We start from the raw sequence: 60,948 nt of genomic DNA, 5'->3' as shown, positions 1-60,948 counted from the left end.
GTGTCGTTTTGGAACAAGAATATATTCTATAACCTGCACATTTGCTGGAACATTACACACAAATAACCAACAGTTGTTGGGAGCACAAAATACAAAAGGGTTGCATAATCAACATGCGAGACAGTTCCCGTCTGCATTTGGGAAGACTGCCAATATTCATAGCTTGGACTCTTGAAGAAGCCAAACCATTTTTTTTTTAATGACTTCCCGTTTTTGCAGCTCCTTGCTTCCAGCTGGCTTTTAACAGAAATTGTAGCAGTGGGATTTCCTGCTTTGGCACGGAGGGTGGATGAGATGGACCTTGGAGGCCTTTGCATACCCTTGAGTGTGTGACCAACTGTTTACATTTCCCTGCTCTATGCTAGAGTGAACAGATCTGCAGAGGCAGGCACATCATACTTCTGGTGATGGGCTCTAGTCTACAAAAGCTTATGCCACAGTATACCTGTTAAGTCTTTTAGGGTGCCACAAAACTGTTGTGTGTGATGGTAACCCCAGGATCAAAGATGGTACACTGAGAGATTCTGAAATATTCAACCATGCCGAATTCTCCATGTTAAGATTTTAATATACAATTTTAGCAGCCATTCACTCCCTTTCTGAGGACGTTCAAAATGGCAAGTACCTAGAAGGTCGAACTGCCATTACATATTGGTGTGGAAGTGGTTTTTTCTGTATTAGCTGGCTTCCAGTATTTCAGGGAACTTGCAGCCTTCCAAATATTGGACTCCCAACTTCCATCAGAAGACACCTGAAGGCAGCGCTGTTTAGGGAAGTGTTTAATGTTTAACAGACTATTGTATTTTAATATTTTGTTGGAAGCCACCCAGAGTGGCTGGGGAAACCCAGCCAGATGGGCAGGGTATAAATAATAAATTTATCATCATCATCATCGTGACTTAGCTATGCTGACTTGAGATGATGGAAGTTGGAATCCAACAACATCTGGAGGACCACAGGTTCACCACTCCTGTATCATACCAACAATATTCAGGTGGCTCTTGCATGGGATGGTTCAAACTGGCTAACTTGTGTGGACAACTTCTTTACAAAAACAGTTTCCATATGGTTCCCTGTTCTAAATAGCTACTGTGCCATTATGGTATATATCTATTAGTTTATCCCAAGAGATGCTCAAGATGCTGCTCCCCAATTTTGGAACCTTCCAGCAATGAGATCAAGTTTATCTATCTCCCTGGGGAAGGGGCCACCACTGAGAAAGCCCTGTCCTGGATACCTCCAGCAAGATGGCTCTTTGTTGGAGGGCTAGAGAACAGGGCCTCAGAAACTACTCTTAATGGCTAGGCCAGCTTACATAGCAGAACAGAGCTTCGTGTGTGTGCGCGCGTGCGCAAACATACAAAGACTCAAACTCCAAGGCCGCTTTTTCCAGAGGAAGCTCCTAAGTGAGAGTATGAAAGAGGAAGTGTCCCATTTATGAGTCTGCCTTTTAGAGGCAAGCAGAGACCTACCAGTCTCAGATCTGAACTAGATGTATTTAATGGACATAATGACATACACATTACCATACGCAGGCCAGAGTTGTCCACCCATTTCTTTATACGTTCTATAGTATGCTAGATTTTATTTTATTTTGAATCCAAAGACGTTCTAGTTTCAGCTCACGCACAGCACATACATTTTTACCCAGATTAAAATTAATTGCCATCATAAAAAAATTTAAAGCACAGGAAACATGTTTTGTTTTCAAAACACTTTATTGACAGGGGAGGGGAAGAACAGGCACTCCAAAATTACAGAGAAAGTGCTCTAGTGGGGAGCTAGATCTTCAAAGAACTCAAATGTGTGCAATAAATTCCACTCATTAGAACTTGACACAGTGGACCATTTTAGGGCTAGATCACTAGTAAAACTGTGCTCTGCAGTTTTCTACAACTATGGGAAAAATGACTGCAAACTCTAATGACAAAACAATGATCTGACTCACTGACTTCCAACTGTCGGTCAATCACTCCAGAAACTCTTAGCATGGTCATGAAAACCACTACAGGTATCTATTATGACTAACTTACTACAGTGGCCCCTTCTCCTAAAGGCACTATCTATAAATTAAAAAATAAAATAAACATAACACAACATAGAATTAAGGTAACTCTTAAAAGTAATAAATTGCTTGTATGGGCTTCTATTTTTGTTTCAACATACATTCATGCTTTAACTGTACAACCTCAAAATAATATTAAAATCACCATTTTTGGCATCACAACCAATAGAATGAGACATGCAGAGAAGACACAGTTTTTTTGTAAAAAAAACAAACCCTCAGTGCATCATTTGTCATAATGAAGCAGTTCTTAATGTTCTGTAATTATTACATTCGTAGTACAAGGCAAAACACACCCCGGATACATTTTCCTTCAGCGCTATTTATCTGCTTTCCCATAGCTTTTCCAAGATCTTTGGATAGTAAAATCTACGCTTGTGGTATATGAAATTAAATTGCAATGCAATCCGTTTAATAGTCTTCATAGTACAGCATGGCAAAAAAAGATAAGGTTCTGGATTTATTGTTCAATTTCAAGGCTATCCATCTTTAAATCGGGTGGTTTGAAGCTGATCACTTCTTCATATGTAAGTTCTTGAATGAGAGAGAGAGAGAGGGAAAAAAAGCAATGTGAATATGAAATATTAGTAATTTAGATACGCATCAGGGCGTTGAAGGCAGAGGCAACACACATATTCAAGGAAATGTCTGTGGTTGTTCGCTTTCTCAACACACACACACACACACACACACACACACACACACAAGTTTAATATACCAAGAATGTGAACCTCAGATTTGCTGTGCCAACAACTATATACTGAAGAATAGGCTGTGCTGACTACTGTACTGTAACAAACCATGGCTATAAAATCCCTAAAAACACATTTTTCTCTAGCACTGAGGATGAATGACGCAACTTTGCAGGAGAAATAATCAGCTCCGGTAGACAGATTTCTGCATGTCTTGCCGATGACCGTTTAAATACATTTCCCCACCTGTGTAAGGATCCTAACTCCTAATGAACTGAAGTCTCGCTTTTTAAAATAAAAAAATTGGAATGCACAGTCCATATCAGGAACACACAGTGTCATCTGACTAGTTTGCCCAGGATATAAAATAACACAATTTCCCCACATTAACATATCAACTACATAAACTTTCCTTAAATTTGAATGAAAGTACCTACCTGTCTGGCTATTTGGTTTGAATGATCTCATGGATGCAAAACTTTAACGTTCTGCCTGCACACAGACTGACACTGCTTAAATTAAAATAGAACAGTCGAGCGTAGAAAAATGGTCTCTCTCACACTCAGACATGGTGGAGGTGATGGAGATGAGATGTAGTATTAAAAGAACAACAACTGGTTTCTGGGTCAAAATCAAGGTACTTGCAGTAGTGTTTAAAGTCCTAAATAATGTAGCCCCACCCCACAAAACTGAGCAACCATCTCCTTTCCCCCTCACCCACTTAGGTGTTAAGATCAGTAGATCTTATGTTAGTGACATTACTATACATACAAATTAAATTAAAAGCCCACTCAGCTCTTCTGAAACAACTGGATAAGGCAGCTCTAGGGGGAAATCTTAGCATCTGGATGCTGATGAGAACTAATGCTAACATAGTTTGATACCCTTTTAATTTCAAAACATTGCTTCTACAACTTTAAGATGGGTTATGGTGGAATACAGTAAAGGGACCCCTGACCATTAGGTCCAGCCATGGCCGACTCTGGGGTTGCGGCGCTCATCTTGCTTTACTGACCGAGGGAGCCGGCGTACAGCTTCCGGGTCATGTGGCAAACCAGAGCAGCGTATGGAAATGCCGTTTACCTTCCCGCCAGAGCGGTACCTATTTATCTACTTGCACTTTGACGTGCTTTTGAACTGCTAGGTTGGCAGGAGCAGGGACCGAGCAACGGGAGCTCACCCCTTTGCGGGGATTCGAACTGCCAACCTTCTGTTCGGCAAGTCCTAAGCTCTGTGGTTTAACCCACAGCGCCACCCACATCCCCGCGGGTACAATACAGTACAAAACCTCTAAAACATGGTGTCAGAGCTGCCCGAGGTCCCAGCTCACAAAGGACCAACGCCAGTTCGTTGTTATATACAAAAGTCTTTATTGAAGTTCAGTTTCGATTTCAAAGCTGCGGCGCGCAGCTCTACGTCTCAAACTCTAGACCGCTGAAGCTCCGTCTGAATCTCCTCCCCCCAGACACCAGTTTAAGACTCTAGCCTTGCTCCACCTCTTCCTTTGCTCTTTCCTCCTCTGGGTCCGCCTGTCCGCTGGGGTCTTGCCCTTTCTAGACTCTTCTGACGCTGAGTCCCCTGAGTCTTCCCCCCGCCTCCAGCGGGCTTTAGGACCTGGTTCCCAATCCGGGTTTTCTGCTGTCCCGCGCGCCTGTACATTCGAACTTGGCGCGCGCCCAGCTGGCAACCTTTCTCCTGACCGTTACACTGCTCCTGTCACTGCTTCCCCCTTCGGGGAGGCTAGCTGGACCTGACTTCCCCTCCGTTCCCTCACTCTCCGATAGAGGCGTGGTCAGCCCTGACTCATCTTCTCTCCCTGCTGGAGGAGACGCTGGCCCTGATACATGGGACTCTTCCCCCCCCCACTACGCTCTGGTGGGGGAACTGGTCCTGATCTCCCACTGCTGCTTTGGGAGTCCCCGCTGGCCCCTTGCTTCTGGTCCGTCCCCCCTGGGACCCCCCTTGCCCTGGCCCTCGGCGCCCCCCTCTGGGAATCTTCTGATTCGCTGGAGAAGCTCATGGAATCTCTCGTGCCACTGTCATACTCCCCTACGCTGCCCTCAGATTCTTCCCCTTCGCTCTCCATTTCCTCTCTCCCCTGTGCCTCTGCTCCTGAGCCCCTGACACATGGAGCAAAAGCTTTTATGAAAATAAAACAGACATTTTAAAAATCGAAACTTAAGAGAGATAGAATCAAAAAGTGTTATGATTAATGATGGTTGGCCACATCACAGCAACAATCTCTGGGAAAACAATGTATCTTTCTAAAATCGAAAGCCCAGTGTATGTAAGGATTTCACTTCTGCTTTTCTTTGTGAGTTTTGCTAGAAGGCATTTCACTGAAACATTCCTTATATAATACCCGTCTTTGGGTGAAGTGCATGCGAATAATAATAAAACCAGCTTGCCTCAACATTTCAAGTGGTAGGGGGAAAAATACAACTGTGTCCTCTGCCTCTTTAAACCAAGGGTTGTCTATTATTTAAAGAAAGGGAGGTTACTGCATTTTACAGAAATAAATGTTGATAGGCAGTGTGTGTGTGGGGGGGGAATTAGTGTGTAACAAAGAACTACTTTCTCACGGTGTGAATACACATTCCCACCCCCACCCCCACCCAGTGAATGGTAATTTGTTATGAGGTTATTTTGTAAAGTCTAGCATAGGCTTCCTCAACTTCGGCCCTCCAGATGTTTTTGGCCTACAACTTCTATGATGCCTAGCTAGAAGGACCAGTGGTCAGGGATGATGGGAATTGTAGTCTTGAAACACCTGGAGGGCCGAGGTTGAGGAAGTCTGGTCTAGCAGAAGGTGGACTCCCTAGCTATACAACTGGGCAGGCTATCTTATCCCAGATTGGTGGATAAGGACCACCATCACCAACAAGTTGTGGAAAATACACCACAAAACTCTCTCAGCTAAAGTATTTCCATAGCACACATGTGTGCTTTGACTTAAAATTGTTTTAATTGGGCCACAGGGTACATTGAGAGATTTGTTATGCACACTTACTTGGGAGCAAGCAGTATTGAACTCAGTGGGACTCACTTCCAAATAAACATGCATAAGTTCAGGCTGCTAAATGAAAGGGTGCAAGTGTTTAAACTCCACCAAGTAAGAAGAAAGTGCCTGAACACACCAGTAACAAGCAGCAAGTCGACGTTCAGATCCCTGCACCTAACTAGAGTGCAGGTGGAATTGTCTCTTGACAGCAGTCAAAAGAGGAAAAATCAAATTGGAATGTGTGTGTATCAGTGTTTCCCAAACTTGGGTCACCAGCTGTTTTTGGACTACAACTCCCATCATCCCTAGCTGGAAAGACCCGGTGGTCAAGGATGATGGGAATTGTAGTCCAAAAGCAGCTGGAGACTCAAGTTTAGGAAACAGTGGGGGAGATGAAGGTGATGCCCTATGTGTTGAGCACGCAACAGAATAAAAGAACACAGGCTAGAACCCGAACGTAAGGTGGAAGTTCATGGAAAGGAATTTTACTGCATCCCCTGAAAATGCTCTCTGGAGATAGGGTGCGGAAGGCTCATCAGAAAGGAACAAATGTGGAACAGGAACCTTCTGTGAACTTCAATGTTGTATTAGGGCTCATGTCAAATTTCAGACAATAAATCCTGCCCTCCATTTTCCGACTCGCCATCCCACATTGTTGAGAGGTTCTTTCAACCCTTCAGAGAGGCTTCTGAATGCTGTTAGCATAGGATCCAAGCCATAGGATATTTTGCACAAAGCGAGTTGCGTGTTTATGTAATTTTCAGGTGCCCGTCTTCATTCACTTCTTAAACCTGAAACAATATCCCTTGCTAGCAAAAAGATTGTTGCCAGTGGCATTATTTAAAACTTCAAGGTGCCATTGAAAGCCTTACTCTGTTTAAATAATGTCACAGGCAACATGTTTTGCTAGCAAGGGATATTCTTTGTCACTTTAGCCTTGAGCAGAAATGAGACTATATATCTTAAGATGCTGTTAACATCCAGCAGCTGAGGTTAAAGCAAACATCTGAATTAATGCTAGCAAGAACCTACAGGTCCCATAGTAAACAATGTACATGCCAGGGCCAGTTCCTATCGAATGTTTGCAAGTTCTGAACAAATGGCTTTTCCTTCTTTAGATTTCAAAATAAAGCTTAACCAAAATAAACAAAAAAATAGAAATCCCCTCAAGCCACTGATAATTGAGCAAAACCAGGCAAAGAAATTTCATTTCCTCATGCAGTCCTAAAAATGGAATCAAAGAGTTCTGTAGAAACTGTCTAAAAACCCAATTTTCTTTGGTCTTCTAGAATTTGGGGTGGGGGTTGCTCTGCATGTCAACTGCAGAACGACAGACCTCTTTACCTTTCCATTCATCTATAATCCGTTCTTTATTCTCTATTGATTCATCATACAGTTCTGCCTCAGGTTCATCATCAGGATCGTGGTATTGTACAAAGTAAGGATGCGCGAGGGCTTCTGATGCTGTTATTCTTTTATCACTATCCAGTATAAGCATTTTCTCAAGAAGATCTACAGCTAGGATTAAAAGAAAAGAAAATCCAAAATTCACTTTACCACCATCATCAGGAAAACTGAAATATCTTGAGTAAAATGCTGCATGCCTTCCACAACCTAATCTCAAGGTTGCAAAATATTTATTTTAAAAAAATTAACCAAAGGAAAATATAGCATTATAAACATGTTTATTTGGTACCACTTTGCACAAAGCATTTTGTATCTGGGAATCAGTTCCCAGGCACAAAATGCAAACAGTCAAGCATGAAATTACAGATGAACCATGATGAAAAGGAAATAACAGATCCCTGTTTGTGTATATTTTAAAGAAAGAAAATAACAATATATTTACACAGGCATGCTAGATAATTGATGCTTAGCTGAGTTAAGTTTCTACATACAAAACGTATAAAACATCATTTAATTACCAGCACGCTCACAGCTTATTAATTACTAATTAATAACTAGCATGATCACAGCCAATATTAAGTGCTGTCTAGTGGCAAGCACCTTATTTGCTGTGGTAATCTCAGGTGGTTTGTGACATCTGGTTGCCATTAGCTTAGCAATTCTGAATGCTACAGGGTTTGAGAGAGCCTTGAACCAGACTGCTATGTGCTAAGGGTAAACAGGGAGACCTTAGACTTTGAATTAAGAGATCCATGAGTAACCTTGGGCAACGTTTCGGCTGAAAAGCAGGAAGTCAGACTGACAGCTTATGCAATACACAATCTGATCCCCAAACCAAGGCTGCATTTAAGTCCCGCACGATCAATTCTGCTCCCTTCGCAACTGCTGATCTGTGAAAGTGCTGTAAAGGCAAGAAAGAGTGTTGGGCAAGAGGGTGGAGATCCTCAAGGAGGGGGTGGAATATATAGCACAACTTACTACTATAGTAAGTACACACACATTCACCATCCAGGGCTTTTGTGCTGGTGTATGTTGAAAAGGAGAGGGGCTAGGGAAGGAGGAGGGGGGAAAGATTTGCTAACCCAGTCCAGTCTACAAGGCCTTCAGGCAAACAAAAAACAATAAATATTGAACCATAGACTGATGATATATATACTGCCATTCTGGTAACAAGCAGAAGGATAGAGTCAGATAACCAGGAGCTACATAGTAGTTGCTTACAAGCTAACTTACAGTTCCTGAAAATGCATTTTTAGGTAGTTACATGCAGTTAAGCTTCCGGACAACCACAGAAAGGCTGTGATGTTGTGTTAAAAAGGCAGGAATTGGGTGGAAAATTCATTTTTTAAAAAAGAATTATTCAGTGCCTTGTGCAGTACTTCTGTTGCTAGTCCTAGTAGTCATACCTCATGTTGCGTCCGCTTCAGGTTGAGTTTTTTCGGGTTGCGGACTGCCGAAACCCAGAAGTACTGGAATGGGTTCCGGGTTTCGGCAGTCGCACATGCGCAGACGTGCTGAATCGCAACCCGTGCGTGCACAGACTTGGGATGCGAACGCTGTGGGTTGAGAATGTGCATCCCGCATGGATCACATTCATAACCCGAGTGTCCACTGTATTAGACTAGGGATACGGTCCAAGGATCCTTCACGGAGAAGCTTCCAGAGGCAGGTGAGGCAAGAGGCAAAAGGGGACAGAACCATGGAGGCATGTATTACCTTTGTACAGCAGGCTACATTTCAGCCATGCAAAACTCAGGTGTTACCATTCTGGTAAGCAAAAGGTATTATCACATTCTAGCCAGGCAAAAGCTCTCAAGAAGGATGCAAGGCAGAGCATGGCTTAGAAGAGACACGATGGCTAGTTAAGAGATAGCCTCTTGGGTTGAGGTTCTCCACCTTTATACGAGACTGAAGACGTTTGGAAAATTGACAACACCATACATTTTCTACCTGAGCGGACTGTACCTGTGCAAAACAAGAACAGTAAATACTAAAACCTCCAAGTTCATACCTAATGGGTTGGCTCCACGAAATACTGCTTTCAGATCCTGTTGAGGCATGTGTGGTAGAGATTCTATGTACTTTCTGGCCTGCAATAAAGGAAGGTGGATGCATGTATTTAGGTTTTTGGTAAAAATATATATATATATTCACCCTTGGGGAATCAATACACACAACTCCTTTGGTGCCTAGGCATAAAAAAATAATGGCATTTCAACACAACCAGCCATTCCTGAATATTTGCAAGGTTTATAGATATCAATCTGTAAGATAGAGAGTTAATAAAATTGCAACTCGAAGATGAGAGGCAAATCACTTTTTTTGGCTAGCTCTCTTCATCCATCTCACCTCTGCTAAACATGGGTGTAAATCAGATGCTATTAAAGCCCTGGTCCAACCCTGTGACAGAAGACTTAAGTGGAAGGATGGTTGATATTAGGGGGTAACTGGTAGTGTTGCTGAGAAATGATAGTGTATCTGGGTGTGTGTGGGGAGGGAAATAAGATGAGAGAGATAATGAAAGTATATGTCGAAGTATCAGACCCCTGTTATGAAACTTAAGCTAGTGAGTTAGGAAATTAGAACTCTGCCTATAATGACTACTTGTTTTGAATGTTACCTTAATTACATATATGTTTGCGTTCTCACATATATTCTGAAGTTCTAACTGTCTGTGTTCTGGCCTGGGTGGATTCCAAAGCTAAACACACCTGAGCCCACATACCTAATGTAAATGCACAAATATAAAGGGATAGTCCTAATGCTCTCTATAAGACAGCAGGTGGACACGGCAGGTATTCTGAGTGAAGTCTGGACTCAGCAGTGTACCTGAGGGACTGCCCTGAGTGACCCTCAAGGAATATAAAAAAACCACCTTGTTAAATACATGACTGCAGAATCTCCACAGGTCTATAAGGTGAACTAGAAAAGCAGCGATCAGCAAAGAGGTGTCATATCCTCTATTCCCAGTGGCAACCATATGAATCACGCAGTCATCATCGCTTTAACAGGCATCAGAAATGTCAAAATGTACTGTCACAGCAATAAAAAGGGCAGAAGTGACATTCTTGCTCATACACACTTTGAAACCTAAACTGTATTTTTTGGCCAATTATATTCATTATTGTCTATTCCATATTTTCCTGCTCACTTCCGTTTTTCATATGAAAAATCATTCAGGTCAGACATTACCACACCCATGCCACTCTCATGAGCTGAAAATTACAGCCTCCTGAAGCTGCTTTCATTAAAAGCAAATAACTACATTCGTTAGGTGCATTTGAAAAGAGAGTTTGCCTTTTAATAGGTCTTTGGGATTTACTACACAGCAAGTGTTTGACGTGGGTGGCACTGTGGTCTAAACCGCAGAGCCTAGGGCTTGCGATTCGAATCCTGGCGATGGGGTGAGCTCCCGTTGCTCGGTCTCAGCCTCTGCCCACCTAGCACTTTGAAAGCACATCAAAGTGCAAATAGATAAATAGGTACCGCTCCTGCGGGAAGGTAAACGGCGTTTCCGTGCGCTGCTCTGGTTCACCAGAAGTGGCTTAGTCATGCTGGCCACATGACCCGGAAAAACTGTCTGCGGACAAACGCCGGCTCCCTCAGCTAGTAAAGCGAGATGAGCGCTGTGACCCCAGAGTTGTCCGCGACTGGACTTAACGGTCAGGGATCCCTTTACCTTAAGTGTTTGACTAACTTACTTGCAAGTCTCCACATGCACCGTTCTTCAGAACCCAGAACACTTATAACTGGCATTCTGGGAACATCACCAGAAACACCTCAGGAAATGGTCAGAGACTGCTATGATTGGGGAAGGATATGGCCAAGCAACCAGGAGCAGCTCAGAGTACAACAGAGAAACAGGAAGAACAGAAAACCTAAAGTAATAACTTTTGTAATTCCCTATCGAGGAATAGGGAAATCTGGGCGGCTTCCAACAGAATATTAAAAACACGATAAAAGATCAAATATTAAAAGCTTCTCTAAACAGGGCTGCTTTCAGATGTCTTCTAAAAGCCAGATAGTTGTGTATTTCCTGGACATCTGATGGAAGGGTGTTCCACAGGGTGGGCCCCACTACCGAGAAGGTCCTCTGCCTGGTTCCCTGTAGCCTCACTTCTTGCAGTGAGGGAACCACCAGAAGGCCCTCAGAGCTAGACTTCAGTGTCTGGGCAGAACGATGGGGGTGGAGACACTCCTTCAGGTATACTGAGCCGAGGCCGTTTAGGGTTTTAAAGGTCAGTGCCAAAACTTTGAATTGTGCTCGGAAACGTACTGGGAGCCAAAGAAGGTCTTTCAGGACCGGTGGTATATGGTCTCGGTGGCTACTCCCAGTCACCAGTCTAGCTGCCACATTCTGGATTAGTTGTAGTTTCCGGGTCACCATCAAAGGTAGCCCCACGTAGATTGCATTGCAGTGGTCCAAGGGGACATAACTAGAGCATGCACCACTCTGGCGAGACAGTCTGTGGGCAGGTAGGGTCTCAGCCCGTGTACCAAATGGAACTGGTAGACAGCCGCCCTGGACACAGAATTGACCTGTGCCTCCATGGACAGTTGTGTGTCCAAAATGACTCCCAGGCTGTGCACCTGGTCCTTCAGGGGCACAGTTACTCCATTCAGGACCAGGGAATTCCCCACACTCGCCCGCCCCCTGTTTTCCCAAAACCGTACTTCTGTCTTGTCAGGATTCAACCTGAAGACAGGTAGTTCTTCATCAAGAATTAATGTGGTACATTTGAATTAAAAACATGCAAGCAGACAACAATGTTATTGGCTTGGGCATTTTTCTAAGTACCTGCAAGTTTTAATTTCTCTCCTTAACGTTTTTTATGCTTTTTATAATAAAGCCACTATCACGGCAACCTAATTAACAGCCATACTTTTCATTGCTTGCCATCATTATTTGTTCACAAAATGGGCAGATAATGAATCCCTCAACTGCCCCCTTTAATCTCACTACTATTATAATCTTTCAATTATCCATTTAATCTCACCCAATATGTTTAATGGCATTTAAGTGTGTAATTTGCAAAACAGGCATTTATTCCAAAAATGCTACCGGCAAGTCTTTAACTAAACACAGAGACATATTTGACTTAGACTGTTCTCGTGTGTCCTCTTGTAATTCTGCTGAATATTTTAAAGAGGCCATTTCCAGTTGCTGTGTATTAAATAGATTCAGCTTTGTAGATGCATGGAGTGGGATGAGAATCATCCAAAAGTATCATTTGAGCAATCACCCAGGGAGCAGTAGTGGGGGAAGGAGAATGAATTCAACCCCCACCCCCACTGTGTTCTGTGTCAAAACAGAGTACTGTATTTTTTGCTCTATAAAACTCACTTTTCCCCTCCTAAAAAGTAAGGGGAAATGTGTGTTAGTCTTATGGAGCAAATGCAGGCTGCACAGCTATCCCAGAAGCCAGAACAGCAAGAGGGATTGCTGCTTTCACTGCGCAGTGATCCCTCTTGCTGTTCTGGCTTCTGAGATTCAGAATATTTTTTTTTATTGTTTTCCTCCTCCAAAAACTAGGTGCGTCTTGTGGTCTGGTGCGTCTTATAGAGCGAAAAATACGGTATATTAAATAGCACATGTTCCCCAGGATTCACACTAAAAACACATAGAACAGACAGTGATAAACCATTACTTAGCGGCTTGGTTTGCATGTCACATTAAGTCAAACCTTGGTTACAACTGGAAGGCACTAAATGATGAATCCAGGTTTCAGCCATAGTTTAGCTCAATGCATGGTGTCAACAGCAAAAATGTCTGTGACAATGCGACCATGATCTCTTGTGGGAGCCTGCATGTGGTTGCACTAACTAAACCATGGTTTGGCTTAGTGTGACATTGCAAACCAGTGTCTTCTACAGTTGTGACATAAATTACTAAAATAATCTACAGCTAAAAAATTCAGTCTTACTCAAATTGGACTTCATCAGGACTGTGTGCTTCTTTCCCACTACAGGTGTTATATTAACACAGCATAGCAAGAAAGTATTATCTCCGGTGACTGCATTTTTCAATGGTTTACACTGTATGAAATCTGACTACTGAATGCAATGTCATGGGTTCAAGTCCACAAAATCTTATGCCATGATAATATTTTTAGTTCTTAAAAATATGCTTTTCTCCCAGTTCCCCCCCCTAATCTAGGTACCCCCCTGGAATAAGCAACCATGTATACATTCTAACCATGCTTAGAAAATGGCATCTATATTATGTGTTTGCTATGGCTTCCCCAATTACTTGTCTTTCATAGGTTGCTTAGATTATGTTGCCTACAAACCAAATGCTGTGGTTCTCCTTTTCTTCACAAACCCACAATAAAAGGGAAAGGAGACCCCTGACCATTAGGTCCAGTTGTGACCGACTCTGGGGTTGCGGCGCTCATCTTGCTTTATTGGCTAAGGGAGCCGGCGTTTGTCTGCAGACAGCTTCTGGGTCATGTGACACAGCATGACTGTGGTTTAACCCACAGCGCCACCCACGTCCCAAACCCACAATAGGATTGTATTAAAAACACCTAGCATCTTTTAACATTCTAAAATTCACTGCTTACACATGATTACCATTAACTGCTTTAAAAAGCTTCGTAAATTGAAAACATTTTGTTCCTGAACAACTCAGGAAACCAACATGAGACAGCAAATAGATCTCAATGATTATTCCTGGTGAAACATTGCACTTACATGCTCTGATGAGATTTTCTTGAGAAGTTCAGAACTGGGTGTACCAACCACTTCCATTATTCGTTTCAGCTGGTCAATATCTGTACAAATTTAAGAAAGCTACAGGAAACGTGGGGAAATAGCAGATGAGCCACTTGTTGACATAAATTGCCAAACCTGTGTCCAACCTCTGCTTAATCTACTCCATTATCTAACGGTGGAAGTTTAGAGAAGTAGACTTTCCTTATGCCATAAAGCTCTTTGCAGACACAGTGCAATCTTATTCTTCACCAGACAATGGAAATTGAAACAGAGTTATACAGTATATGTCTTTAAGTCCTCGGCTATATTAGCTGAATGATCCATTGGTCGTTTTAGGAAATGATAAAGAGAGTTTAGTAGAAATCTCAGATTTGGTTGTTATGAGACTGTGATCCATCACCAAATACTGAACAAAGCTTGTCATTGTATGGGTATATCAACATATATTACAGCCTATCCATACAGTTGTACCTTGGCTCCCAAACACCCTGGAACTCGGACGTTTTGACTCCCAAACGCTACAAAGCTGGAAGTGATTGTTCCGGTTTCTGAACATTCTTTGGAACCCGAATGTCTGACAGGGCGTTTGCAACTTCTGATTGGCTGCAGAAGCTTCCTGCAGCCTATCAGAAGCCAGGATTTGGTTTTCAAATGTTTTGGCAGTGGAACAGATTTCCGGAACGGATTCCGTTCGACTTCCAAGGTACAACACTCTCTCTCTCTCTCTCTCTCTCTGTGTGTTATATATATTAGCAACTCTCTAGAACAGCGGTTCTCAACCTGTGGGTCCCCAGATGTTGTTGGACTACAACTCCCATCATCCCTGAGCTCTGACCTTGCTAGCTAGGGGTGATGGGAGTTGCACTTCAACAACATCTGGGGACTCACAGGTTGAGAAAGGCTGCTCTAGAAGAAAAAAGGAATTACCCAACTATCCATTCCACCAAAGCCTTCATACTTCTAAGCCTACAGAGCGTGGTTTATTATGACAGTAGTCCAAGCACTAGGAGTGTGCACAGTTCCTAGTGTTGGCTTTGAAAGGCAAAGCCCTTGTTTTCAGTGAGTACATACTGTCCCTGTCCTCTTCACAAGTGAATAAGGAGAGCCCTTATCCACCCATGGTCTTTGGGACCAAAGCCATCATCTCTTGTATCACTCAGTCTCTAACAGTGCCATTAATAATTGCAGTGGGGAAGGTTTCCCCAGGGTCTTGTTGTCTGCAAATCCATCTTCTTATAAAGGTACCTGGCTGCCCAGTTCCTATGGTTACCTTGCTGGAAGTGATGCTTCCAACATGAGTCATCAAACAACGATGGACACAGGATGTAAGCCTATGGAATCTGTATTCAAAAGTGAGCTCAGCACCTGGGATGCATCACCCCACCCATGTTGGTTGGTACCAGTGTTGAAATCCCCAAACGGGTTGCTTTCAATATGCTCCAAAACGGGAAAAGAACAGATCGTCTTCAGATAGTCCTGGGTGCTGCTAAATTAGAGAGGGATAATTTTCCCCAGCCATTCTGGGCCAATACCCTGTGTTTTCCAAGGGAACTATGAATCTTTTCAGCATCTCTGTTCTCCAGCCCAGCAACCACTGTCTTTTTCAAGCGGTTTTTGTATCTGGGTCATTATTTAAATGAAGCATAGAAAAGCAAAGATTTTAGGCAGCCTACTGTGGCTTAAGGACACAACGTTTGTTACTCTTTATGACCATTATCGTGTCCAGCTGTGGAGGAAAAAACCAGTCACTTTAATGATTACTAATATGTTTGTTGTACCATTTATTATTATTATTATTTTGTTAAACGGCTAACAGTGCTTTAAAAGCGTATCCGTGGCACCAGCAGTGCGAGACCCAGAGTATATTTGCACTTGTAAGGGGGAAGGATACAGTCGTTTCCAGGGAAAAGGGCCTTCCCTTTTAGCAGCTCTGCCATGATGCATCCAACGGACCAAATGTCAACTGCCAAAACACAAAACAACCAATCAGAAGGGGCTTTCTTGCTGGGTTGGGGAGAATCTGCATGACAAAGGTATTTCCATCCAAGCCCTTAAGGCAGTGTTTCCCAAACTTGGGTCTCCAGCTGTTTTCGGACTACAGTTTCCATCATCCCTGACCACTGGTCCTGCTAGCTAGGGATGATGGGAGTTGTGGTCCAAAAACAGCTAGAGACCTAAGTTTGGGAAACAATGCCTTAAGGTACATATTTCACAGCACAACACAAGGAGATTCCCGCCCCCCCTCCATCTTACCTGTTTGATTATAGTGCATCCAATTCAACATGATTTCCGGGGCTCTGTACCACCGTGTTGCTACATAACCTGTCATTTCATCATCCGTTTGCCGGGCTAAGCCAAAGTCTAAAATCTACAGAATAATAATAAGAATGAAATTCCCATTATTTTTATTATATAAATGGTCAAGCCTATCTTTATTCTGGCTCTCATGACTCATCTAAGCCAACAACAGAAACAGCTGGTCCATATTTAACCCACAGTTATAACAATTAGAGATTTCCTGCTTTCTCTCTACTACCCAGACAGATTCTCCTGAAACCAACTTGAGGTGTATCATAGAAAACAGCAGGATCATTTGGAGGAAAAAAATAATTTGTGATGTTGCTAGATAATCATGCAACCCCGCCACTTCTTACTGGAACCCAGAAGTGAGGAGGAATACCTAGGCTGTTTCTAGGTTGTTGACTCCTTTGGCTAGTCTCTCATTCCTTCGCTGGTCAGAAGAGGCCTAAAGTCAGTATGAACCAACTACGAGGTCACCTAGAAAACTGAGCATTTATAGTGACACACAGAGCTTGGCAGATCAGTGACAGTGGTGAAGGGGAATATTTGGTATATTTTGGGAAGGTGCTAGAGGCAGCAAATGGTTCAGGATTCACACATCAGTCAATCAAAACTGCAGAGTCCTAACCCAGATGATTTGGAACTACAATTCCCATCATCCCTGACCACTGGTCCTGTTAGCTAGGGATGATGGGAGTTGTAGTCCCAAAACATCTGGAGGGCCGGAGTTTGCCTATGCCTGTCCTAACTGAAAGCATAAAGGAAGGTGTCCCAGGATTTAGGTGTATAGGAAATTGCCTCATATCTGCTCAGACTATTGATCCACCTTTCTCAGTCTAGTCTAGTCAGTTGGACAGCAGCTCTCTGGGTCCCCTTTACATACAGAGCATGTACCGTACTCAGTCACTGAGCTATGGTCCCTCCTGAGGGCAACCTTTTTCTCCCAGGGTGCGACGGCCAGTGACACAAAGCATGCATATAAAATCAGGCAGCACAAAGCAGAAGGTGATGCTTTCTATCCATTATTTTGATTATAATTTCTCATAAACCACTATTTCTCAGACTAACCCAGTATTAGTGAGGTGTGCCGGTCTCTACCCATTATTAACTTTCAGGAGGAATCTGAAAACATTCCTGTTCACCCAGACATTTGGTGGCTGAAAATGCTGCTCCTGGCAGCCCCAAGATCACAGAATGGAAGAATATTTTTAACTGTAACGAGAGGCTTTTAATTGTAATTGCTTTTACAATGCTTTAGAATGCTTCCCTCCCCCTTCCCTAAATTGTGTATCCGTTTGCCGCCCTGGGCTTCTTGGGGAGGAAGGGCAGGATATAAAATCAATGATCAATAAAATCTTTGTAAGATTTCTCTTTTCCTACTGTTTGTCTATTATATATAGCCACTCTGGGTGGCTTTCAACAAAATATTAAAATACAATAATCCTTCAGATATTAAAAGCTTCCCTAAAACAGGGCTGCCTTCAAATGTATTCTAAAAGTCAGATAGTTGTTTATTTCCTTGACATCTGGTGGGAGGGCGTTCCACAGGGCGGGTGCCACTACCGAGAAGGCCCTCTGCCTGGTTCCCTGTAACTTGGCTTCTCGCAGCAAGGGAACCGCCAGAAGGCCCTCGGCACTGGACCTCAGTGTCCGGGCTGAACGATGGGGGTGGAGACACTCCTTCAGGTATACTGGACCGGGGCCATTTAGGGCTTTAAAGGTCATTACTAGGGTCATTCATGGATTATTTCCTTTCTTTGACTCTGAAACGAGGACAAAAGTGCCACCAGGTAAAAACATCTGTTTCGTATGTCTTAGTTATAGATGCAGAGGCCTGAATCATTGTTTCTTTGACTCAGAATCTTTTGAGGATACTTGATCCAGAAAGCTAATCAGTAATGAATTCACTGTGCCAGGCTTAATTTAGCTTTTTATCTGCCTTATTAAAATATTCCATGAAGGGGATAATTCAAAAGCCATATGCTCTAACTTGGGCCTTCCCTCACTCTGAGAAGCGAAGTTACAGGGAACCAGGCAGAGGGCCTTCTCGGTAGTGGCACCCGCCCTGTGGAATGTCTTTAAGACAATGGCTTGATGTAAAAAAATTTCATCCTAAATATCTTCCTGCCACACCGATTTACATTCGCTGGAAAACTGTGTTGTCCAAGGTATAGGTATCAACCTAAGCATTTTAATGCATTGCTGCAGCAAGATCAGATCGTAAGGCCCTCCCTCATATTATAGTATAGTCCCATCGAGCCTTATGCTCACGGAAGTTCATAATTCTCTGGACTGCTGTTGCGGATCTGGGATGAAAATAAAAGCATTTTCTATTAATTCAAAGCTTCTTCTAATTTTATTTTTTTTAAACACACAGTACAAAAATAACCATTACACAGAGAGATTGGGTCATACTTTCAAGAGCACTTGGATAATCCACAAAGTCAATTACCATTCAATTAGACTTCAACGTTCAGGAAGTGTACTCTGACTGAAAGGATTCGGGAACATCTAAATACTTTGAAAAGTGCATCCCATAAACCAACTGACACCAATTCAAATGTTTTCAAGTAGGTTTCTGGCTGACGTCATGACTCATGATGGTTGAGCTCCGCTGGACTCCGGGGCAGTGCAGCTGTTTGGGCAGGGGAAAGCCAGGATGTATGAGGTAAAATTCCTGGAAATGCACCCGAGGTGGTTCTGGGGAGTTCACTGCATCCCGCGGTGTCGCTTAAACCCATATCTGCCAACTTGAAAGGCAGATCGGTATGTGCCTGCCGCGGATAAACCTCCATCTCCAGCATGATTTGTGATCAGTTCCTCACTAATTTGGAATATTGGCATTAATTATGAGGCACTCCTGAAATGGCATAAAGGGCTGCAAATCCATCAGCTGCCGAAAGGACTGGGTTTGGATCTCTGAAGGTATTTGAGTGATTTTTAAGAAGTGTGGAAACCCTTACAACAGCTGAGAAAGAAGGGGGGAGGACAAGACACCGTCTGCTTTCATATGGTTTCCAAATGGTTTCTTTCTTTCTTGACCTCCCCTGCAAAATGAGTGAGCCATGTGTAGTTATAGCTATTTTCAAGTCACAGAATTCAATGCGATTACTCCCATTCATCCGTTTCTAGAAAAAGGGATGCTGGAACTCACAATGGAACTCTTGTTCAATGGCACCCACCTGAGAGGTGCCAGAACTGAGTTCCGGCGAGTTCCAGCTGAAAAAAAAGGCCTGGTTATGCCCATGTTTATAAACCGCCTGAGGCAGTGCTCATCTGCACAGGGTTGAGCAGCAGGCACAATCCATCCCATTCATCACAATATGGCCTTTTACATATTCTCTGTGCTCTAATTTTTGGTGGAAAAATTGGGCGTCAGAAGCAGAACATATGAGGACGGGGTTTTTGGGGGGGGGGTAGGCAACAGGCATATAAAGATATACAGAGCTTACCTCACAAATAAGAATAAGGGATACAGCAAAACAATTACTAATTAGGTAAAAATTGGTCTGCATCCCCAAAACAGACCAGCATGCTTTCATTCCCCCTCCCCATGAGCTAAGAATTTATTTTTGAGATAAAATAAATGTACATTTTACACACACACAAAATGAATAGCCAGCAAATGAAATGAAACTTGGGCCAAATGTGACTCAACTGGCTCGTATGTTAGAAGACATCACCTTTTTTATATCTCACTGATATCCCAAAGATTCACAAAAAGCAATTATTACCAAGTAAGGATGTGTTTGGTAGATGCTCCACAGTTAAGAGAACTTTCTTCCGAAGTCACTAAATCCAGAACTTTAATATTTGTATTTCTTTGGATATTTATATCCCGCCCTTCAACAAATCAGGATGAATTATTAAGAACAGCTTCTGAAAACAGTGTAGAAGGGGTTTTGTAAAATAATTTTTTGCTGGTGTTTCCTTTGGCTTGGTCAGGGGGAGTGTTTGTATATTTCAGTTTAATAGGAAGGGGATTCATCTATTGTTTCGATCATTTTGATTTCTCAGCAGTGGTCTGCAGGTTGCTTCATAATATAGATTCCATCCAGGATAAGGTCCCCATAGCAGGAGGGTATTGCAAGGATAGCATCCCTCTCCACATGCTCTGCACACAATTCTGGTGGCTGTGAGACCATTTCTCATGCTGCGTTGCAACAGTAGGTGGAGTAATAACTACTCAATGGGCATTGTCAGCTGCTGCTTTGAAGACTACATGAACAATTTTATGTTTGCATTTCTTCTTATAACTGATTAGGATAGAGCAAATTAAAAAATCTACAATGTATAAATAAATAGAAGATGTCTTCTCTCGCTTTACAGAACGAAAAGTAGGATATAAATATAATTAACCAGGATTTCTCAATGTAGGATGATATGTTAACTTGAAAAAAATCAGAAATAGGAGCATCTAAAAAGGTAAAAGGTAAAGGAGCCTTGGACGGTTCAGTCCACTCAAAGGCAACTATGGGGATGCAGTGCTCATCTCGCTTTCAGGCCAAGAGAGCCGGCGTTTGTTCACAGACAGCTTTCCGGGCCATGTGGCCAGCACAACGGAACACTGCGACAGAAACTAGAGTGCACGGGAACGCTCTTTACCTTCCCGCCACAGCGGTACCTATTTATCTACTTGCACTGGTATGCTTTTGAACTGCTAGGCTATCAGGAGCTGGGATAGAGCAACGGGAGCTCACCCCGTTGTGCAGATTCGAACCGCCAACCTTCTGATCGGCAAGCCCTAGAGGCTCAGTGGTTTAGACCACAGCGCCACCTGCAGCCCTAATAGGGCAAAACCAGTACAAACAATAAGGTCTTATAAACTGTCAAGTTAGACTCAGAGATGGTCCCACTCTGTTGGTGTGTTCGTTACTATGTAACAGTTTAGCCTGTAATCCTAAATTCAAATTATCTGGGAGTAAACCCCATTGAACAGGACTTATTTCGAAGCCGAATAAGGACTGCACTGTTAGTTAATACACATCTTCCTTTTTAAAATCATAGTTCCAAACTGCAAGTAGTTGCTTGATATCTGCAGCACCTACTATTTCACCTAGTTATCCAGGGCCTGAAATGGATGCAACACTTCTTGTGAGCAGTTACTGTAGAAATACTGCCCTAAAGAAAGGACCAAAACTTCTATAGTAGCTCATTTATTCAGAGAGCTTCCTGATCAGTTTTAAATTGGTCAGGTTTACAATTTAGTTTTTTACCAGAACAACCATTAATAACAGATGCTGGCATGACAACAGGCACCACTCTTGTGTTAGTCTTGGTTCAAAACGTACCGAAATAATCAAAATAGCATGAATCCTACCCTTAATTCACAGTCTTCATTGACAGCTAGGTTACTAGGCTTCAGGTCCTGCATCAGAACAAAAAAGTTAAGAGCATTAAAACAGGGCTAAAACAAATGAGGTAAAAACAGTCTTGCAACTATATCAGAGCAGCAAGCCAAACCAATGACGTGCTCACAGTGTATTATATCCCCAGTGCAACGTACCCGGTGAATGATTCCAGCCGAATGAATATACTGTTAAATAAAAAGAAAATAGGTGAGGTCAGACAACAAAGTCAAATGCAAATGATTAATGATAGCTATTAGCTGTCATCCACTCAGACAGGTGTTTTTGTTCTACAGTACAAAGAGATAAAGGTTAGCCTGTATTCCCACCTATGTGGCAAATCTTCAGTGATGTACGTAAGGAGCAAATGCACCAATAAGAAAAGCTGCTGGTGTTTTGCAATTCAATCTGTAATTTTTGCGAGTTTAAAGGCCCTTCCAGCCACACTGTTTGTAACATAGTTTGCCTCTGACACCAGGGCTCCTCTATATCATTTCTCCTGTCGCTAAAGCAGCAAAACTTAAACATATGTGCCAATTATAGAGGAACTTACATATCCCATTAATCCACGAATTATGATTTCAGCACTGCTGACATCTGTGTGGCACATTGAGCTGCAGTGTTTAACCAATATTTTGATTAACTGAACAGGTTGATCAAATCAATTAACTAGGGGTTAAAATGTTGTTTTAAACACAAGCAGTTATGGGAAAACCTATGAGTGCTTACCCAAGAAGAATTTCTGTTGGGCAAGGCTTTTGTAGAATACATAATAAGAACATACAAGTAACATGAGCAGCAGGCATTATCTTAAGAGATGTTTCATCCTGTGGTACAGCTCAAGTATGTTTTTTTACCCTCCCTCCATAGGTTTTACCTTAAGCCCTCGAAGTAACTGATATATAAGAAACTGTATATGGTCGTCTGTCAGTTTCTGGCACTTCACAATGTTATTCAGGTCAGCACCCATTAAATTTGTGACAAGATACCTGTAAATACAAAGCATTCAGATGACATCCAAGTCTTTTTTTCCCCCCGGTATCGTGGTGAGGCGCTGAAAGCAGTGCTTCCAGACACTAGTAAGAATGGGTCTTCCATGCATTTTATATGGTCACAAGATTGAGGAATGGGAAAAATATGAAGACTCGGTTGTCACAAACCATGGCTAAGGGAAACTGAACTCAGCGTAGGGTTTCTGGAATTGCAGGAATGCACCCAGCACTTCCTTCCTCTGACTCTTCCCACGGGAGGAAGCAAAACTTTGGCTCCTACCAACAGAGTTCAGTGCAGGATTAAGCCAAGTGTACGAAAGTTGAGAAACGAAGGCCAAGGAGGTTACAGATACTGTGAGTACAGTAGCATGGGGGAACATACTTCCCCCCCAAAAACAAATAAATGAACAAGCACTAGATAACGTACAGGCAAGATATCAATATCCTATGTTTATTCATTTAAAACAGTTACGCTCCATGCTTTAGAGAAGGAGGCTCCTAGAGCATCTTACAAAGATCAATAGTCCCTGCCCCCTGCCCTCAGGCTTACAATCTAAAAGACACAACACAAAAAGAAAAAGGCTGAGAGGGAACTCAGGTGCCAGTTCTTAGTCACCATTATTATGACACAGTAAATACAGTGGTGCCCCGCAAGACGAATGCCTCGCAAGATGAAAAACTCGCTAGACGAAAGAGTTTTCTGTTTTTTGAGTCGTTCCGCAAGACGAATTTCCCTATGGGCTTGCTTCGCAAGATGAAACGTCTTGCGAGTTCTTGAGAGTTTGTTTCCTTTTTTTAAAAGCCGCTAAGCTGTTAATAGCCGCTAAGCCGCTAAGAGCCGTGCTTCGCAAGACGAAGAGACTCGCAGAACGGATTAATTTCATCTTGCGAGGCACCACTGTAGTTCTGTCTCTACGGAATATGGGAAGCTTGTTGCCCTGAAGATGGTGTTGAAAAACAACTGCCATCATCCCTGGCAACTGGCCACGCTGAATGGATGGGTGGGACTTGAGGTCCCAAGATCCAAAGGTTCACCATTCTTGTCCCATACAAAGCACACACACACACACACACACACACACACCACACACTGCAGGTACTTGCTGTACATTTTAAACAGCACCTTCTCCAGCCCTGGTTCAGATGAAGTGAACAACAGCGGCATCTGGGCGGTTGTGTTGTTCACCTGACCTCCCACAGGCCAGGTTCCTGAAGCATTATGGGATGTGGAGAGGTGAGGTGACGGCAAGGTTGGTGCTGTACAAATGCCTTAGCATCCCAACTACACTGTGCTGACCTTGCTGCCACCTCGCCCTTCACCTTACCATCCCGTAGACAGTCGTACCTCCGCTTACATATACCTCTGGATACGTAAACTTCGGGATATGAATGCAGCAAATCCGGAAGTATTTCCCCGGGTATCGCCATGCGCACATGCGCAGAAGCGCTAAACCGCGCCACAGAAGCGCTCTTCCGGTTGCAAATTCCTCAGCATGCGGCCGGACCTCCGGAACAGATCCTGTTCACAATTGGAGGTACCACTGTACTGAAACCATCCGGCTGCGGGAAGGTTGGGCGAGCAACGCAGCCCCACAATGCCAACACTGCCTGCTACTGCTTTCAGGGCCTATAGACACCAGCAGAAGACAGGTGAGCACATGCTTTCTATAGGAAAAAACAAGACTTAGGCGTGCATAACTCGGGCTGGCCGTTTATCTTAGCAGCTCACCAACAAGTTTAGGTCAAATGTTACTTACACTTCATTAAAATTTTCTATTGATGCTGCAGGTGTGAAAACATCTAGTAATCCTATAACCTGAAACAGAAGAAGAGGGGTTTTCATTTTATCTGGAGAAATGCATGATGCACAGTTATCTCTACTTAGCAGTTTCAAATCTAAAATGAAGGATTATGGCAGCCCAGCATGGGATAAGGTATGCCAAAACCTAATGAAGTTAGTTGTATCTAACCGATGAACATTTTAATAAAACTAAATGATTAGATGAATTACAAGCTCAATATTCGCAATTCGCACAGCCTGTTCCACTCACGTTTTCATGTTTCATGTGCTTCAGTAATCTAAGCTCCCGGTAGGTTCTTCTGGCGTGAATAAGGGACTGGAAAGGTCTCGAAAGCTTCTTGACTGCCACCTTCTGCCTTGTTTTGGTATCATATGCTGAACTGAAACAAATCCAAATGCAAAAGAAATGGAATTTTACCATATTTTATTTCATAAAATTTATACACCGCTTGATTGTAAACAAACAAACAAACAAACAAACAAACAAACAAACCCTCAAAGCAGCTTGCAAAAGATAGTAAAATAAAATAAAATAACAACTCTACTTTAAAACATTCAAAAGATTAAAGTTACCTCAATTTTCTAAGCACTGGCTTGTCTAGACAGGAATGTTTTTAGCGGGTGCCCAAAAGAGTAGAGTTAAGGCACCTGCTTGAGCTCAATAGGCAAGAAGAAGAAGAAGAGTTTGGATTTGATATCCTGCCTTATCACTACCCTAAGGAGTCTCAAAGCGGCTAACATTCTCCTTTCCCTTCCTCCCCCACAACAAACACTCTGTGAAGTGAGTGGGGCTGAGAGACTTCAGAGAAGTGTGACTGGCCCAAGGTCACCCAGCAGCTGCATGTGGAGGAGCGGGGAATCGAACCCGGTTCACCAGATTATGAGTCTACCACTCTTAACCACTGTACCACACTGGCTCTAAACAGGAATGTTTTTAGCGGGTGCCAAAAAGAGTAGAGTTAAGGCATCTGCTTGAGCTCAATAGGCAAGGAGTTCCAAAGTGCAGGTGCTGCCACACTAAACAATCACGTTCCTACAAATGCCAAATAGGTATGATGTGGTACCTGAGGTAATGCCGATTCCACCAATCAAAGTGATTGAGTGGGCATATGTAGAGTAAAGTGACATCGGTGGAGCTGTGGTCCAAACCACTGAGCCTTTTGGGCTTGCCAATTGGAAGGCCGGCAGTTCAAATCCCCACTACGGGGTGAGCTCCCATTGCTCTGTGCCAGCTCCTGCCAACCTAGCAGTTTGAAAGCACACCAGTGTGAGTAGATAAATAGGTACTGCTGCGGCGGGAAGGTAAACGGCATTTCTATGTGCTCTGTCACGGTGTTCCATTATGCTAGAAGTGGTTTAGTCCTGCTGGCCACATGACCCAGAAAGCTGTCTGTGGACAAACGCTGGCTCCCTCAGCCTGAAAGCAAGATGAGCGCTACACCCCATAGTCACCTTTGACTGGACTTAACCGTCCAGGGATCCTTTCCCTTTTTTTTAAACTGCAGGTAATTAAACTGGCCCCAAGTTGTTAAAGACTTTATAGACTAATAGTAACACCTTGAACATGGCTTGGTAGCAAATCAGCAAGTTGTCCATACTTTAGTCCAGTTCTTTTTTTCCTTAAAAAATGTTTAAAGGTACTCTCATTTTGACTCAAGAAAATCACCATTTTATAGTTCAAAATGGGGGAAATAAATACAGTAAATGGACAAAAGAACAGTGGTGCCTTGCAAGATGAAAAGAATCCGTTCTGCGAGTCTCTTCGTCTAGCGGTTTTTTCGTCTTGTGAAGCAAGCCCATTGACGGCTTAGCGGATTAGTGCTATTAGCGGCTTTTAGCTGCTTTTAGCGGCTTATCGGATAAGCGGCTTAGCGGCTTAGAAAAAGGGGGGGGGAGGAAAAAACCCCCGCAGGAACTCGCAAGACATTTTCGTCTTGCGAAGCAAGCCCATAGGAAATTCGTTTTGCGAAGCACCTCCAAAACGGAAAACTCTTTCGTCTAGCGAGTTTTCCGTCTTGCGAGGCATTCGTCTTGTGGGGCACCACTGTACAAAGATTCACAAAATGTTTAGGGGTATGCGTACCCCTGCGTCTCCCCAGAAAAAATGCACTGCTTTAGTCTACATCCAAGCCAATTTTATTTATTTCTTTTTGAACTTAACTGTTATTATAATCCTTCATTCCTCTCATATGGGAAAAAAACAAATCTCAAATATTATTCAGGGTTCCCCATATTGTACACACATTTATCATTAAAGATCCATTAACAAACATGCTGCTGAAGTAAAAACAAACATTCAAACAACTAACTATTTTGAACTCCTTTTAATCGGCTGCTGTTAAGGTAAATAAAGCAAGTGAACTGGGTCGTTGCTCCAGTTCAGTGTTTGTTATGGCATCACAACAAAACGATGGCCTGGCGAATTGACCCAGACCTGCACATCTGCACCCAAGTCTTGCATCGGGTCAAGTAAAAACTGAGACGAGAATGCTGGGACAGAAACAGGGAACGACATTGCTAAATATAACCCTACCGGCATCAACAGGACAAGGACACTTCTGTACTTCTAAAACAGAAAACGGCAATAATAAACTTAACCAAACTGAGTAACAGACTTCAACATCAATAACCTCACCACACCAGCGGATAAAAACCCGGAAACAAGCAGCTGCTATTGTCAATAGCAGGCCTTTGCAGATGCTGACAGGATCAACCTTGGAGAAACAAAACAGATAAAGAGATAGCTAGCAATTCTACTAAGGTCTGCTGAGCAGCTTACAGTTTCTCTTTCATTGGCTGGACCTGAATATCTTGTTTGATGGCTATATATTTCCAAAATAAGCAAATGTCATTTGTGGGGGGGGGGGGAGGTTCTTACTTACTTTTTCTTTCTTTCATTATCTTAACATAGCGATCTTTTACAGAAAACTCTCCTCTCCTCAGATAAGTATTTCTTGTGATGACCTACCACAAGCATTCTCCCTAGGTGATATCTGTTGCTCCCATCTGCCATGACAAAGACCCAGAGAATTAGCATCATTAATCTGGCTTCCTATCTCCCAGGTCCGAAAATCAAGACTCCATAGGGAGCACTTAGATCTGGATTCTGGGCCCCTGGTGAACAGACAGGAGCCTCTATTAATTACAGAGTCTGCCACCCTGTCTAGGTGTATCGAGTGTTAATTATGCCTGCCAAACATTGGCATGCTGCATGCAGCCTTCTCATGTGCATCGTTAATTAAAGCCAACCAGCTTACAAGGCTATAAAAGGTTGCCTTAGGCGCCACTGACAATAAACAAACCTTCAGTATAAATGCTTGAGGCTTTGATAATGTAGGCCTTGATGATTCAAAACCTTAACATTTTCTTGTCAACCCCTTCTCCTGTCAGCAGGTAGCTGAACAACTTCCTTATGATGCAGATGTTGCGTTTGCTGTAATGATTGCCACAACCACAGCCTTACCTACGTGAAAGACAAATAATAATAATAATACCTTTATTGTCAATGTACAACCTGTGTACAATGAAATTAACCGAGCGTCCCTCGCCCCCCACAAACACTCAGTCTCACTGCACTCTGTGTGCTTGTCGCAGAACACACCAACCCTGAAAGTCAGTTGCACTTTACAGTCATACCTCAGGTTACAGACACTTCAGGTTCCGTTTTTCTGGGTTACGGACCTGCCGAAACCTGGAAGTACCGGAACGGGTTACTTCTGGGTTGGGGGGGGGGGTCGCGCGTGCGCAAAAGCACTAAATCGCGCTTTGCGCATGTGCAGAAGCACCAAATCACAACCCGCGCGTGCGCAGAAGCGCAGCTGCGGGTTGCAAATGTGCATCCCACATGGATCATGTTTGCGACCCAAGCATCCACTGTATTATTTTCCGTTCAGCAGCCTAACATCCCACAGCCTAAATACCAAAGGTTTTTGTCCTATTGTGGTGGTGGCAGCTCAAAGAGCCACAATAAATAGGATAATGTGAACCCCTATAAATCCTTGAGTGTGCTTCTAATAGAGAAGTTATGGTAACCCGTTGCTTTATGAAACTGATGGTTTTCGCAAGTTGCCGCCCCCCATTGGGGAAGAAGTACAGCTAATATGTGAATCACAAAGATACTGTGCATAAGCTAGAACATAAGTTGATACATGGTGCAAATGGATACACATAACACAGGTTCCCAACATGCATACTAACACAATGTAACAGAAGTTAGTATTGTAACAGAGAGTGCTGGGAATCAAAGCTGAATCAACAGAAATTGCTAATGCTTATTGCGCATGTGTATTAAACATGAAATGAGGTCATGATGTACATGATTAGTAAAAATTGAAATCCTTTTTTGGAAATGTTATAAATACCACTACTCCGACCCTTGAGTGGGGTTGCAGTTTTGCGAAACAATTTGACTGTAACCTATTGCCTAGCAATAAACAACAATGGACTCCTAACTCCTCTTGTCTCTGAGTTTTATTGGCGTAAACTCAGAAGATAAGCCATTTTTCGCCCACAACACTATGTATCTAGCTGACTCTAGCTGGCCTATTGTGTGCACAGAATGCCTTCAAATTAAGGTTACCAGATGTCCCCGTTTCCCGGGGACAGTCCCCAGATTTACAAATCAGTCCTCTGACAAAATCCATCTATTTAGTAGGAAGTTAAAAAGGACCCCGGATTCATTGGAAAAAAATCTGGTAACCTTAACCTAATAGGTATCTAAAGCCATCTGCACATGCAGAATGTAGGCACCCTATATATAGAAATGAGTAAACCAGTGATATTTTAGGGAGCAGGCTAACAGGCGGGGCCCATTACTTACATCATAGGAGCCTAAACAACACAAAACACCATTGCTGTATGTAGGTTTTATTTTATTTGTTTTTTATCTTATATTTTGGAAATGTATATCCAGGTGTTTTATTTTCCCTTTTAGTTTTTTGGGGCCCCCAAGAGAGTGGGGCCCTAAGCTATAGCTTGTTTAGCTTATACGTAAATCTGGCACTGCTTCCTTCCAAAGGAGGCCAGGGTGGCATCCGCATAAGCGATAAAACATCTGAACACAGTTCCAATGCAGATACACACTGGATAGACAAAGTCTGCCTAATACTGAAGGAGAGGGAATTCCAAAGTGTAGGTGCCAGAACATGAAAAGGTTCTGTGCAGAACAGAACTCCTGATAAAGTGGGTTATCTGTGGGAGGCCCTCACCTGCAGAGAGGAGTGATTGACTGGGCATATAAGGGGTAAGATGATCTTTCATAATCTTAAATGAAATGTGAACGCATAAATGGCTTTTCTGGCTAGAAAGCACAAAAGAGAACAAAGGCCTAGCATGGGGCTTAAACTCTGCCAATCTATCTGTGCTGCAAATTTCCCCCTTGGCTTGCCTTAACCATGTTAATTTTGACCACGTAATGGTGGCACCTGAATGCATGCTAAGCCATAAATCATAGTTAAGCAAATATGCACATCAGCTGCATGCTGGTGCGCACAAGGGCAGAGCGCTCCTACTCTGCTCCTTTATTAGTTGAGCAAGGAAATGAGCCACAGAGCGGATGGCGTTGGCATGACATCTCCAGCCTGTCGTTGTGGTTCCTCTCTCACCAAACAGACCACAACAGGGTAACCAGAAACAATAATAATAATAATAATAATAATAATAAATTATTATGAAAACAAGAGTATTTCATCCATGGTCCATTGTGTGTCGAGGTCCCCAAGCCACCCCAAATAACTCACACATCACACAGAAATTTTGTTTAAGGTTTTTGGCATAATTTTTGGGCACAACTTTATTAAAATACAAAAATGTGAGTGGTTGCTTAGGCATTGGTTGCGACTATCTGCCCCCCAGTGGGGTACAGACTGACATTTCGCAAGTCTGTGAAAGTCAGAAAGGGGGAATACATTTGGGGGTAGCGACGGAGCAGGGAACCTGCCCTCAGCCCTCCCCAAATGCAACCAGGGGCTCTTGCGTGGCCCTAGCCCCTTGACAGGGTTTGGACAAAAGCAATGGTTAGCCCCTGTATTCCTTGCAGCAGCAGCATTAGAGGGGCAGGCACAGCCAATCCATGCCCTTCAACCAACCAAACCCTAAACCAATGCCTAACCGCAATCTTACAAGTTGTGACGATTTGCTACGCAGTAGGCAAAAACCAAATGGCACCAGCCAATCAGCCAGATGGACAAAATTCCTACCGGGCCCCTGCCCCAAGAGCAGGCGACCCCATGACAGGCATAGAAAGGTCAATGCAAACAACCCTAAATATAGGGGGGGGGATGGGCAATCCGATGCATGGAGCGAAAAGAGGAAGCTCTAGGCTTCGTGCAGGGAGTTTTAAAATTTCTGGCTGTCAATCACAGAATGGCAACATTAACTTCATCCCAACAACAAGGGAAGCCCAATCACAACAGTGGCCAATGATCAATCAGCCCGCCCCACAACTTTGGAGTGTCTTGTCCGCCCCCACCGCAACAAGTGCTCTCTATGAAGAAGAACATGCTTTGGTGATGGGAAGTCAGGCAAGCACTGCTGCCCTACCAACCACTACTGTCTGGAAGGAATCCCACTCATTTCCCCCCTCTAGCCCAGTGGGAGGGGGAATCCTTCTGCACCCATCCCACTGCCACACAGGTAACCTGGAGTTGTGAAATAATTGTTTTGTCCCGTTCCGCTTCCTCTCCCTCATAGTTGGGTCAAACAACATTATCCTTAGTCATATTTACTTGGAAGTAATGGGACGTGGGTGGCGCTGTGGTCTAAACCACTGAGACTCTTGGGCCTGCCGATTGGAAGGTCGGCAGTTTGAATTCCCACAACGGGGTGAGCTCCTATTGTTCGGTCCCAGCTCCTGCCAACCTAGCAGTTCGAAAGCATGCCAAAAAGTGCAAGTAGATAAGTAGGTACCACTCTGGTGGGAAGGTAAATGGCGTTTCCGTGCGTGATCTGGTTTCGCCAGAAGCGGCTTAGTCATGCTGGCCACATGACTCGGAAAAACTGTCTGTGGACAAACGCTGGCTCCCTCGGCCTGTAAAGCGAGATGAGCGCCGCAACCCCAGAGTCGTCTACGACTGGACTTAACTGTCAGGGGTCCTTTACCTTTTTTAAAATAGGAATTAATCTCAGGTAGGGTGCCCACTTATACATCACTAAAAGTGAAGAAATACCGGTACCTCACCATCCATTACCCGAAGAAGAAGAAGAAGAATTGAAGGCAAAACATGCAGAGTTGCATAGGTTTGTGTATGCTAATTGATATGTACAGAGGAAAATTCAGAAATACAGTTAAGAACTTAATTCGTTCTGGACCTGAAACTGTTCTTAACCTGAGGTACCACTTTAGCTAATGGGGCCTCCCGCTGCTGCCGTACCGCGATTTCTGTTCTCATCCTGAAGCAAAGTTCTTAACCCAAGGTACTATTTCTGACTTAGCGGAGTCTGTAACCTGAAGCGTTTGTAACCCGAAGCGTCTGTAACCCGAGGTACCACTGTAGAATGGGAAGACTAATGTGTATTGTCCTGCGTGCCTGTCCTGATACTAAATGTTGGACAACTTCCTAATCTCCCTTCTAACGATTTGACTGGGCAGTTTCCAAACTGAGGTTGCCTTCAAAGAGAGGACTGTCCTTTGACAGCTATTCTAGTAGAAGGCTGCCCTCTGTTAAGTAGGACACATAGCCACTCTGCTTGCAAGTAAATCTGCACTGGACTGCAGGTGGAGCACTAAGCAGTACATCCTGGGTTTTTTAAGAGCTGGAAACAGAGAAAAGGGTTGAGTGTTTTACCTGCTCATGCCATCTTGCAATGTCATTGTTGATACTTGTATGGTAGCTCCTAGCAACAGCAACCCGCACAAATACAAGAACCTTTTCATTTTTTTTGCAATGAATTTCACAAAGATCAGCACACTCTTAATGAGAAGCAAATGAAAGCTTTCACACGAAGCCTGATCATATGCATATTTACATGTAGACGAATCCTACTGAGTGTAATAGGGGTTACTCCAATTAAAGTAGTTTTAATGTGCATGAGATTGCAGCTTTAAATATTCCACTCCTTACTATGGCTGTGATTGTAGCTGTTTCTGATGCCTTGCTGTCTAAATAAGTAGCCACAGCAATGTACAGTTGAAGGAAGGTCCATAAAATAAAGAAGGAAGAAAATCAAATTTAAACATCTCATTTAAGTTCCAAGAAGAATGATGAGCAACACTGAATAGCAGGCCTAAAACACTGATTTGTCCCTGGAGTATGTAGAATGTGACTATTAATTGACTGGTTCGTCAGTTAAAAGTCAATTAAAAATGGTAAAGGTAAACGTACCCCTGACCGTTTTGTGGACGACTCTGGGGTTGCACGCTCATCTCACTCTATAGGCCGAGGGAGCCGGCATTTGTCTGCAGACAGTTTCCGGATCATGTGGCCAGCATGACTTAGCCACTTCTGGCAAACCAGAGCAGCTCACGGTTAACACTGTTTACCTTCCCGCCGGAGCATTCCTATTTATCTACTTGCATTTTGATGTGCTTTTGAACTGCTAGGTGGGCAGGAGCTGGGACCGAACGATGGGAGCTCACCCTGTTGCGGGGATTCGAACCACCAACCTTCTGATCGGCAAGCCCTAGGCTCTGTGGTTTAGACCACAGCGCCACCCACGTCCCTAAAAGTCAGATAATCAGATTTAAAACATCCTTAATGGTTTGGCAGTCCTAGTAACAAAGCCAATTGTTTGTGAAGAGTCTCAGACTTGTAATATTTGCAGATGTTTCAGTCCACAGTGATCCACTGCAGGAAAATCTTCTCTTTCTACTCAGAGAGGAAAGTGGAACTCAGCAAATAAGGAATGCAAACTCATCTAAAAAAACAGTTTTGAAGACAGACGTTCTGGTCAGAATAAGACCATTAACTCAGGCTTTTCTCCTAGAAATTGCAAAGGCTTATTTCTAAGGAGCCTAAGGGTTAAAAGCTGGTATTACTATTTCTTTTAACATTAATTATCCCTTTCACAACTGCTTCTTTATCTGATGTGACACAAAGAGGAAGTGGTATTTGCCTACTATATCATGCAACACACCAGATACACTCAGAGAAATGTGAAACGGATACTGGCTATGTGCAATTTTGTACTGTTTTCCTGGTTTTAGTATACAGCACTCTGGTCTCCTTAGAGAGGAAGTGCAGAATAAATATTTATTAATTCCTGTGTTGGGTGGTGGTGGAATGAAGCAACTTACAAAGTTACTACACTTTTCATCCTTGTTTTAAGGGATGTAGATGCAAATGCTAAAATGACAAACAGACTGTCGTCATAAGACAGCTTATGAAACTGATGTTGCACTGAATCCAATGCATAGGACTGCTTGCAATGCTTTTATCAGCAAGGTAATGGCAATGGGCTCAAATAGCCAAAGAAACCCAAAGCTAAAATAATCCAGTAGCTCAGGAAAAGGGAAGCTGTGGACATCCAGAGAGACTTTTGGATCCAACTCCCATCAGTCCCAGCCAGCAGGTTGTTTCCAACTAAATTTTTGAGTAAACCCATTACAATTGTACCTCTACTTACGTATCCCTCTGGATAAGGAATCTTTGGGTTACGGCTACAGCAAACCTGGAAGTGTATACTTCCAGGTTTCACCGCGCATGCATGTGCAGAAGTGCACCTCTATTTATGTTATTTTCAGCGTGTGAATGGACCCCAGGAACGAATTAAGTTCGTATCCGGAGGGTCCACTGTAAAATTAATGGACCAAAATTAGCCAGAGCCGTTACATTCAATGGGTCTTCTCCAAGTAGAATTGGCTACAACCCAGCATGGCCAATGTTCAGGGATTATGGGCATTGTAATCTTAAAAAGCAGAGACATCACCTTGCCAACAAAGGTCCGTATAGTTAAAGCTATGGTTTTCCCAGTAGTGATGTATGGAAGGGAGAGCTGGACCATAAAGAAGGCTGATCGCCGAAGAATTGATGCTTTTGAATTATGGTGCTGGAGGAGACTCTTGAGAGTCCCATGGACTGCAAGAAGATCAAACCTATCCATTCTGAAGGAAATCTGCCCTGAGTGCTCACTGAAAGGACAGATCCTGAAGCTGAGGCTCCAAGACTTTGGCCACCACATGAGAAGAGAAGACTCCCTGGAAAAGACACTGATGTTGGGAAAGATTGAGGGCACAAGAAGAAGGGGACGACAGAGGATGAGAGTGTTGGACAGTGTTCTCGAAGCTACCAGCATGAGTTTGACCAAACTTCGGGAGGCAGTGGAAGACAGGAGTGCCTGGCATGCTCTGGTCCATGGGGTCATGAAGAGTCGGACACAACTAAACGACTAAACAACAACAATCCAACAATTTGGAGAGCCACAGGTTCCCCATCTCTGAAGTATCCAAAGAAGACTGAAATAGAACAAGACTGCTCTCATGGCAACACACTATTCCCCCCCTTCCCAGCTCAACCCCCCACCCCAACTCTGTAAATCTGCATTATGTAACTGAGCAAAGTGTAACACAAGGGTTAAGCATTTAACTAGGGTTATCTGGTAAGTTTTGTCCTGAAGGGAAACTGGGCAGTTGCAAACAATACGGAAAATGTGGCACAAACCCTCATGGCAGTAACCATCCTAATCAAAAAGAAGACAAGGAAGGGAGCTAAAGAAAACCACAGCCTTCACACATGAAAGTTATGCATATAATCCTGGACGCAATGTGTTCCTCAAGCAGACCAGAAGCTGCTCTTAGCCTCTCCAAGGCCGTCATGTGAACATTACTGCTTGTTATTGTTGTTGTTTATTAGATTTCTTATCCACCCTTCACTATAAGGTCCCAGGACGGGTTGCAACCATTTAAAAACCACAGCATTAAAAACAATTAAAACAGATTACAATGAAGAGAACAGGGTGGGTGCTAAGATAGCTCTCTCACGTGTCAAAGGTAAAGTACAGAGGTGCATCATCAGCACACAATGAAAACTTCACAATGAAGGTCCCAGACACACTGCTGTGGGGAGGGAATCCCAGAGCTTAGGGGCTACCACAGAGAAGCCCCCTCTCTCAGGCAGTCGCACGCACCCCAAACCTCTGAGGGCAGCGGGACTACTGAGAAATGACCCCACTGCCAATCTTAACAGCCAAGGAAATATGCAGGGAAGGAAGAAATGTTTCAGATATTTGGGGCCAAACTTTTCATATGTCTTTAATCAAAGTCAGAGCGTTGGTCCATTTTGCTCGGTGCTGAATACTCTGACGGAGAGCAGCTGTCTGGGATATCAGGCAGAAGCCTTCCTCAGCCCTCTTGCTCAAGTTCAATTTTGAGATAACTCGAGATACCTCAGTGATTCAAAGCTGGGGCTTTCAACACGCAGAGCATGTGAGCTACCACCAAGCCGTAGTTCCCCTGCCTTGCAAAAGTGCCCACAGGCCCCAAAAGGTGGCCGACCCCAGATGTAAAGCAAACTGCCCCTTAAGGTAAAGGTAAAGGGACCCCTGGCCATTAGGTCCAGTCGTGACCGACTCTGGGGTTGTGGCGCTCATCTCGCTTTATTGGCCAAGGGAGCCGGCGTACAGCTTCTGGGTCATGTGGCCAGCATGACTAAGCCGCTTCTGGAGAACCAGAGCAGCGCACGGAAAAGCCGTTTACCTTCCCGCCGGAGCGGAACTTATTTATCTACTTGCACTTTGATGTGCTTTCAAATTGCTAGGTTGAAACTGCCCCTTAGCTGCCTTTAAAGTGACAGTGCAAGCTCCCGGTTTAATTGTTGCTGATCTGTTATATCCATTTCAGACAATTTATCCAAATAACACAAATAAACAGAGAGAAGGTTGTTTTTCAATTAGCTAATGGAGAGGCCAAAATCACTGAGGCTCAAACATCTGTTTCCCAGATATTCCAAGCTCTGAGAGCATGTAACAACAACAACAACACTATCAAATTGTTTTACAAGGAAACGCTATTATCAGAGCTGGCCCACCCATGAGGCAGGGTGACGCAGTCACCTCAGGCGGCAGAAGTACAAGAAATGGCCCGATCGCTTCTGCCGCTGGCGGCGACAGGGAGGCAATGCTTTACAGAACACCCTGGCTCTTGCTGCAAATTCCCACATACAACATTGCCACTCAAGTTTCCCTCGCCCTCGGGGGGCAAAGCTGAGCAACAACACTTTGAATCACTCCCCAATTCCACCAGGCTTTGGCAAGAGCCAGGGCATTCCTGTGGCAGAAATGGTGGTGGGCACGACGGTGTGCTGGGGGGCAGGGCATGGTGGCGGTGGATGGGCTGCCCCTGTCTATTATATGAGTTGGCTGCTGCGGCAGTCGTAATGTCAGGTAACAGAAACCCCCTTCGCCTGTTTTCCATGTGAAGACTTTCAAGCAATTAATAAAAATAATTTGATTATTTGTATGCTGCCCATCTGACTGGGTGGCCCCAGCCACTCTGGGAAGCTCCCAACAGAATACTAAAAACACAACAAAACATCAAACATTAACATCTTTCTTCTACAGGGCTGCCTTCAGATGTCTCCTAAAAGTCAGATAGTGGTTTATTTCCAGATTTATTTCCTTACTGGCCCTGCCCCCAATGTAGGACACAGTATATCTGAAGGAGCGTCTCCACCCGCATCGTTCTACCCCGACACTGAAGTCCAGCTCCAAGGGCCTTCTGGCAGTTCCCTCACTGCGAGAAGCCAAGTTACAGGGAACCAGGCAGAGGGCCTTCTTGGTAGTGGCGCCTGCACTGTGGAACGCCCTCCCACTAGATGTCAAAGAGAACAACTACCAGACTTTTAGAAGACATCTGAAGGGGGCCCTGTTTAGGGAAGCTTTTAATGTTTGATCCATTACTGTATTTTAATATTTTGTTGGAAGCTGCCCAGAGTGGCTCGGGAAGCCCAGCCAGATAGGAAGGGTAGAAATAATAAATTGTTGTTGTTGTTGTTGTTGTTGTTGTTGTTGTTGTTGTTGTTGTTGTTGTTGTTGTTAGCCCCACTCCCTGCATATCCATGCCAGTGTGGCAGGGCCAGTGACAGGGACCAACACATGAAACTCCCTTCATGACTAGCTATTGTCATGATTTTACACACCACAAGCAGTTTTGGAAAGGCAAGCTTTACGTAAAGGTAAAGGTAAAGGGACCCCTGACCATTAGGTCCAGTCATGGCCGACTCTGGGGTTGTGGCGCTCATCTCGCTTTATTGGCCGAGGGAGCCGGCATACAGCTTCCGGGTCATGTGGCCAGCATGACTAAACCACTTCTGGCAAACCAGAGCAGCGCATGGAAATGCCGTTTACCTTCCCGCTGGAGCGGTACCTATTTATCTACTTGCACTTTGTGCTTTTGAGCTGCTAGGTTGGCAGGAGCAGGGACCGAGCAATGGGAGCTCACCCCGTCGCGGTGATTCGAACCACTGACCTTCTGACCGGCAAGTCCTAGGCTCTGTGGTTTAACCCACAGCGCCACCCGCGTCCCTTATGTACCTGACATTTATTTATCTGTTGGCCCTGAAGATTGAATTTTTGTTGTTTGCAAGCTTTGCGCAATATGCTCCACCATGAAGTCCCCACTTCTGCGCTCCTACATTTCTAGACTTGGAGCCAAGAGTGAGGGAGCCATTGATAGAAGAGACCTGCATTTCCTTGGGGAAGCCTGTATACTTTGGGTGGTGTGTCATGACTTAGTTGGGACCCTATGTGTCTTCAGGCAACACCAGTGTGTTTAGGATCAATGACTGCCAGCGGGCACAAAACTGAAGGAACTGCAACCCTATTATAGATCCTAGGCAAAATCAATCAAGTTTATAGAGCAAGCAATTCTAAGGCTTCCAACACCGTCTTGTTTGCCTATTATTTCCCTCCATGCCATTGCCTGCTTGCAGTGAATTCTGAATGCCACACACCTCTGTATATCCAAGAGAATGAACAAGTTATTGAGTGGATATGAAAAATATGCAACTCCAAAGTCTTCCATTATTGAGCAGCTCTTTGCTTTCTTTTCAGTTTGCTCCTACCTTGGAAGCAAGTAACTGATTACAAAAAGAAGACACAAAAATATATAAATTTGAAGCACCACCCTTTTTCAAAATAATCTGCCCCTTAATGGTCTCTCTTTCCCCCCTGGCATTAGGTACAAGAATTCCTTTATACATAAAGCAATGGGACATCTGCAAACCTGCTGAGCAGTGTGTGTGAGGCACCACACATTTCCACTTCCATCATTATGCCTGGAAAAAAATAATTGGCACTCTCACTACACGAATGGTTTTCATAGCTACATGGGCATTAGAAAACAACAACCAGGTGCAATTAGGAAAACACAAATCCTTAATGGGTAGCAAGGGATAAATCTCAGTCTCACAGACTGAGAATTATTTGAAAGAGGAAGATTTATGAAAAAGAAGATAAGCTTCAGATAACAAGAGCAGAATAAATACCCCTCCCCCAGAATGTTAAATTGGAGGCTGAATGATAAATTGGGAGGTTGACCAACTGAGATTTACACACACGTGCACCCCACAGCTACAAGAGAGAAACTTGATATAAGGACGGAGGCGGCTAATTTGTGCTCCATCAAATGTTGCAACTCCCATTTGACCGCTGGACATGGTGGTGATGGGAGTAGGGAGCCCAATAACATTTTGAAGGCCAGAAGTCCCTCACCCACACCTGCTGAAAAAACAAGAAACAGTCTATGCAAGCAAAACATTGCAACAAATATGAGGCACCAAGTAAGCCAAAGTTAATCTACACTGGGCACACAGTCTTCCCTTTTCCCCAGTACAGTGACTGTTCCCAGAGACACAAGCAAAGAACAAGCCTTGGCCTCATACGTCTTCGGCTGACCTACATAGCGGAAACATGTAATTATTTTGTTGTGCAACTGAGCCCAATGCCTCAGCCCTAAACTTGCCACTTAGGGCCACTTAAAAGCATACCAGATTTCCAAGTAGGATAACATTTCCACGCAGCAAAGTGGGATAGCCATGTGCGGAACATCATGCGTGGCAAATGAGCACACATACTGCAGAGAGGATTCTGAGCTACTCGCATCTTGAGTTTCAGTAGTTTGAGTAGATGCGTGGCAGATCTATGATCTTTTTGACACGTAGATGCCGAACTGCTATTGACGTAGGTAGGACATATCGGAAGCTGTTTTTAGAAGCAATTCAATAGCCTCTTGGATACCAGCTTGAGAGCCAGTGTGGTGTAGTGGTTAAGAGCGGTAGACTCGTAATCTGGGGAACCGGGTTCGCGTCTCCGCTCCTCCACATGCAGCTGCTGGGTGACCTTGGGCTAGTCACACTTCTCTGAAGTCTCTCAGCCCCACTCACCTCACAGAATGTTTGTTGTGGGGGAGGAAGGGAAAGGAGAATGTTAGCTGCTTTGAGACTCCTTCAGGTAGTGATAAAGCGGGATATCAAATCCAAACTCTTCTCTTCTTCAGCTTGGATCCTAAGCTATTCCTCCTTTCAGGTAAGAAAGTGGGAGATGGCTACCAAGCCCCCACCCAACATTTGAAGCCCATGTCCCACACTGTCCCCAAGAGTCCTCCAGACACAGATTTTCAGGTGAGCACAGGCTACAGAAGGGAGGGGCAGATGGGAGAGCCTCACTCTGTGAATGTAAACTGTTCTATTCATGGAAGGAAACGACAGCTGTTGGGTTGTATCCAATACAGCACCAGAAGAGTTCATTCTCCCTACACATCCCAATAGCTGCTCTGGAGCCCCCCAAATCTCTGGAAAACATTTTGAGGAGCACAGGGGCCTGCAAGGAAGAGGAGAAGAAATGGAAGTTCTGTTGCACCAGTGGAAGTCCATTAGCAGAACATCAGCATTGGGTAACAACCCTTAGAATTCTGCAGCAGGGATTTTTTATTTTTTTTACATCAGTGTAAAAAATGCTTTCCCATCCTAACCATTTTATTTGCAATGAAATTTCATTCACCTTTAAGAAACAGAATCCAGTGAAAGTGGACACAGGGTTGCAACATTAGTTATTTCACATAATGATTCAAATTACTTGGGGGGTGGCAGGAATGGAGCGGGGTTAAGTCCTAGACAAAAAGAGAGTTTGAATAGTACGAATGCTGTAAATGTTTTTTTATGTGTACTTTTAACGTCACACATTGTGTCTTAATTTAAACTTTGTTTATAGGAGGTGCAATATGTATCTGACACAGTGCTTCTGACATCAGACGGCAGCTACTTAACTGAGACTGCTCTTTCAAAGGTTGTATGAATTCGCTTAGAAAATGATGATGATGCAAAAACAACTTGTCACTCGTGGGCAAACATTTCTACCAGAAAAGCCAGTCCCTCCATGATGTGTCCTAAAATTTAATTTTTAAGAGATGTGACACAGTTTAGGAACTTACTAATTGCAAAACAGGAAGTTTGGTATATTTATTTATTTATTGTTTAATTACCTTTTCACCCTGCCTCTCTCCCAAACAGCTAAGGACTTCATATCAATTTTGTCCTTTCAACAAAACGAAGCTGAGAGACAGACCAGCGAGTTTCATGGCACAGGGAGGATCTGAATCCAGGTCTTAATGGTCCAGTCCAACACTCACCAGGAAGGAAATAATTCTCAGCCTAAAGGCTGCATTCACTTTCAGGGTCTGCATGCCAAGGTGGGCCAGAGCAAATGTGGGTGACAACTGAGCAAATTGGAGTTATATATCTCAAAAACAGGATCTCTGTAATGAGCACAGCATCTCTTCTCTGGCAGGTCTTGCTCCCATGAAGCAGTTGCTGAGACTGAAGGCCAAAGTCCCTTCCTCTCCAAGGTTTTCCCCAAGCAATCTGAGCCTGCACCTGTGTGAAGCCAACTTCACCTCTGCCCTTTCCATGCCTCTTCTGGTTCTGGGACACCAAAGGAGATGAGTTTGTCACAGCAGGAAGGGGAAGACACCCATGCCTCTTCACCAGCCTGAATCATCCCTGCCTCTTGGTCTCCTCCCTTTCCTACTTTAGCTTCTTCTTGACTTCTCTCTGCCACAGACTCACCCCACTCACTATGCCTCTTCAGCTTCCTACACCTCCTTTCCCCAGTCTTCTCCCTCTGACCGCTCCATGTTGTCCCACCACCACTCCCCTGGTTCTGAGTCTTCTTCCTTGGGGGGGGGGTGTTCCAAAGCTGGTTCCTCGCACCATTCCACCGCATCCAACCAGTCCATGATACGACATGACTGGAGAATAAGTAACATTTGGCAAAAGTCGGAGGCTTCTAGTCACATTTCTCAATCCAGGAAAGCAAGAGGAATTAGCCCATTTCAAAGATCCATTCCTGGCAGAGAGAAGCACTCAAAGGAGGACACAGAGAAGGGCCAGTGAGGAGGGTGGTCTGGAAAGTTCCACAGGCTGGTTCCCAACACAGAAATCATAGAATGGTAAAGCTGGAATGAACTCTGAGGATCATCTAGTCCAGCATTTCTCAGCCTGTGGGTCCCCAGATGTTGTTTAACTACAACTCCCATCACCCCATGATAGCAAGGCCAGAGCTCAGGGATGATGGGAGTTGTAGTCCAACAGCATCTGGGGACCCACAGGTTGAGAACCACTGAACTAGTCCTACCTCCAACACTGGTGTTATCAGCTACCCAAGAACCTGTTACAGACCCTTAGATCAGTGTTTCCCAACCTTGGGCCTCCAGCTGTTTTTGAACTACATCCCTGACTACTGGTCTTGCTAGCTAGGGATGATGGGAGTTGTAGGCCAAAAACATCTGGAGGCCCAAGGTTGGGAAACACTGCCTTAGATGATAGATAGATGATAGATAGATATAGATAGATAGAAGATAGATAGATAGATAGATAGATAGATGATAGATAATAGATAGATAGACAGACAGACAGATGATAGATGGACATTTACAAGAGTCTTCCATCATCATCATCATCATCATCATCATCATCATCATTATTATTAAAATTTTGAAGTTTTACTTTCCACTCAGTATTCTAAGCAATATGTACCATGCATAAATAGAAGAAGAAGAACCTAACAATAAGGCAACAATCCAGAAAAAAATATGAAGCACCCATTTATTGCCTTTCCAAACAAAAACCTGCGAAGCTGAACCTTGGCTGAATGATACCTAAATCATATGATTTTTCACCAGTAACTAACCCCCTGAGCTACTTTTCTGTTGCGCCCAATTAAGAGTTACTTGTAAGCTGAAAGTCTGGATGCTCTTTTATTAGCATATATCCGTCCAATTAATTGATAGCCCTGTGCCAACATTTACGGAAGCAGTGGGGAATCTCTGGCCCATGGGCACAAATTAAACCTGCCACAGGTGCAAAGTTGGCCCATGAACCAGTTTGCCCCACACCACACCCAAAAGCCCCACACCTGACATCAGGAAAAGATGGAGTTTAAAGTTGGCTCCCGGTTGTTCCTTATTGCCTGTCAAAGGTCTTTAGAATTGAACATTTCTCTTTCAGACAACAGTAATAATTCTGGAAAACTCAATCAGCACAGGGCTAAAATAATAATCGAGCCAAGATTTATCATTCATTTCTGTAGTTTTGTATGGCAGAATACAACTCAGAAGCTGGTAGTAGGAGTAAGTATTGCTATGAAAAAGGATGGAGACCCCCCTGAGAAACACAGGCTGTTTCTCCCCCACAGATCAGCATTGTTTCCAATGAGATCATTGTTCTCCTGCCTTAAGTCAACACTCACATTACCCTGTTTGCCAACAGCCGCATCACTTACACAAACACAAAGGGGAAATCATGGGAGCAAGGGAGAGGGAAGCAAGCCAGGGAACCAAATAACCTGCAGCAGACAGCGAGCAGCAGATTTCTGCAGCTTTCCTCAGAAAGATGTTATCAATAAGCTCTTAAAACAGTCCTGCAGATAATTCGCAGTATCGACACAGGGCTACTTTGGCTTCTCAGAAACTAAATTTCATTTCTGATTCACGCAATGACTCTGCAAAACCACTGGCATTGCTACAGGGAAGAAGTCAATGTGTTGACAAGAAAGGCCAGCTGTAAACACACACACACAGTTGTTTCCCATTACTAAGAGCGCAAACCATGGTATTGTCCAACTGATGTATCCCTGTGACATCAAATAATGCAAATCATGCAAGCATTTACCTCCACAATAATCTTGAGGCTAAGCAGATATGATAAGGAAATTTTGTAGTCACCATGAGATCACTTTTTCTTCTAAGTAATTGGCATGTAAGCAGTGTAAGGGGTCAGGCTGCAGAGCTTTGAATGCAGGTCTCAGGTTCAGTCCCCATCAGTCCTAGGCAGGGCTGGGAAACGCTCCTGTCTGAAACCCTAGTGAGCTACAGCCAGTGCACAGACATTACCAAGGAAGACGAGCCAATGGACCAACTCAGAATAAGGCAGCTATTCTTAACATGTGGGCAGAGGCACATGAGGCGACCAAGTCTGTTGGAAGCTAAGCAGGTCTGTGTCCGGCCAGTGCCTTGATGGGAGACCTCCTGAGACCCACATGTTGGGTTCCATGGCAATACTTCAAGGAATGCTGCTCCCGACCAAGACCCTTCAACCATCATCTGAGGCCCTTCTTCCTCCTCCAGGAGAGTCCAGAGGGCAGCAACATGAGATCAGGCCTTTTCTGTGGTGGCTCCATGTCTGTGGAATGCTCTCTCCCCAGGGAAGCTCGCCTGGTGCCTTCATTACATATCTTTAGGCTCCAGGCAAAACTATTTCTCTATAAAACCAGGCCTTTGGCTGATTAACCTTCTGTGGCCAGTGGGAGCGGGGACTTATTGGTTTGTTCCTGTTTTATTACTTATTTTGTGTTCTCATTTTGTATTTTTATGTTGTGAGGCTCCCTGTGAGGGATGGAGGGCAATATACAAATTTAATTAATAAAATAAGTAAATAATGAAGACAAGTATGATATAGAAGATAAATAAATAAATAGATGGCCACCTCCTTCTAGCATACAAAACTGCCTTATCAGTATATCCTACCTTTCCCCCCCCATTATTTACAGGTGAAACTCGAAAAATTAGAATATCGTGGAAAAGAAGAAGAGGAGGAGTTTGGATTTGGATTTGATATCCCACTTTACCACTACCCGAAGGAGTCTCAAAGCGGCTAACATTCTCCTTTCCCTTCCTCCCCCATAACAAATACTCTGTGAGGTGAGTGGGGCTGAGAGACTTCAGAGAAGTGTGACTGGCCCAAGGTCACCCAGCAGATGCATGGGGAGGAGCGGAGATGTGAACCCGGTTCCCCAGATTACGAGTCTACCGCTCTTAACCACTACACCACGCTGGCTCTCACATATTAGTTTCGCCTTTTAAGTTGAATTACTGAAATAAATGAACTTTTCCACGATATTCTAATTTTTCGAGTTTCACCTGTACAGTGGTACCTCGGGTTACAGACGCTTCAGGTTTCATACGCTTCAGGTTACAGACTGCTAACCCAGAAATAGTGCTTCAGGTTAAGAACTTTACTTCAGGATGAGAACAGAAATCGTGCTCCGGTGGCGCGGCAGAAGCAGGAGGCCCCATTAGCTAAAGTGGTGCCTCAGGTAAAGAACAGTTTCAGGTTAAGTACAGACCTCCAGAACAAATTAAGTACTCAACCCGAGGTACCACTGTATTTACTTATTTTATAGTCGGTCTGTCAGTACCTAGTCTGGACCAGTCTACTCCCTCCATTAGAGGATGTTGCACAAAAGTCTTTCCCCAAATGCTGCTATATGACATTCCCTTTTTATTTGGGGATGCTCAGGGCTGAACCCGGAAGCTTCTGAAGCATGTATATGAAAAGACACCCAACATTTCTAGGCCAGGCATTCTCAAGTGCAAGATTATTATTAGCCTTCTTTGGTCACCATCATGAGCTTTCATGGTTCCAACCGTCTGAAGAAACATCTCTCTGGTCTTATCAGCAGTCACTGTTTAGACAGCTGAGGCACAATATGTTCCCTGCTGTAGCACTGACACACCGAGCGTGTGAAAACAGAGACACTAAAATACTGCTTTTGTCTGCAACACACAAGAAACCGAAAGCATGCACATGCCAACACAATGAATTCTGGGCTTTTCCACCACGTCATATCCCACAGCCAGGGCTTTCAGCCTCCTGCATCCTCTAAACCACATGACCAAATTATACCATTGCTTGAAGCACACTGAGTGGATTCAGATGGTGTTGTTTTTACCCATCACACAACAGCAATCTCATGCGAATGAGTTCTTTAACACGTCCTGGACACCTGTGGCATCATAGTTTGAGCAAGCCTCGTGCTTTAAGGCAGACAAAAGAGGCTAATTGAGAGCTTCCCAGTTCCACCAGCATCACACCAAGAGGTCCCAGCAAAAATCGCCACTCAATGACTGTGTTCACTCGAGTAGCAGCCCCAGTCATCGAAAACATTTGGCATTTACATAATACATTTTGAGTACTCAAATCACTGCTCGGTAATCCTTACAAAAGCCAAATAAGAACTTAAGAACATAAGAAGAGGCCTGTTCGATCAGACCATCTGGTTCATCTAGCTTGCACCTTGTTTCCAGCAGGGACTAGCAAATGCCTCTGGGAAACTCGCAAGCAGGGCTTGAAGGCAACACTTGTTCTCCTTGTAAGCCCAGCTTCTAGTATACGGCCTCTGAACATGGACATTCCCAATTAGCTATTCAGGACACAGAACTGCTGATATAACTATCCTCTTGAATTTGTCTGTTCTCCTTTCAAAGCTGTTTTAGCTAGCAGCCAGTACCATCCTGTGGCACCCTGAGTTCCATAATTTATCTGTAAATATTCCATAATTTATCTGCAATTTATCTGTAAATATTCAATAAACCAGTTCCATTCTTTTATAAAAAGTTTGTTATCTTGATTTCTTATTCTTCCGGCAAGTTTCGCCATTTCTGCATATTCCATATGGTTTTGTATCCATTCTTCTTTGCTGGGCTTCTGCTTCTTTCCACTTTTGGGGCAGGGAGGGGCTTAAACACTGAGGCAGAGAGACCCTGTTTCCTTGTCCAAGCCACCCCCCCACAAGGGTGACTCGCTTGATGGCTGAGGAGGGCGGAGCTGAACTGCTTCTCTTTCAGAGGCAGCGCCGCAGAGGCTGCCTGCCTCTCTCTTTGACTTTGTGGGTGCCCCCCCCCCAATGATATTATTGTGGGTGCCTTAGCACCCACAGCCCCCTGGAGTTGGCTCCTACGCAGAGAGTTGGCTCCTACGTCTTTCCTATTGGGCTTAGTGGCGTGTTGCGCCAGGGCGCTGGCCTCTCGGGGAGTCCCAGCAAATGGGGGAGCTGCGCAGCTTTGCCAGCGGTCTCCCCTTTCCCTGCAGGCCTGCCAGCTGCGCCCCATCAATCATATGGCTGGCGGGCGTGCAGCTTGCCTCCCAAGCCTTGGCTGGAGGAGAGTGATCCCTGCAGAGGCTTGGGGAAAGGTTGACAACTCCGGGAAACAGGGGGCAGGGGTGGCGCTGGAGGGATCTTTGCACCACGGCACCAGATATGCTTAAGATGGCCCAACTCCTACGCTGCTCATATATAAAAGCATTATGAGGCCGGCACTTAACTTTCAGTGCCTTTCCAAGAAATTTGAAACGCAAGAGTATTTCCTATCACTGCACGCTGAGTTGATGCCTCCGGCAAGGTGTTTACCACAACCTCAAGGCGCATTTCCTGTACACTCACAGGACCCCGTCAGGGTGCACAGGTAACACTGCAAATTGTTTATGACTCAGTATTTTGGGCCCTTTGTTACCTGACTATCCTCTTTGCCATTTTTGCTGTCAAACCGCAAAGTTTGGACAGATGCTTTGGCCGTTTTCCCCATAGACAGCTTCGGGTTTCACCCTTATGAATGAACTGGCATCATCCACACACTTCACTCCTCCAAATGGTTCATGAAGAAGCAAAACAGCAGCAGTCCCAATGCATCTTTGGGGAAACACCAGTGATTTATTTCCCTCCATTATGGAAACGGTCAATTCACTCCCATTCTCTGCTTTCTACTGACCACACAAAAGCAGGAGCTTGCGATGAAAACCTTACAGTATTTAAAGAGGTTTAAAGATTGTCTCAAGGCAAATCCAAAAAAATGTAGTATAAACACTGACAACTGGGAAACACTGGCCTGCGAGCGCTCCAGTTGGAGAACAGCCTTTACCAAAGGTATCATGGGCTTTGAAGACACTTGAACTCTGGACGCAAGGAAGAAACATGCTAGGAGGAAGACACGCTTGGCAAATCCACACCGTGATCAACTCCCGCCCAGAAACCAATGTCCCCACTGTGGAAGGATGTGTGGATCCAGAATTGGCCTCCACAGTCACTTATGGACTCACTGATAAAACCGTGTTTATGGAAGAGAATCTTACTCCGCTACGAGTGATCACTAAAGAAGACAGTATTTATATATTCTTGTCTTTATTGCATTTCTGTCCTCCACACATCCTTTTCCTCCGTGGACTATACATAGGATTCTTTTTTTAGGGAAGGGCCATAGCTTAGTGGTAGAGCTTGGCTGCAGAAGTTCACAGCTTCAATTCCCAGCATCTCCACATAAAATTGGGAGAGAACCGTTCCTGAAACCTGGATAACTGTTGCCAGTCAGTGAAGACAATACTGAGATAGATGGACTCATGGTGAGTACCGATCACTTACCCAGGCACTCACCAGGCCCAGAGACGCTGCCTAGTTTCCACAACTTTGGTTGCTTCCGACCATGCCCTAAACAAGTGACAGCTAACATCATAACTATTGCTAAATCAATGCTTCTGGCTTGCACAACAGAGCCAACACAAGGCCAGCCCTCACCCCCAATGTTGCATGCAATGTCATGAGTGACTGGAAAAAGGATAAAAATATTTCAGAGTTTCTCAAACTGTTTTCAGACTACAACACCCATCATCCATAGCTAGCAGGGCCAGTAGTCAGGGATGATGGGAACTGTTGTCTGAAAGCAGCTTGAGACTCAAGTTTGGGAAACACCGTTTCAGAGGAAGGTTATCTTAAGCTGCCATGCAATGCTTTTAAAGCTACTCAAAGGTGGTGGCAGAGAACCGGGTCTAATATTTCGCTCATCCGGAGGGGAAATCAGTCTGTATTTTCATGCGCTGCTCCCAGTTCCTAAAAGCACACTTAGGACTTGACCACAATGGCTGTACGAATAAAAGCACTGCCCTGCCACAGTCCCATTCAGCAGTGCAGTTCGGTGGTGAGGAGGTGGAGGAGGAGGTCTTAAAAATAGTCTGGGGAAACCTCTTTCAATGGCTGGCATGGCCCAGGGTTACCCTTAGCAACCCACGAGGAATTCCAGGCTGAATGGCATTGTGAGAGCGCAGCTCAGCTTTGCCTCTCTCTGTGTGTTCTCCGAACTCCCGGTGGGGGCAGGGAAAAGGCAGGAAAATGAGCACAGCCCACCCCCACCCGTGACACACAGCACAGGGCTATAGGTCAACGCACACATGCACTCCATGGGAAGGGGTCCTACCTATTGTTATACTATGCACCTTGCACGCAGCTGACCGCAAATACACACTCAGGCTCTGCACACACAAAAAGCAAGACCAAAAAAAGAAGCATTTTCTTACTATTCTAAATAGGTGTTTGTGTTTGTGTGTACACCTGTGGACGTGCTCCTGTTCAGAGCACCTAACCCACCTTGAATCTCTAGTTCTCTACCCCAAAATTATTATCCTGGGTGAAATATGATCGGTTTGTACATTGCATATGCACATTTTCCTGTATGCACACCCAACGTCCACCCCCTTCGCCTGGCCTACTAAGGCACACATGTCAATCCATCACCTGTGCACCTGCTTTCGAACCAAGCAGCTACCAGGGGCGGGATTGCACCTGGCTCCCAGCGTACCTTCCCGTACGTGTACCTAACATCCCAGGTGGTCTCCGCACCCACCTAACCGGTGGGTATACAAGCCTAGGGGGGCTGGCTTTCGCCCATACATCCGGGAGGGGGGGGCTTAACTAGGGCAGCTGCGTAGAACCTGCCTGTGCGTACAATCCGCGCAGGTGTCGCCCCCCCCCGCAAAAAAAGCAAAACACAAAACCCTGGACGCATGCAGATCCCGGGGACGCCTTGTCTATGGGCGCACCCATTGTGCGCGCTGGCTCTCCATGCACCAGGGAGGCCTAGCGGCTCCAGCGCCCAGCTGCTGGCTGGCATTGTTTGCTTCCCGCAGCTCCGGCGAGGGGGAAAAACCTTTTGCACGGCTGGAGCGGAGCCTTTTTGCCCGAGGCTCACCGCACACCTTCTGCTGCTGCTGCTTATGCGCAGCAAAGCAGCCCCCCTTTCCGGAGCAGCCTCCACCTACCATACGGAGCCGTACGCCCCCGAGCCCACCGGGGTCAGGTGCTGGTAGCGCTGGGGCACCTCCCACACCGTCTTGTTCAGCTCCTGCTTGTAGAAGCCGCCTCGCTCGGACATTTTCCCCCAGCCGGCAGCGCCGGCAGCACGAGCAGAGGCAGAGGCAGAGGCGGAGACCCAGCCAGGCAGCTCCAGCTGGAAGTTGCAGAGCCAGCTAGCCAGCCAGCCAGGAAGCCACCGCCGGCAGGGAGGAGGCGGTTAGGGGGAGGGGAAAAGGGAGGAGGAGGAGGGACAGGATGAATGAAGTCGAGGGAAAGGGAGAACGAGCCGAGGGGCGGGATCTCCCCTCGAAAAGGGGGCTCCCGGCTGATCAGAACGAGCTGCCGGCCCCTAGCTTTGTAACTAAAGGTTGGTGGAAGGGAACTCCGGCCATTAAAGTAGATGTGCTGGCGCGCCTTAGGCCAGGAAGCCCCAGGTGGACCGCCAGGTAGTGCTGCGGCTGGAACCTCTTGGAAGGGCCCCCCAGGGTCATCTACAGTGCCGCATAAGCTAAACAAGCTATAGCTTAGGGACCCACTCTCTTGCCCCTCCCCAAAAGGAAAAAAATGGATGTACATTTCCAAAATATAAGATGTTATTGTTGTTGTTGTTTAGTCGTTTATTCATGTCCGACTCTTCGTGACCCCCAGAGCACGCCAGGCACTCCTGTCTTCCACTGCCTGCCGCAGTTTGGTCAAACTCATGTTCGTAGCTTCGAGAACACTGTCCCACCATCTCGTCCTCTGTCGTCCCCTTCTCCTTGTGCCCTCCATCATTCCCAACATCAGGGTCTTTTCCAGGGAGTCTTCTCTTCTCATGAGGTGGCCAAAGTATTGGAGCCTCAGCTTCACGATCTGTCCATCTAGTGAGCACTCAGGGCTGATTTCCTTAAGAAAGGATGGGATATAAATATAAGAATGGATAAAAAATATAAGATAAAAAGCAAATAAAATAAAACCTACATACAGCAACAGTGTTTTGTGTTATGTAGGCTCCTGTGATGTAAGTACTGTAATGGGCTCCGCCTGCTAGCCTGCTCCCTAAAATACCACCGGTTTGCACCCTCTATATAGAGGGTGCCTACATTCTGCATGGACTTTGCCTTCTGCATGGACGTTTCAACAATTACTTTGATAAAATACACACTTTGTTATGTGCAAATGGCTTTAGATACCTATTAGGTCCATAACTTACCATATAGCATATACAGTGGTACCTCTGGTTGCGAACGGGATCTGTTCCAGAGGCCTGTTCGCAACCTGAAAAGAACGCAACCCGCGTCTGCACACACGCGGGTCACGATTCGCCACGTCTGCTCATGTGCGTGATGTCATTTTGCGTGTCCGCGCATGCGCAAGCCGAGTGGCAAAACCCAGACGTAACCCTTTCCAGTACTTCCAGGTCGCTGTGGGACGCAACCTGAAAAAACGTATCATGAAGCAAACGTAACATGAAGTACGACTGTATTCACCAAAAAAACAGCAACAATTTGTTGTTGACAAAGGACAGCTGTACATATAAAGGGCCCCATTAGCTTCAGTAGCTTAGGGCCTCATCAAACCTAAATCCAGCCCTGCGGCAGGGTCATATAGTTCCTTCTTCTTCTTTGGCGATCACTTATAGCTGAGTAAGATTGTCTTCCATAAACACGGTTTTAACAGTGAGTCTGTCAGTGACTGTGGAGGCCAGTTCTGGATCCACACGTCCTTCCACAGTGGGGACATAGGTTTCCAGACAGGAGTTGATCACGGTGAGGATTTGCCAAGCGTGCCTTCCTCTTAGCGCATTTCTCTCTATCGTCCTGAGTTTGAGCGTCTTCAAAGCCCATGGCAGCTTTGGTGAAGGCTGTTCTCCAATTGGAGCACTTGCAGGCCAGTGTTTCCCAGTACATTTTTTAAAAGATTTGCCTTGAGAGAGACTTTAAACCTCTTTTGTTGACCACCAGCATTACGCTTTCCATTTTAAAGTTTGGAATAGAGTAGTTGCTTTGGAAGATGATAATCAGGGATCTGAACAACATGACCAGTTCAACTAAGTTGATGTTGAAGAATCATTGATTCTACACTGGTGATCTTTGCTTTTTCTAGAACACTGGCATTAGTTCGCCTGTCTTCCCAAGTGAGGGTAAAATTTTTCAGAGACACCATTGATAGAATCTTCGAGGAGTTGGAGATGGCGTTTATAAGTGGTCTATGTTTCACAAGCATACAATAAGGTTGGTAGTACAATAGCTTTGTAAACAAGCATTTTGGTTTCCCTGCGGTGCAGGAATCTTTGCCCAACGTGGCGCTCAAACTCACGATGCTGAGACTTTCATGCTATCCCGTAACACCCATCATTTGTTACCATTAGCCCCACTGGCTGGGGCTGATGGGAGCTGGAGTCTTTGACAACATCTGAAGGTCCCCCAGCCCTGTTCTGCAAATCGAATTGTCCTTCAGCAAATCAGGATGGGGATGATAACACACACAGCACCAGCCCCCTAACCTGTTCTTAATTCCATATCCATGAAGGCATATAGTCCATGAACTAGCACCTATCATTGCCTTTGGCTAATTAATTGCCTTTGGCTAATTAAAACAAACACCCCCTAGCTGTTCGGATTGTCAATGCCACATAAAAGCAGAGTTGAGGCCCATCAATTCTGGTTTCCTAGTGACTTCCCTAAAGTCATACTCTTCTTTGCATGCACCTTGGTTTTCAGCAGCAACTATTGCTGTTTACATATTTTCCTCTAGAGGGGATTAAAATGGCTTGGAATACTAATGAACACAACACCCCAGAGAACATTTCCAAATTAATTACGCCAACATTTTCCACTGTCTTGTTTTATGGTGCCTTGCCATAACTGTGGATAACAAAGCCAGTGCTGTCAATGCGATGTTCAAAGTTTCTCCCCCAGGTGGAATTGTGTTTTGTCTAGAATAGCTTCAAGCAAAACCTGAACAGCCACCTTTAATTTATGCGAGTCTGAGGTCAAATTGTAGTCTGGAGAAACAAATGAATTATAAATATGGGAGACCAAAGGCCACCAGTGTTTTCTCCTTGGCAGTGATTGAGTGGAGAAGGACACATCATCTTGCTATGCCCCTCTTCTGAACATTCTGAATTTACCCAGATGGGTGGTTTTCATCTCCGTGTTCTGTGCATCAAATAGCCAAATATTTTGAATCTGATAATGCCTGTGTGAACAAAACTTCTGCTGAAAAAGTATTGGATAGTAGTTTTCCAGGGAACCCAATGAATCCTCGGTGACTTATTTGAATGTGTGTGTGCAGTCCCAATTATAGAAGATCAGCATGACTGTGTCAACAATATACGGTACCTACAAAGTGCATTCTGTCATTCTAAGAATTCTGGGCAATGTAGTTGCAATTCCCAAAACCCTTAACAAACTAGTGTCCACAATTCTGTTCCTTATGATTAATCGGAATCTCCTTGCAAGTTGAATCCATTGGTTCTGGTCCTAGCCTCTGGAGTTGGAGAAAACAAGGCTCCTCCATCTTCCATGAGACAGCCTTTCAGATACAGATAGGTAGCCGTGTTGGTCTGCCATGGTCAAAACAAAATAAAAAAAATTCCTTCCAGTAGCACCTTAAAGACCAACTGAGTTAGTTCTAGGTATGAGCTTTCGTGTGCATGCACACTTCTTCAGATACACTGAAACAGAAGTCACCGGACCTTTCTATATAGTGAGAAGGTGGGGAGGGGTATTACTCAGAAGGGTGGTGGGAATGGGTGATTGGCAGATAGCTGCGATGAGCCTGTTGACGACTCTTAACGACTGCAATAGGTCTAACAGGAAAAAGCAAGGGGTGAGAAGGTGAAAAATGGCTTTGTCATGTATAATGAGATAAGAATCCAATGTCTTTATTCAAACCAGGTCTCTCCATAGTTTTAAGTTTGGTGATAAGTTGCAATTCAGCAGCTTCTCTTTCCAGTCTATTTCTGAAATTCCTTTGTAATAGAACAGCTACTTTGAGATCTTGTATAGAATGTCCTGGGAGATTGAAGTGTTCTCCTACTGGTTTTTCTGTCTTGTGGTTCCTGATGTCGGATTTATGTCCGTTTACGCCAAAGAATAAACGGACATAAATCCGACATCAGGAACCACAAGACAGAAAAACCAGTAGGAGAACACTTCAATCTCCCAGGACATTCTATACAAGATCTCAAAGTAGCTGTTCTATTACAAAGGAATTTCAGAAATAGACTGGAAAGAGAAGCTGCTGAATTGCAACTTATCACCAAACTTAAAACTATGGAGAGACCTGGTTTGAATAAAGACATTGGATTCTTATCTCATTATACATGACAAAGCCATTTTTCACCTTCTCACCCCTTGCTTTTTCCTGTTAGACCTATTGCAGTCGTTAAGAGTCGTCAACAGGCTCATCGCAGCTATCTGCCAATCACCCATTCCCACCACCCTTCTGAGTAATACCCCTCCCCACCTTCTCACTATATAGAAAGGTCCGGTGACTTCTGTTTCAGTGTATCTGAAGAAGTGTGCATGCACACAAAAGCTCATACCTAGAACTAACTCAGTTGGTCTTTAAGGTGCTACTGGAAGGAGCCTTTCAGATGTTGGAAGATGGCCATCATATTTTCTTTCAGTCTCCTCTTTACCAGGCTAAACTTACCTAGCTCCTTCAACCATTCCTCATAAGGCTTGATTTCCAGACCCTCCTCTGCACATGTTTCAACTTGTCAATATCCACCTTATTGTGGTGCCCAGGACTGGACACATTACTCTAGCTGTGGTCATACCAAGGCAGAATAGAACAGGATTATTACTTCTCTTGATCCGGAAACTATACTTGTCACTTTTTTCCAGGATGATGAGGAACCATTAGTGAACAGACAGTTGATATTCGTGTTGAAGGCAGCTGAAGTGAAGATGTACCCAGGGTTTGTATCCCTTGCTTAACAGCCAAAGGTTAGCTGCTTCTAACTTGTCTTCTACAAAGGAAGATGCATATGAATCTAAGAAGCTAGTTGTGTTCTCTCTCCAGCCCTTGTAAGTAGCAATTTTCAGTGTTGCTTGGTGCATGGTGAAAACAAATGCTTTTGGAACTGAAAGAAGCAAGCAAATCGTAACCCAGGTACTTGAAAGATTGTTTGCAAGCACATGTGTTGCACATTTGGTGGTTTCCTGTTTTAGGAGGCGACCCATTTCGCTTTCGTGAAGAAAGTTGTGCATTGTTATGCACCACAAGATAGCAGTCTTTTCCTGGGAAACAAATTCACAGTACTGCAGTTCATGTGTTTATTGCATCAACATATTATATCCATTCCAGATACAGAGTTTTTCAGCCTTGCTTCTGTACGTGGAGAGTTTCCACTGGATAATTTTTCAGGTGTCAAGTGCACAGACTTGTTGCACTGAGACCTGAACTTAACCTTGGCTGGATGGTGCTCAGACAAAACAGTTGGCCATCTTGCAGGACTATGTTACGTGAATGTAGTTTGCATGTTGGGGAAATGCTGTAACATGCACAGATGTTCTTTGATTAATCATTCTCTTTAACGTGGCAAGTCATTGTAGTCCCCATTTAACAGATCATTAAGTTGTAGTGTTCTGATGAGAACAGTGTTCCTTTGCATTTATTTAGTTATCAACCTAATTTATGTTCACACACGACAGATACTGTTGGTAGGTAATGGTGGCATTCCATCTGTTCCGGATATAACTGCACTTTCTTCTAATGCATCAAGATTGTAGCCTGGGGATTCTGTTATAGATTTGGCCATTATTGTTGAGGCCCAAGCGGCTTCCATGGCACAAAGTGCCGTTCAACAGCTTAGCTTGGTGTGCCAGATGCAACTTCTCCTAAGCAAAGACAGACTTGCAAAAGTTATGCAAGTCTTGGTAAAAGCCAGTCTTGATTGCTGTGATCCATTACATATAACACTGGTCCTTAAATAACTACATTGGCTCCCAACACGTTTCTGAACACAATTCAGAGTGCTGGTGCTGACCTGTAAAGCCCTAAATGGCCTCGGCCCAGTATACCTGAAGGAGCGTCTCCACGCCCTCGTTCAGCCCAGACACTGAGGTTCAGCTCTGAGGGCCTTCTGGCGGTTCCCTCACTGTGAGAAGTGAGGTTACAGGGAACCAGGCAGAGGACCTTCTCGGTAGTGGTGCCCGCCCTGTGGAAAGCCCTCCCATCAGATGTCAAGGAAATAAAAAGCTATCTGACCCTTAGAAGACATCTGAAATATTTAAATATTCTGTCAGGAGCCACCCAGAGTGGTTGGGGAAACCCAGCCAGATGGGCAGGTATAAATAATAAATAATAATTATTATTATTTGCTACCCCTGTTTCAGAACTGTCCTGCTTGCGAGGTGAGGTAAATGGCAACCAGGCAGAGGAGATGATATGGGGTGTCTGCCAGGGACTATAAAGCGGTGCACATTCTTCTAAATTTTAGGCACCAGATTAAAAGTATTTCCTCCAAAGTTTTTAATTAGATGCCATCGCCTCCAGTCTGGAACTCCTTGTCCATTGACATTAGGTAGACACCTTCGCTGTGCTGTTTTCAATAACTGCTTAAAACCTTCATGTTTAGGCAAGCATACCCAGATATGTAAAGCTGACATGCATTTTAATATTCTTTTATATAATGTATGTTTTTAATTGCTGATACTGTTTATATTTAGATTTTTTAAAGGTCTACTTGTTTTTCATGTCTGACTTTTTATGGATAATTTTAATGCATGTTTTATATTTTCTGTAAACTGCTTAAGCCATTTCCCCCTTTTAAACAATTAAGCAGTATTCAAATTCTGCAAAATAAATGTTAAAAAGAGGACACTGGTGGTGCTGTGGTCTAAACCACTGAGCCTCTTGGACTTGCCGATTGGAAGGTCGGCAGTTCACAGCCCCGCAATGGAGTGAGCTCCCGTTGCTCTGTCCCAGCTCCTGCTAACCTAGCAGTTCAAAAGCATACCAGTGCAAGTAGATAAATAGGTACCGCTCCGGTGGGAAGGTAAACAGCGTTTCCATGCGCTGCTCTGGTTTCGCCAGAAGCAGCTTAGTCATGCTGGCCACATGACCCAGAAAAACTGTCTGCAGGCAAATGTCGGCTCTCTCAGCCAGTAAAATGAGATGAGCGCCACAACCCCAGAGTCATTCGCAACTGGACTTAACTGTCAGGGGTCCTTTACCGTTACAAATGTTAAAAATATATATCACACTTCCTTCTCTTCCACCATCCAAACAGGCAGTCAACATTGTTGGCTCTAATAGCACTCATCACCTTCCTAAGTAATGCTCAGGTGGTGCAGAGAGACCCTACTGTTCATGCCCAGTGCTGGATGACTGTAGGTCACACACAACCATCTCAAGCATTAGCCATTTGCATTGGCAGTAGAGTTCTCTTGATCAGAGCTATGGGCTTGCTGAGGCATCACAGACCCTAAACTACGGATTTTTTTCAAAGAATCCGGGGAAACTTTTTTTTTAAAAAAAGAGAAAAAGTTTCTAAAAAAAGGTTTTTTAAAATTTCTTTAAAGAAGTAATACAGTGGCGCCTCGCAAGACAAAATTAATCCGTTCCGCGAGTCTCTTCGTCTAGCGGTTTTTTCATCTTGCGAAGCAAGCCCATTAGCGGCTTAGCGCTATTAGTGGCTTAGCGGCTTTTAGCGGCTTAGCGGATCAGCTGATAAGCGGCTTAGCGGCTTAGAAAAGGGGGGAGGGAAAAACCCCCGCAGGAACTCACAAAACATTTTCGTCTTGCGAAGCAAACCCATAGGGAAATTCGTTTTGCGAAGCGCCTCCAAAACGGAAAACCCTTTCGTCTAGCAGGTTTTCCGTCTTGCGAGGCATTCGTCTTGCGGGGCACCACTGTATCTTCTCTTCTGTGGTCTCCTCTGTCGCGCAGCCTTCCTCTGGGCCCTGGCCTGCTCTCTTGGAACGCTAGCCGCCGTGGAGTAGGCTTGGGTCGGGCCTGGGCTCGGCCATGTGTCCTTGCCCACCCGATGCTCTCCTACCTCTCCTCAGCGGCAGCAGTGGCACGGCAAGGCCAGGGCTCCCTTCTTTTTCTCCTTCATCTTTCTCTCTATTCCTTCTCTTTCTCCTCTCTTCTTTCTCCCTGCGCCGGCTCCGGGGTTTTCCTGGCCCCGGAGCGCTGCTGGGCAGTCATTTGATGTGTCTTGTGCCGTTGAACCAATCACGCAACAATCATCCCTTACTAATAAATCTACAACACTTAAAATATAAATCCGGGGACATTAAGTGAAATCCGGGGACATTCCGGGGACGGATTTTGTCCGGGGACGGATTTGTAAATCCGGGGACTGTCTCCAGGAAACGGGGACATCTGGTAACCATACCCTAAACTGGTTTAAGAGGACCTGTGCTTTCGTAATCAATAACCTACTGCGTCAGAGGCACGAAGTGATCTGAGATCATTCAACTGATAAAGCAAAACAGGTCTGCGCAAAAGCATCATCATTTTTTTTTTTTTTTTTAAATAATTTTTATTGGGTTTTTACATTTTATAACAACAGACACACACACAAAGACAAAGACAAACAAACACACAAATACAATTACATACCCTAAGTTTCTTTACCCACTTTCATTGACTTCCCCCCACCCCCTCCCCTTACATCCCAATTCGGAAATTAATTCAGCAAGTTCTTACCTAACCTCTTAAAGATATTCACATTGCTTTTAAAAATTAAAATCTTTTGTTTATCTGTATTCAACTATCCAATTCTCTTATAATCATTATTTTCTTTTTTTTTTAAGGTCGATCTAACTTCCCCTTCACAAATTTTCCCTTTATTATATTAATTATAGGTCACATTGACCAAGTAAAACAAAACATAATATTTTATAATTCTATTCTCTCCCCCCCCTGCCCCGGTTTCTGTCCCTTCCTAGACAAATGTCCAGAAAACAAACAAAAAATATTTCTAGCCCGGATTCCTCACGTCCGAGGCGTCTGATTCTCTGTCAGTCCCTCTCTGCCAGCTATATTGGTAGTCCTCTTTGATGGTCCTAAGACCCCAAAGGAGTTCAGTCAGAGTCAGATCATATTTTCTTTCATTCAGAATGTTGAAGAGTGTTTGCTGCGAAAGACCATCTAGTTTTCCATACTCAAGAGAAAAGTCCCAATCATATTGCTTTGTTCTTTCTAGTTTTAATATTCCAAGTACTCCAGGGGCTTCTCTCTTCTTCTTTCTCATCTTTCGCAGATCTGTAATCCAGAGGTCTTCTTGCTCATACTCTAACGCTGCAGATTTCTGGTTGATATTTTCCACTTGTAGTGTCTGAACTCCTTCTTTTTTCTCTGTCAATTCCAAAGGCATCTCTTCCTGCTCAGCTGCAGAATTTTTATCATACATCTCCTTTGTGCATTCAGCAGAGTTGTTTGTTTCAGGATTCAAGGTCATAAAAACTTTACTCAAGGCCATACTCTGCTCCTGCAGGATTCCCACGAGAAAAAACATTTTTTCTATCTCCGCCAGTAATTTTCCCTCTGCAGCCATTGTAATGTCACTAATTCCCCCTAGGGGGCTTTCAGTTATTTAGTAGTCCTTTTCCAATAATCTGTTACTTTGTTGTTATCAATACTTTGTTTCCAATCGCCTCAGTCCAAATGTATCAGCTTTAATTCCACGAGTTATTAAATAGCAAAATTCTTTACTTTGTCCGCCCGTTTGACAGCTTCTTTGACAGCTGTCAAACTCCTTTCACTTCTTCCTCCGGGACCCAAATAGGACACTCCCGGGTTTTTTGGGGGGGATACACACAAAGTTCCAAATTCCCTTTCTCTCCAGCACAAAAATCTTGTTCTATCAAATTTGTGAGAAACTTTTAAATCCTCAAAACAGTATTCATTCCGCCTTAATTCTCCGTTCCTTGCTTTAAAACGTCTATAAGTAGAGGGGGTGCGGACTTCCCTTTAACACATCCCCCGATCGTGCCGAATTCACAGGATAAAATTTTTAAAGTCCAAATTCCACTACTCACGGGTCCTTTGTTATCCAGTCCAAATTTTGGGAAGAAAGTCAGCGCTCTCCGGCCATGGCTTGCGGCTTCGCTCTACTGAGGTAGCGGTCTACTCTCAGCACCACGCCACTCTCCGTACCCTCTCCGCAGCCTTTAAAAAGGCTCTTCGTGGGTCGGGGCGGGCGCTTAAGGTGCCCACCGAGTCACCAAGTCCGCAGGCTTCCGCGCCTGCGGTTTCTGAGGGTCCCCGTGTCGCCGGCACGGCAAGACCCGTCCTCAGCAGAGCCGATTCCCTCCGGAGCTCGGAGGGAATCCGCCATTAGCCGTTCGCGCTAACCCGGAAGTCTCGCAAAAGCATCATCATTGCCCTTATTGCAGACACACTTTCCAATACACTGTCTTGCATCATTATGACATTTCAATATACTTCTGACGTGTGCCCTCAGATTTGTTTACATAGCTGGTCGGTATTTTGATTCCAACAGCACCATGCTGACCTCGCCTTTCCTTCCAGATGCCTGTTTGGAAACCTCAGTGCCGCCCCAAGGTCCGCTTGTACTGTTCTCATCTGAAAATTAGCTTAATTTTTACAAGGTTGTCACTTCTTAGATACATAAGGAATGTTTTAAACATGGATTCCAGAGATGCACTCTGTATCTGACCTGAAAGTTTTATCAGGCAGTGAACGACACCACACAGTTTTACTGCATCATCCTCAACAGATTTCCTCAGAATTAAGTCCCACTATGTTCAATGGCTCTCTCTCCTTCACATATTTAGGTTTCCTGCCCCATTCATGTTTTGGAGAATTCAAAACATCAACGTCACAGGGCAGAGGAGAAGAAATGAACAAACTGAGTATACCACGTCATAAATGAGAAGGTGAATTGTCTCCAGCCATGAGGATGGCTGAAGATATTTTTCAGGCATTTGGTTTTAGCTAATTCTTTGTTAAATTATTCAGCAGCGGCCAACTTGTCTGAAAATACACTCAGCTATAAATATCACCGGCAGGTTTCTGTAAGGAAATTGAATTGGCATGTTTGTCAATGCTTTGGAATAGCTGGGGAAATGTTTGAGCCATTCTAGCAAACGTTGCTTTGGGAATCAAATGCGTACACCCAGACATGAGGAGAGTTTGGCCAACATTAATGACATACTTGGCAAACCATGACATTAACCGACGGATAACTTTTTCCATTTTATCTACCTGCTTTTACAAAATTTGCAATATGAAGAGGACATAAAGCAAAGAGCACGCAATGATATCCTTCAAATTATTTCCCCGATGTATTTGCCAACTGGCACACTGAGAAATTTACTGACTGCAGAATGCTGCCCA

General features: G+C 44.3%; 1 protein-coding gene and 1 long non-coding RNA gene across 2 annotated transcripts; one reads left to right on the top strand and one right to left on the bottom strand.

Moving 5' to 3' along the window:
• Positions 1 to 1,699: 1,699 nt before the first annotated feature.
• MAPK11 (mitogen-activated protein kinase 11) lies at positions 1,700 to 49,847 on the bottom strand. Its single transcript, XM_081878090.1, has 12 exons — positions 49,611 to 49,847; positions 24,572 to 24,701; positions 24,278 to 24,336; positions 22,406 to 22,517; positions 21,687 to 21,716; positions 21,501 to 21,548; positions 16,133 to 16,247; positions 15,771 to 15,842; positions 13,859 to 13,938; positions 9,177 to 9,255; positions 7,103 to 7,276; positions 1,700 to 2,599 (listed from the first exon to the last, which is right to left on the bottom strand). Exons 1-12 carry the CDS (start codon positions 49,721 to 49,723, stop codon positions 2,526 to 2,528), a joined length of 1,086 nt encoding a protein of 361 aa, XP_081734216.1. The 5' UTR covers positions 49,724 to 49,847; the 3' UTR covers positions 1,700 to 2,525.
• Positions 13,967 to 15,010, top strand: LOC309350932. The gene is made up of 2 exons (XR_014160611.1): positions 13,967 to 14,650; positions 14,739 to 15,010. It is a non-coding gene; the product is annotated as an uncharacterized lncRNA (long non-coding RNA).
• Positions 49,848 to 60,948: the final 11,101 nt, after the last annotated feature.

The sequence above is a fragment of the Podarcis erhardii genome (genome assembly GCF_964252035.2).
Source record: "Podarcis erhardii genome assembly, chromosome: 10".
NCBI classification, from domain to species: domain Eukaryota; kingdom Metazoa; phylum Chordata; class Lepidosauria; order Squamata; family Lacertidae; genus Podarcis; species Podarcis erhardii.
Note: the sequence above shows the minus strand (reverse complement) of the source record. Positions and strands in the feature narration are given on the sequence as shown.

What these genes read in the sequence shown, in the direction of transcription:
- MAPK11 (XM_081878090.1), bottom strand. Translation starts at nt 49,723, where the DNA reads ATGTCCGAGCGAGGCGGCTTCTACAAGCAGGAGCTGAACAAGACGGTG. An exon ending in AGAAAATCTCATCAGAGCAT is followed by an intron (nt 9,256 to 13,858) that starts GTAAGTGCAATG and finishes CCTTTATTGCAG; the next exon opens with GCCAGAAAGTACATAGAATC. An exon ending in TCGTGGAGCCAACCCATTAG is followed by an intron (nt 7,277 to 9,176) that starts GTATGAACTTGG and finishes TTTTAATCCTAG; the next exon opens with CTGTAGATCTTCTTGAGAAA.